Genomic DNA, 72,089 nt, shown 5'->3' with positions numbered 1-72,089 from the left:
CAGTTTCTATTTCAGCCAGAGCTGGGAGCTATATCAAGTGTTTTTTAGTGTGAAACTCGAGATAAAGCAAGAAAATAAGAAATAAAGAAAACAATAGCATTATTAAATGTTTAAAGCTGGAGCCGTTAATACTAATACAATGTTTTGTGCTTTAAAAAAAAAAACTATAATAATTGTATTCCTTCAATATCCCTTTAAAAAGATCTACTGCATCATCACTTTAATCCATAATCCTGTGTCCATAAAGAGGATTGTAGGCACAGCGATTTCCTCCGGGTCCTGAAACGTTACAACCCAGTTGAAAAGAAAGGATGCGGAGACGGAGGCCCAGCCCCGAGGAACAGAGACCTCGATTCATCGTCTCCCTGTGAAGCTGCTTCAGCCCAGAGCTGAACCAGCTGCCATCTTGTGTCGCAGCTTCCTCTCATTCTCCACTCGGCAGCTCCTTGATTGCACGGCGGTGAAAGAAGCCCCTCTCTTGCGTCACTGCTCGTTCGCTCGGTATTTTCCAATCTCTTTTCATTTGTTTCGTTTCAGAGGCTTTGCTTGCTGGAGTGCGGCTTCACAACTGGCTTCTTTTGCCAAAACTCCCTCTTTAATTTGAACAACAAAAGCAACCCTCACACACATTTACTCTGCTTTACTGCGGTCAAAACACTGTTTTCTGTGAACATGCATTGTGTGTATATACATTGCCTTTCCACTCAGAGAGAATCCTGGAATTCCTGCCCTCTCTTTCGAACAGTGTCAAACCAATTACTAATAAATTACGTTCAATGTTATATTTTTAAATGTTTTTCATTTCTTAACTCACAAGAGCAAGAAAGAACGACTGTTGTGAAATGAAAGTTAAGATAATTAAGTAAAGGTTGTGAACAACTTAACCCATTGTGGGATTTGATCAGTGAAAATAAAACATGTAGTTCAACTGCGAAAATTATGAAATGATACATCATGACTCTGCAAACCGTTCAGATATCTAATCACTGATCAGAGACCAGACATCTGTTGCTCTTTGACCGGCTCTTCCTGTCCAATATCGCAGTGGGGTGGGGGGCGGTGGTGCTCCTACCTCTCACAGAAGGTGTGCAGGCAGGGCAGCACTTTGGGGCTGTCGTAGCGGTCCAGGCAGATGCTGCAGATCAGGAACTGCTTGTCGATCTGACGCACCACGGGGCTGGGGATGCTGGAGCCGTCACTGGCCATCCTAGAGCTGTGACACCGGGGTCCCGCCTCCTCTCACCCTGCGCCCTGCAGGGGGGAACAGGGTCAGAGAGGCATGGAAGGTGTGCGCCCCTCACATGGACACAGACATTCACTCCCCATGATGCCCCGCCCTGTCCTCCTCTCTGCTCTGGCACGGCTGGTCATTTCTGGGCACTTTGTAAAGAGCAGAAAGGAGAAGAGCTGCTCCTCTGAGTCAGACACAGAATTATATACATTTCCCTCCTTTTTTAATAGCAACGTTCTTTCAGCTCACATACCAGCCACTCGACACCAAAATGTCTTTATAAAGATATTACTGCCCAGGATTACGACTATTTCCACATATAAACCTGAGCAACTTCCATCTCCAGCCTCGGGCTGTGGACCGCATGCACAGAGGTTTGGACAGAGCCACACAGGGGCTGACAAGACACTGACCTCCCTTCAGAGTCCTGTCCCTCAAACACAACAGCACACTTACAACTGAAGAGACCGATGAGACACATTCACCTCTAAAACCACAGCTTTTCTACCTAAAATATACTGTATAAACAGAACAGAGCAGGGTGCCATAGCGAGTACAGAGGGGGCGCAGACAAGGTGCCCTCTGATCACATGCCCCCTGATGCCAGAGGACAGGGGCAGCCTAGCCTCTCCACAAGTCAAGCTCATCAGCATCTCAGGGAACACAGGGACAGATGCTCACATATTTAATCACTGTGTGTGAAACATTTTTTAAAGAGTCCGATAAAGAGTTAGATGATAAGAATTAGGAGCAAAGAAAGGCTTCTTTAAAATGAAGGAGTTGTTTATGTTCCCAACAATGAGTGGCCCATCCTCTCGCTTCACAGCCTGTCTGATGCAAAGGGACAATCAAAGATTAGTGGTATGTGGAGTCAGATCAGGGGTACACAACATGTGTGGCATCAGATTAGAGGCGCACAACGGGTGTGGCGTCAGATTAGTGGCACACAACGGGTGTGGCATCAGATTAGAGGCGCACAACGGGTTTGCGGTCAGATTGGAGGTACACTGCGGGTTTAGAGAAATGGTTGAGTTGAAATCCACTGCGGTGAAGTGAGATTCAAACACCAATCCAGACCCAATTTCATCTGAAGCCCAGCTGTGACTTCATGCCTTTTCATGTCCCGAGTCACTGAAGGCCCAGCAGCCCTCACTGGGTCCACAGCCGGCTGAACAGAGGACACACAACCCCGTGATCTCACACTGCGAGAGGAGAGCGACGGGGGAGGGGAGGGGAAGGGAGGACAGGAGAGTCCTGGCAGAAACATTTATCTTCCCTCTTCCCCAGCCTCTCTGGTCATCGGGTTATAGTTCACAGAAAGGTTCAAATGGAAAACTAGCTGGTCCATCCAGCACAGGAGAGAGACAACACTCATGTTGTCGGTTTGCACAAAATGAAAGAAATGCATTAAAATGCAGGATCTTCAAACAGTGAGAGTCTGGTGTTCGTAGTAAAACTGACTGTTTAAAACACACAGTCGAGCAGATCAGGATTACCAGGGATTTAGCCTCATGACTGACAATCAAAGCATCAATTGAATTAAAATGCAATGAAACTACACTCTTATTTTATGGACAATTAGGCTAAAGACAAAAGTTCCTATGTCAGAGAGAACTCGGGTTTAAATCTCACACTCATTTAAAATAGGATTATGTTAATATGGACAGAGGGTACAAAATAAATAAAAAGACTTTAAAATTCATAGTAAAACAAGATCAATCAACAGAGGCCCGGTTTCAGTAACTCAAACTGAACAAGACAACACGCCGGCAGCGTGCACTGACTGCATGAAGGGGAGCATCTCTCAACACACAGTGCCATGGACAGACGCGCTCTGCCGCCGAACACGAGCACAACGAACTGTCACAGACACCAGTAAGAGGTTTACAGTGGAAAAGGATGCCAAATCCACTGCGCTGCTCTCAGCACAACAGCACGAACCCAACGGCAGAGAAGCAGCTCACAGAGAGGAAAGGAGAGAAAAAAGGCAGCGTCATGCATCTCCCCACCCTACCATAGCCAAGCCATCGTCAGAAGGGAGGCTCATGTCCGCGCAGGCAGTCATGAAGCGGCGCTCCGGATACAGCCAGGCTCTCAGAGGAGCAGCACCCAGCACAGCTAAAAATAACACGAGTGAGAAAGCACCAGAAAAAAAAGGGATGCTGGGTTAATGGCAAGCAGGAGACCCCCCCCCACACGTCAGGATTTTAAGCCAATCAATCTTTTTTAAGTGCTCTCTCTCGCTCTCTCTCGCTCTCTCTCGCTCGCTCTCGTTCTCGCTCTCTCTGCTTCTCTCTCTCTCTCTGCCTGTACTGGCACACTGCAGCAAACCCTGCAAGGAATCCTGGGATAGGGATGCAGCATTGAGATTTGCTGCTTCATCATAGATCAGCAAATCAGCTGATAGCAGCCGCCCGGGGTCAGCGGCTCAGAGAGCGTCGGATAACAGGATTACAGACACAGCGTCAGACGCAGGCTGCGGCCACAGAGACAGAGACAGGCACCCAGCACAGGGGAGAGACAGGCACCCAGCACAGGGGCAGAGACAGAGACAGAGACAGAGACAGGCACCCAGCACAGGGGCAGGGGCAGAGACAGAGACAGAGACAGAGACAGAGACAGAGACAGGCACCCAGCACAGGGGCAGAGACAGAGACAGGCACCCAGCACAGGGGCAGAGACAGAGACAGGCACCCAGCACAGAGACAGAGACAGGCACCCAGCACAGGGGCAGAGACAGAGACAGGCACCCAGCACAGGGGCAGGGGCAGGGGCAGAGACAGGCACCCAGCACAGGGGCAGAGACAGGTACCCAGCACAGGGGCAGAGACAGAGACAGGCACCCAGCACAGGGGCAGAGACAGAGACAGGCACCCAGCACAGGGGCAGGGGCAGAGACAGGCACCCAGCAAAGGGGCAGAGACAAGTACCCAGCACAGGGGCAGAGACAGAGACAGGCACCCAGCACAGGGGCAGAGACAGGCACCCAGCACAGGGGCAGGGGCAGGGGCAGAGACAGGCACCCAGCACAGGGGCAGAGACAAGTACCCAGCACAGGGGCAGAGACAGAGACAGGCACCCAGCACAGGGGCAGAGACAGAGACAGGCACCCAGCACAGGGGCAGAGACAGAGACAGGCACCCAGCACAGGGGCAGAGACAGAGACAGAGACAGAGACAGAGACAGGCACCTAGCACAGGGGCAGAGACAGGCACAGGCACCCAGCACAGGGGCAGAGACAGAGACAGGCACCCAGCACAGGGGCAGAGACAGAGACAGGCACCCAGCACAGGGGCAGGGGCAGAGACAGGCACCCAGCACAGGGGCAGAGACAGAGACAGAGACAGAGACAGAGACAGGCACCTAGCACAGGGGCAGAGACAGGCACAGGCACCCAGCACAGGGGCAGAGACAGAGACAGGCACCTAGCACAGGGGCAGAGACAGAGACAGAGACAGAGACAGAGACAGGCACCTAGCACAGGGGCAGAGACAGGCACAGGCACCCAGCACAGGGGCAGAGACAGAGACAGGCACCCAGCACAGGGGCAGAGACAGAGACAGGCACCCAGCACAGGGGCAGGGGCAGAGACAGGCACAGGCACCCAGCACAGGGGCAGGGGCAGAGACAGACACCCATCACAGGGGCAGAGACAGGCACTACATTTCAAATCAGAAAAAAAATATTAAAGGGTTTGAGTTAAATCAATTTCTTATACAGTAAAGCAACTAACGTGAGTCCACAAAGAACACTCTGTTCACTTTTCTGTGACTTTGCATGACTGTGTGAAAGCATGTGTCCTGAAACAGACAGCGTAGCACTCTCTTCTGCCAGGTCATCACAACATTGCTTTCTCTTGCATAACGGCCTGTCAGGACCAATCAGCCCATGTGTGGAGTCGCCACAGTGCGCGCTGCTGGTTGAGGGCACATGGTGTGACCCGATTACACATGACATGCAGTCAGCTGGTATACGAGCTGATCAAGATGAGTGACCGAGCACTTCTGTGACACACATACACAGGAATATATACACTATATTCATTTAATAGTGTTTACCATTTCTTAAAAGCAAAACAACAGTAGCAATCTGAATATATGCGATGGCACTGTGTGAAAGCATGGTTTTGCACAACCGTGTCTGCGGTCTGGTCCTCACTCTGCTGCAAATAGTGCAACATTGAGGGTCACAGACCGGAATATTTAGGACAAAAGCATAAAATAGAACTAGAAGGACCAATCAGGGCTCCATCACCTGCTCATAACTAGGACATTTGCTGGGAACTGGGAATAAGTCCGACCAGCAGTTATTTTTAACGGTGGAGTCAGATGCTTTGAAAATCCTCCCTTTGCTCTCAGCCAGGCTGCGTGGGTCTGTGAGATGGCATGACGTGGTGTGGTGTGGCACTCACTGCACCTGCTTCAACATGAACTTAGGAACTGTTGTTACAGGTCACTGGGAGGCTGGCCAGATGTGGTCCAGGTGTTACCTGCTCTGCGCCAGTCTTCCCCACAGGATCGCAGGCCAAGGTCAGATAACAAACATAAAGGCAAGGTGCTGTCAGATGTGCCAAGTGGGATTCGTATCAGGGCACAAACAGCAACACACTGCCTTGTGACTAGTTCAAAATACACTATGTGTACCCATGACACGGGCGTCAGTAAACCCAGGACATGGGCCATCTACTATACCCAATACCCGGGCCATCACTATACCCATTACATGGGCCATTACGGCTCCATGTCCGATTGCTCTTGAGTGAATGTGGAGTAAAGTTCATCCATAGTATTAATGGGAAATTGAAGACACTATAATTTTAAACACTATTGATTTAGGTAAAACGAGAAAAGCACCCACAGCCACCTCCAAAGCCATGAAGCAGTGCTGGCTGGGATGGAGGTCTCCTCAGCCTCGGCAACCTCGAGCAGCAGGGATTGTAAAATCACACGCCAGATGTTGTCTAACACTATAACATGAGCAGGTCTTTTAAAGAACTGAAGAGTGAGACTCTGTGTTAATTCGGGACAAACAGTCCAATTGTTCTGGGAACACCTCACTGTCTTTGGTTTAGCAGCATAAACAGTGAAAAGCGCCATGGAGTGAAACCAGGCTCCCTGTACAGATGGTGATATATACCCCTCCTTCCCCACTCTCCCACTACAGTACAGAAGTACTGCTTACATTACTGGTGAATATTTAAGGGGGACATTACTTAAAATGTCCATTTAAATTCACTTTCCCTTCTGGGAAACAGGCCTCCTGTATTTCATACGCTGCGGATTACGATCAGTCGTTCCTGCCGTTGCCCCAGAAGTTTGTTTATTGCCGGAGGACTGCCGAGTTAATCTTCCTGGAGCTTTAATGTGTAATGGTGGTAATAGATCATCCCTGTCTCACCCTCAGGGCTCTGTGCAGATCCACAGACCCACAGGCCAAACTAGTTTCAGTTGCAGAGTGAAATTTAAAATCTTATTTCATTAATTTGATTGTGGTTAATGGTGGAAAATATACACACTTTTCTGAATGCTTTAGATCAATTACTGAACATGTTCTTGTACACAAGATTAGCTCTGCTGCTTAACAGCATGTTTATTAAGTGTTAAACTGACACCCTGCTGTGTGAGGTAGAAGATAAAGAAAAACTGTATATGAGATTAAACAGCAGAAATAAGTTTCAGCACTAATGAGGAAAATATATCAGTTTATTCTCTGCACTGAGGTCTTTCTCTCTTGCGTTAATTGATGAAACATATAGGGAGGTTTCCACTCAAGGTCGACTTTCAAAGAAAACTAAAACAAAGACACTGCTAAAAAGAGGGGAATAGGGAACCAGCTCAGACTGGATCTGAATCTGAGGATGTTACAGCTACAGGTGTTTCTCAACATGATGAAATCACTAACGGTGTCAGCTGGACCAAGACTGTACGAACATCTTGACTGAACCAAGTATCTGAGTTCAGCCTGGCAATTTCTGAGCTGGCGGGACACTCCCTTTGGGCTCATCGAATAATGAGCGTCTCTTTGCTTTGACCTGTGTCTCCTGAACTGATTGACCAAAAACCCCATGCCAGTTGTGTGCAATGCTCTCCCCTCATCACCCACAGTAGCTCTAGAATGCAGATAATATGTGTGTGTGTGTGTGTGTGTGTGTTTGTGTTTTGTGTGGATGGGGGTCGACTCACTGTACAGTTGATAAAGTCAATAAGTCTCTACACTTACTAGATATTTCTATGTGTTTTTGTTTTTAATTACTACTAGAAGTAGAACTATTAATTATCATACTGAGAGAAAGCAAGGTACTCATGCGTGTACAGACGTGCGTGTCCACAGCGACGGACTGTGCACTGCGTCTCCTCTCAGGTGCTCAGAGTAAACAGAGTCACAGCGTGAGTCCACTGTGACTTCGGCACAGCTCTGACAACAGAGTGCGGTTTACAGGTTCTCACACACTAGACCTGCTGGATTGTTCAAATCAATTCTAAATATTTGAAAATATACCGAGGTGTAAATTAAAGAAAAGAGAATCAAATGTCGAAGCCCCGCTTGTCAGAATCTGAAATCGGATCAGTAAACTATAGCAGACAGACTGTTTCTCAGTACTACACAACTACACAATAGCTTTCTTTTCAGAGGATCTTTCTAAAAAGGATGGCATTCAGACAGGCAGAACCTTGAACCTTGAAGCCAATATCTGACATGTTTTGCCAGGACAACACAGCAACACAATCAACAAGGTTTCTTACCAAGTGCAGTACGTTTTAGAAGTGCCGAAAGCTCGGTTCCTGTCCAGAATCCACAGTTTCAGGACGTCAGAAGCCTGCGTTGGTTACATTTCCATCCTACCGCAGCTTCCAGAGAAATGAAGTCAGCTGTTTTTTTAGCACAGTCAGAGTGTGGAAAACTACAGAGGCTGTAGGATCTGTCCTGTCACAGCAGGGTCTGGACTGGCTGCTGCGGACAGCACCCGTTAAAAACAAACAAAACACAAAGACAGCTGGCCTGTGAGGCCGTGACACAGGGCAGCACCCTCGTTCAGCAGACAGAGGCCAATCACTGGCTCCAGCCGACTGCACACGTCACTGTGTCGGCCCCAGCGCTGTATTTGTGTGGCTGCACATTTCAAACATACCCTCTGCAGTCAACGAGCCGGGAGAGTGGAGGGGTTACAGTCAATTCCACTCACCACCCAGTTTCTGTGAAATCCTGCACACACTTCAGCCTGGCTGGCCTGCTGCCCAGACAGCTCCTGGCACCTCTCCGTGAACGCGTCTCCTCCCACGCTGCCGTCAGCTGCCACTCTGCGCAGCACCAACGCACCCTGGACAGAGCGCAGGGGTGTTACCTGCTCTCCAAGCCCCCCGGGTCACAGTGCAGGGGTCTCTAGGCCTCAATAACCAGCACCTGAACATCACATTGGACCTATCCATCAGATTATTTGTAGAAGGCTGGGCACAGTGCTGCTAGAACCTGAGGGCAGACCGAGGGGCAGACCGGGGGGCAGACCGGGGGCACTTGGGGGAAAGTACTGGTTGGTGAACTGGTAGGCTGCTTGCCAATATATTTCAATTGAAGAAAACAATTAAAAATCAATAAATGACAGGCTTCAATAATTTATTTCTCCAAAGCCAAGTGGGTTGTCAGGGCTGCTGTAGACAGTGGAGAGGGACACTCCTCCGATATCTGGAACCGATGTGGCCCCTGTAAGTTACACTGGTCTGCAGAGAGAACAACAATGATGAGAGAAAGCATCTGTATAATATATTCCTGACAGGACATTTAATAGGGTTTAGGATTTCCAAACATCATTGACTGCTTGACACAGAAAAGATCAGCATATTCAGGCTTGCTTTGAGTGCTTTGAAATGATCTCACAAAGCACAGCTTAGAGCCAGAAAAAACAACACCGCAAGGGACTGAAATTACATTTTGTCACAAACCGAGGCTAGCTCTGCACACTGATTGTAATTTAAAACACAATTCATGTTAATTTGAGGTGTTATTGACATCAATTAACACCGGTTACAATTATAGGCTAAAAATAACCTAGTTGTCAAGGATTGAGAGAGGACACCAGCAGGGCCCAGCGCACGTCCAGCTCACAGGTAGCATCGTTACCCATGTCACACTGACGGAAGAGTGACGGAGCAACAGGGCCAGCACGGCTTCACAAGGGGGGCGACTCGAGAGCAACAGATCCGTCTCCAATTGTGAAGATTTGAACGGACGGATCTTAGCTGGAGATCTTAGAAACGGGAGGTTCAGATTCCAGATTCATTCTCCAGGTTAGTGAAGCTCGGCTCTTTAATGTTGGAAAGCAATTCAGATGAACAGGGACCAGACTGATGGGTTCCCGTCTCTCTCAGGAGGGATGATTAGTGTCTCTGGTTTTGTTTCTCTCAGCAGAAGCACAGAGTGGGGTAGGGGGGTGAGTAAGCGATTTCCATTATAATGGAAAACTGTCAGCTGAAATACTGAAATAGTGCTGCAGAAGATGTCAGGGCCTTAAAATAGCAACTCAGGAGACTGTGAATAAAAAAGAAAAGCTTATCGCCACAAACTACAGGATGCCTGAAGGGCCAAACTTCCTTTACGTTGCACATTTCTCAACAAGCTCCTCAGCCTGTCATTAAGTGGAGTGGAGAGCAGAGCGGGTCTGAACCAGCTGCTGCAGGCCCAGATCTTGTAGCCCCTCACTTGGCCTGTCAGTGAGAGAGTCAATCCCCTGTTTCCTCGCTGTGTGGGATTCATTTCCTGCCCCAGCCTGTGGTTGCTCTGCTCATCTCCCAGACACAGTCCAGAGGGACCGACAGGCCAGCAGAGAGGAGTGGACTGGGGCAGCTGCCCTGCTGGTCTGCCCCTGCGCCCTGGTAATGGGATCAGTGGTGTCTCAGGGCAGCCGGGGGACAGGGAGCCCCCCACACTCAGCCTCCCCCCCCCACAGCCTTGGGGCCGGGAGCTGATTTCACACGTCCTGCTCCTCTGACAACCCAGCAGCGGGTCGTTTATTATGGGATTCAAAGTGTCACATTTGCATTTCACTATACAAGTATACAAGTATACAAGATAAGCAGAAATTTTCATGTCCAAATTAAGAATGACAACAAAAACACAGCTGCTCACATGTGCGCCTCTTAGACTTTAATCAACAAGTAAGCTGCGATCAGAGCTGCAGGTGTACAACCACCACGATTCAGAGAACTGAAAGTAAAAGGTACGGTCCTGGAGCCTGCGCTGAACATCCTACACAGAAAAGCACAAATATCCGAACTGTCAATCAATCAATGCATCTGATCTGTATAACAGGAAGATCTGGGGGAGCTCAGGATCCCATGATGGGACCCACCTCCGGGGACGGTTAGTTCCCCCTGCTGGAGCCCGAGTCCAAGATCTTTTAAAGATTTTATGGATGATTGTTTTTAAAAAAGATTTTAAAAATGAATCTTAATTGTTTTTAAAGATTTAGTTGCTTTTAAACCACATTGTTTAGGGTTTTTTGGTTTAAGTTTTGTTATATTCTTTTGTCAAATACATTGACCTTTTTGGGTTTAATTTAAAATGCATTGGACTTTTTTTGTTTGTTTTTTATTTTTACTTTTTTAATTGTTTTTTTATTTTGTTCAATGCATTTTCAGTTATTTTCAATGTATTTGACCTTTTTGTTGGTGAGCAGTTTGTGCTTTTATCACATTTGTTTTGTTGTTTTGGGCACGTTTATTTTAAAGTTAATTGTTTTGTTCTTGTTAAAATCACAGATTTTAAAATTTTTTAAGTGATTTTAAGGATTGATTTTAAAGATTTTAATCATAAGTATTAAAAAAATTTAATTGTTTTTATTTATGTAAAATACTAAACCAAATAAACAGTATCTGTATAAGAGGAACACTTTGACACCGAGGGACCGGTACTGATCAGTGTCCTGTGGCAGACAATGTCCCCGGCTCTCTGTGCACACCTCAGCAACAAGATGACAGATTTCACTGCCACACAGATTACATCCACACAGCAGTGCCTCTTCAAAGTAATAAATAAATAAATCCTGATACCATGGCTGTCTGATTGTGTGAAGCTGCTTTGGGAATTAGTATCTCATTGTCATTTTGAACCTGGATTATTCTGACAGCTGCCCTGGCTTCATTGCAGCCTCTCTCTCCACTGATGTGATGGATTATGAGAGTGACTTCTCTATTCTCCTATGAATCCATCACTGTGCATCTCCTTCTCTTTCACACAGACAGAGCTGCCTGCGCTGTCGGGGATCCCAGACCCCGATCCCTATTTCCCAGAGCCTCTGTAGCCATCCCTCCCCCCGGCCTGCAGCGACACCTGACTGCACCCCCTGCTCCATAAACCGTTTTAATGTTTAACCCAGCCTGTGATATTCAGGTTCTCACCAGCTGCCTGCCATCACCGCTGTTAAAGGTTCAAGACCAACGTCAACGCTGAGTCTATAAACGCACACGTATTTCCCAAACTGCCACCTGACCTCACAGTTTGTCACAAGGTTCCTCTCGCAGCACTTATCACCGACTCGGCACACGAACCTGGATAAGGGCATCTGCAAGAAATAAATAATAAAAACAACAACCACAGAGAGCCTCTAATTATTTGACACCAAAACTGAGAAGATCAACTGGGCTTTTGTTTAATACATTTAAGCCCTTAACTTAACCCATCTCTTAACAGGTTACCGATTAATGGTGCACAAATACAAATGAAAATTATACTGTAACAGACTCTGTCGTTAAAGGCACTATAATGCTGGAATCACCAGCTACTTGAATTCCAGGTTTATAGTACTTTAACGACAGAGTCTGTTAAAATAAAATACCTAAATGAGGGCAATGCAGACCCGACAATGGCCTCTAGTCTGAGATCAGTGTACAAAGTGCAGATAGTGTGCATAAATGAGAGCAACGCTACACAGAGCAGATACACTATATTTATGAGAGCAGTATTACACAGAGCAGCTACTGCAGGTCCAAAAGCTTCTCAAAGGCTCTTGAAAGGGTACTGTGAGACACTGGACACACAAAACTGCAGAAACAAAACAGTGCAATGCTGTGAAACCATGTACATTTAAGCTACACAAGCTCCGTGACAGACCCCCTTATTCAATCACTTTCTTACACAAAGTACTTGAAATGGTTTAATGGTTTCCAGCACATTTTGTGCATTTAATTATAGTTTGTAACAATAAAGCAAATATCTGTCATTCTGATACACACAGTTGTGAAGATCTAAAATAAATCTAAAATATACAGGGAACCAAAGCTATACTACCTGGGACTTCACAAACAACATATACTGATCAATCCAGAGGTCTACAGATGTGTCAAACAGCACTACCAACATCAACACATAATGACAATCATCACAATGATGATAATTATAACCTACAGAAGACTCTGCAGAGTGAAAGAAAACAAACATCTGCTCTGATGTCACTGCCACAGAAAGCATCTTGACCTTCTCACCCCTTTGGGTCTCTGCCAGGAACACACTGGAAAACAGTCACTTTATTCTTCAGCACATCTACCCTATTTCTGTTTCTACAGTAAAGTGCTGCTCCAGACAGACCCGCTGCCGAGACGAAGGGCAGCAGAGACAGACAGGAGCGCTGGGCAGGGACATGGGAAAGACGGGGCACAAAGGACACCTGCCATTAGCAGATTAAGCTTCGTAATTAAGGCTATTGGCTTCAGAGACACAAAAGAAATGGAAAGTCCTGCTCTGTACGAGCTGAGCCAGGGGAACAGGATCCCACGCGTGCGCTAGCGATGGGCAGCTCTTCTGAGAGCTTGCATTTCACTCTCACTTCTCCAGGGAAACGCAGTTGTTTTCCAACATGTATTCCAGCCCCCTTTATTTTCTGATTAAAGCCAAATTCAAGTTACTGACATGGCAAACAATGAGTTGTGCAATGTGTTTTCCCCTTTAAATAACGAGAATTGTTATTCTGCTCTCCCCACAGGAACTGGCCGAGTGACGACGCTTTCTTGGATCAAAACTGAAGCAGAAAGAAATACTCAGGACCAGAACTAAACAAATTAACATATTTAATATACAGCACATTACCCACAGACTTCACAAAACAGAAACCACTATACTAAGAACAAGACTGAAGACTGACGTTTTGGTTCATAAGATAATCAATCATTTCTACAGAGAAGAGAAACCCCGGGCAGTATCGTGTGATTATCAGTGACAACAGACGAGGCCTGATAAACACATGTATGCAAATATGAGCAAAGATGCAAAAAGACGACTTCTGCATCCGCTGGACCCCCAAGCCTCTAATTTATTATTTGCATAAAATATTCTGAGACGCACTGAACATGAATCTCCTGCTCTTCACCCACCCCATGTTACTGCCTCTTATATGTCCTGCTTATAAATGTGTGTGATTACATGAGAGCTCAGGATTTCAGAAGGATCAATAGTGCTCTAGTCAGGAGTACAAAGACACACACAGACCCTTTCAGGAGAGCTTTTAAGGGTTCACCATGGGCGATCTGAGATGACACTCAGATCTTTGTTCTGATTAATTAAGGATGCTCACCATTTTATAAGTGAAGAAAAGACAGGCTTTTATTGATCAGAGACACTCCATTTAGATGCTCTCTCGTCATGTGACACTGATGGAAATAACGCGGTATTCTTGAACAGATTAAGCAGTTCTGCAGAAAGAACAGACCCCCCCACCCCCGAGCTAGAACACATACATTTATAAGCAGGACATTAATTTGGGTCAGAGCTTCCTTTATATCTCGAGCATGTTTGCTCAGAGCATGCAATCCCGGCTGCTTATCAGCTCTGCTGGTGAAAGCGTGACCCATGGAAATGAGGCAGACAGGCAGCGATGCCAAGCCCTGCGATTCAACAGCTCTCTGCTCGAGAGCAACACCTGTGAGTCTTCACACTCAGCGAGGCGCACTTCCTCCTCACATGCTGTACCTCACACCTGCGATACGGCACACATGGTAACCGTGTAAGACCACAGCAATCAAACCCACTGGGCTGAACCAGCACACAGGGACATGGGAGGACCTGTCCACTCCAGATCCCGGGCTCTGAGGAGGGCAACGCGAGACAGATGGCTATCCTGCCATCCTGTTTCTGAAGCAGATAGATCTTACCTGAATCCCATGGCTCCTCCAGATTGAGACAGTGAGTAGAAACAGCAGCTCAGTCCAGTCAGGCAGACCGTCCCAGAAACAGCAGCTCAGTCCAGTCAGGCAGACCGTCCCATCGCCACGGCCGAGTGTCGCGTTACAGAAACACAACAGACAGTCGGCTGCACCAGCCGGGGGGGAGGGGCCCTGCTGTCAAGGGAGGCGAGCGTCCAATCACAGAGCTCCGTGGGTTTTGAGGGCTGCTCCACTCTCCCTGCTCTCGGTGCACAACACCCCCAGATAAGGAGGAGGGAGAGAGAGAGAGGGAGAGGGAGGGAGGGCAGAGTCTTGTTTAGCACTACCATGAAACATTAACTGTACGAGCTCCTCAGATAAGGACTGGATTCTCACAAAAAGCTTATGTCATTATACCCCAGATACGTGGTTCTATAGCACTTCATATTCATAGAAATTTGAATATCAGAAGAAAGCAGCACAGAAGCTTAAATGTGTATAAACACACTAATTCCCAGACAGATAATGTCAAATATCCTGATCCTGAAGGACCCCTCACGCTCCCACATGGTTATTTAGAATGAATACTGTAGCTCAGACATCTGTAATTGACCAGCGCATGAGGACATGGGGCGACTTTATGTCCAATGTTTTTACAAATGTAATCCACTATTAATTGAAATAATGCTATAGATCAGAAATACGGACGCCTAAGATAAATATTTATGAGAAGGGGAATTTGTACTGCAGAGTAATACTTGAAACTAAGGGGCTACTCACACCAGCAGTCTGATGCGGATTGAAGTGTGGTTCGGTTCGCTGGAGCTGTATGCGAAACCTCTGGTCGTGACGAATCGCACCAGCATGCGGATCAAACCTCATGGCCCGAGAGCTCTAGAGGAGGGAGGCCTCACGCTGCTGGAAGGGAACTCAGTACGCATGCGGGCGATGTTGCTGAAGCTGCAAGTGCACAACAAACTAACCTGAATTCACTTTCAAAGAAATTAAAGTTTGGTTACATTTTCCTGGTGTGAAACCTCAACTGGAAAAAAACTAGTTTGTTTGCAAGTGAACCACGATCAAATGATTTGCAAGTGAAGTAAAGTACTGAACAGATTCATGGCCGTTATGAAAAAGGGACCATTCTTAACGCACTGACTAGTCTCTGTGTGCCGTACCTTTCAATACAGCGCGGCTATCTGCTGATACAGACCGTGCAGCTTTAGCACAGATGCTAACCGTAGCAGCTTCAGTTGATTTAATGTCATATATTGTTCCTGTCTGTGTAACATTCAGATGAAGTTTCACTTTCATTTCTCCTGCCCAACTGTTTACATATTGATAAATATCTCAGGGACATCTCTGATTAGGAACCATATAAAAATAATTCAGAAAGAGCTCAACCAGAATAAACACCAGGTATGGTTACAGGATTATTCTTTTGTGCTGCAGAAAGAAACTGCACAAAAACTTGTTAGATGAACACATTTCCTCCAGCTCCCAGCCTCAGTGAAATGAAGCTGCCGCAGCTCAATCTCACGGCACAGCCGCGGCAGGACTGGTTGGCGGCCCCCGACAGGTGCTGAGTCACTGAGCTGTCAGAGTGATTGCAATTATCATCAAGGAAGCAGAGCAGAAAAACGGGAGCTCTGTGGGTCTTTCTGTACGACACTATCACTGAGGAAACCACAACCAATATCTAGGGAAGCAATTGTAGTTATTAATTGCATCATATTTACTGCATGTCCTTCCTTGAACACGCAAGTTCTTGATCACATTTATTTTGAATCAACAGATTGAAAAGCTGTTGGAGTTGGGCAGTCTGGGATGAAAGAAGAAGACGCTTGTGTGCAGGACTTTTGTAAAAGTAAAAACATGAAAAGGAATCCTCCCCTACCAGGAAAGAGAAAGACAAACAAACCACCAAAAACAACAGCAGCATTTACATGGTCATGGCCGAACACAGCGAGTGCTGAAGTCCACTCCTGTGTCTTCAGGGCCCTGTGAACGGGAACAAGATCACACTGCACTGGGGTCAGCAGCTTTGGATTGATTGATATCTAGTTGATATCTTAAAAATGTATTTCAACATCACAGCCCTCAGGGGCTTCAACCAAAACAAGCCACTGCAGAGCCACACTGCGGACCCCTGACACGGCCTGACCATCTCCCAAAACAAACAGGAGTGACAAGGGGGGGAACTCTCCATTCCACTCATTTCACTGTACTGACAGCTTCTTACAAATCTACGACTTTACACTAGTAACAGATAAGACACTGCGGGACACACCTCCTGTCCGTCCCTTGTTTAAAATATCCGTCCACAGTATCGCAGTCACACTGTCTGATATACGCAGCCTCGGGGCTCTGGTCGGTGTGAGAGGGGGTCAGGGGTTGGAGGGAGCAGTACGGTCCCTCCCCGCACCCCAGACAGAGTTCAGTACAGAGCGCTTGGCACCACGAGCCCCATCCTCCCGTGACCATGTGCCGGGCCAGACACACAGCGCAGCCGGTCCAGGCCACCGCACACAAGGACCCTCTGACTCCGACAGAGCCGGGACACTCACTGGTAAGTCTCCGTCAGGACAAGTGCATGCTTTGTCCGTTTGAAAGAACAGATCCTCAGTGTCCTCTGGCTGCCTGACACTGAGAAACTCTGCTCTGGATGTTTCTGTGTATTATTTATTTCTTTATCCAGGGCTGCGAGACCTTCTCTAGTGATCTGTGCTTCGTTAGCACTGCACTAGTCTAGGCAGAGATCTAACCAAAATACATCAACATGCGTGTAGGTAAACAACACAGACAACAGAGGCATAATCCCAAGAAAGCGCATACTTCAGAGACTGGAATGAGCACGTGTTCTGTTGCGTGTTGTGATTCGTCCACTATTCCAAATGCACTACAATTAAAAAATAATGAAAAGCAATAAAAGCAATCAAACCAGTTGCTGACAACAATCGCTCTATTAACTGGATTACTGATTCAACACAGAGGGGAGACCTCATGCTCAGTTTAAGGTGCTAATTAGCATTCCCCATGACAATACCACACCGCACAGCTGCTGACACAGTGGACAGACGCACAGAGAACCAAGAGCCCGAACACAGAGAGAGAGCCCTGCTTAGATCAGCCTCATTAACGAGTTCAACTAGAACAGAGCCAGACAGTTCAGAGACCATGCAGCAAGAAGATGGCAAAGCTTCAGTCAAATTCCTCCCTAAAGCACATACATGAAAGAGCTATGACTCTCAAAGCACAGGCTGTTTACAACACATTCAATCAACACACACACAAGTGTATTCTTTTTAATATCAATCACTTCTAGCACCACTTCTAGCACCACAGTGATTAAGGCTCTGACAGAGGTTTCCTTGGGCTGGCGTCTCTGTGAAGACAAGGGTGTGCACTCGGGCTCCTGCTATTAGACAACAGGCTGAATATAAAGCTGATCAGTGAGACCGTGCTTACATGTGAGGTACAGTCATTTAAAAAGGCAAAGTCCAAGATAATATTTTAGAAAACCTAGTGAGAAAAGGCCATTACAGATGAAAGCCACACCCTTTGTGAGTATCCCCAGGAGAGTGGTTTTATGCTCAAAGGGATTCCCTGAGATCGTTGGGTGGAAGCTGCTCACGGTCACTCGAGTTTCACATTTCAGTAGACCCTTTAACCATGTATTCCCAGTTACAGCCGCCTGGAAACATCCGTGAGAGTTGTGCAGGGCTGTCATGTTGGATTTCCCACAGTCTGCATATTATAAATGTCTGATCGAAGCACAAATGGAACGGGCCTTGATAATAAACAATAACAGATTCAAATCGGGCTCTTTCCACAGTCAGTGTAAAATGTGTTCTGAGTGCATAGCAAACAAAACACGAAACCCATTAGAGACAGCGCTGGCTAGTTCTTAAGCATCACATATCGCAGCAGAAACTAGTGCACAGCAGTTTTCCATCTTCCCCTCTGCTTTGAGCCCTCCACCCCCAGCTCCCAGCCTGGCCAGGCTTTGCCTCAGCGTCCCCCCCCCACCAGCAAAGCCAGGGCCGAGTCTCACTGGGGTGACTGTCCTGCAGCTACAGTTCTGCCGGTTGCAGTACAATCAGGCTGCCAGCTCCGTCTGACAGTACGGCACGGCAGCTGCACAGAGCCAGCATTGACCTCAGTTGCACCGAGCCAGTCGCTAGTGTCCAGTATTGACCGCAGCTGCACAGAGCCGCCCTTGATCCCGACGTGGCTCAGCCAGGGTCCCAGCACTTCATACAGGGGAGAGATCAGTGCAGCGGAGGTCAATACTGGACACCAGTGACTTTACAATTGAGGATCTGGCTGCTGATCACGCTCAGTAAACACGGCTGCTGCACCTCAACAATACAACCCTCGGCAGCGCAGTCTGCTCACAGAGAGAAACATGCTCCCTGCGTTTCACATCATCGCTACCCCTCCCCCGCCTGGTTCCCTGGAGAACACGGCTTCCCCAGAGACCATTATCCTCAGTCTCAGTCTAAACCCCGAGCAGTCACACTGTGCTGGATGTCATGGAAACATACCAGGGCGCTGTTCGAGCAGCCGTAGCTCGTGGGGGAAAGGCCGTAGCCCCCAGTCTGATCTGTTTTCCACATTGCAATGAGGCAGCAGGTCTCTCTTCCAATGTAACATCTCCTGTACGTCTCGACACAAATAAAGTTACCTGAATCTCCCACTCAGATCACTCTGAACAAAACAAACGTTTTCACTTTAAGATACATATGCATATATATTATATAAATACACACACACACACACACTGTGCGTAGGATTTTTCCTCCTCCCTGTAAGGTCACTGTAGTGATATCCCATCAGGTTACTGAAATAATAGATAGACAGCATAAAAGTACAGGGCTTCAAAAAACACACAGTCATTTAGTAACTGAGTGAACCCAGTAATCTCTCCTGCTGGCAGTTTTATCTCAGGCCGTAATTTATGAGATCTTAATATCCTCTGCTGGTACGACCAGGAAGAGCATCACTCTCACTGAAACAGTGCTTTTAAATCTTTCCTGTAAACCTCTCTGAAGCAGGAAGGCTGTTTGTAAAAATATAACACCGGCAATTTAAGTTAATGCTCTACGACAGCCCAGGGTTATTATTCTTCAGCGAGAGGAAGTCATGCATGACATCAAGCACAACAGGCTGGGAAGCAGAGAACCATCAGCAGAGCTTTCAGCAGGACATGTGAGTGGAGTCAAAGACATGCTTAGTGGATATTTCACAGTCATACATATACATCTTGATGTTCTTGATTTTATGCCTTAGTAAGCTCTGCCCAAAGGACTCTGTCAATGATCTATTACAAATAAAGATATGGGTTTTGATTTTAGTGATGGGCTGTCTGGGCTCTGCTCTTACAGGGAGGATGGGCCGATCCTCTCGCTACAGCCCTGCAGGATTTATAGATCTCCCTAATCCGGCAGTCGCTGCACACCTTAAACACATGCTAATTGAGTCAGTATATAGTATAGTTTCCAGTGGCAGCTGTAGAAATCTGTACTGAGTAACTGGGATGGCTCTCTAATCCCATTAATTATCTTTAGCATGTTAACTGTCAAGTCAGCATCTCCTGTCATGCAATACTATAACTATTGATGCCAAAGACCACAGCGGAAGCAGGAACATCGCACTAACTCATTCATTCAGCTCGGGGAACTGTGCCAACCAGTCCAGATCAATAATGTCACCATTATTACATTGCTAATCAATAAGTGCACTGTTCATCTCTTGCCTTATTTTTAGCACAAAACAATTGCTCACTGTTTTGTGACTTTAAAATTTGTATTAAGTTACAGACAATGCAGAGCCTGTGTCTTCACACATTTTGCCCTTAAAAAAAGAACTGTTTCATTTAAGTTCCATTCACAGCAACACAAATGTTTTCTTGTGCATCTGCCCCACAATGATCACAGAAGCATGGCTACACGATTACATCACAGACACTAAAGCACCATTGCATGCAGTTTCACAAAACAAGACAAGTAAAATGGATTCTTCTTAAAGGAGGTTTATTGATGTTCCCCTTCAGTATGACTGCCTCTCATGTACCCCTCCAATTGATGCCCCTGAACAGGAGCACTACTTCTGCTCTTAAAATAAAAGCAACATAAAGAAATTAATTTGCTGAGCAACAGCAGAGAAGAACATCAGCGCTGGAGGTGAAGTTAGTAACGTGCTTCACTCATCATTACTGGAGACATGCAGACAGATCAGAGACGCATGCCTGTCACACCAGTCCTATCTCCACACTCCTCCATTAAAGCACCGACACGGGCTAGGACGATATAAGGACGAGTCACACCTACCTTTCTCCCTGCGAATCCTGTCTCTCTGTAACAGCGCAGTAATGGCGGTACTTAAAAGCCAAGGTCACAGTAATAGAAGCTGCTGCACTTACAACATGAATCACACGGGTGATGGGGGGAGGGGCGGACAGTCACAGGAGAGCCTTAACCGTCTTCATCCGTGTGCTTATGTGTACAACATACAAGACAACACTCCCCACATCCCAGCCGGAAGCATCTGTTAACATCCTTCCATTTTCCAGAGGACAATTTGGGAGGGTTCTCATCCAGTCAGGAGCTGCAAGACCAGACCTCTCCAGGAAGAGGGTCGTCCCCCACTGGACTACAAAGAGCTGCAGGACCAGCGCCTCCAGGATGACACTCTGGGTGCTCCTGTGACAGCTGGTCCTTATAACGCTATACCTCCAGGCCGCCCCCACTGGTCTGCTTGAGAAATGGAGCAACATGGCTGAGTTACTGCAGAATATTCGCCTGCACATCCCTTTGCTGACAGCAGTCACTCTTAAACAGCAGTGACAGCGTGCAGCTCAGGACAGAACAGTCCACAGCCCATCACAGCCCCCTGTTTGCCAGTGCGGCTGGCCGCGACGCCAGGTCTCTGATCAGGAGTCGGCTGGCCTGGTGTCAGCAGAGCAGTAGTGAGTCATCAGCAGAGAAGATGAGTCACACAGCTGGCGCAGCTGGAGGTCTGCTCAGCACCTCTGTATCGGTATAAAGGGTCTGGGCCTTATTAAAGGCGTGGGCACTTCATCTGTATGAGAAGGACAATTTAGCAAAGAACCTCCCCTTAGCACAGCGGTGATTATTTCTGTATTGAACATTATAACATATGTGCGTGTGTATAAAGATATGACTTATTGTCTACAACACTATTAATTAAACATAGATTTCTAAAAATTAACCTGCTAAATTCAAACCAGAATTAACTTGCGTTAGAAAAAGATAAAATACATAAATGACTGAATACTGTGGCGAGGTGATGGAGCAATTCTTATGAACATGGCTGCAAGAGTGTTAAACAACCCAGACGTCTACAGAAAGAATATAGACACATTAACTCGTAGTTTAATGTAATTTTACTCCAACCGCAACAACTGAAATAGCAGTTTATTAACAAAACATAAATCATGTAAAGTCTTGTTCATACGAATGACGATATGGTTTAAATGGTATATTAATCCCATGGAGATTGAAATGATCGAGCTCAGTTCTCCCACCTAGAGCATCGCAGCTACTATTCAGTGAGAGCGACTATTACAACACAATTAACGAGCCTATTTCGAAATTAAAATCAAATCATTATCATAATCGTAATCTTATTCATACGCTTATCGTGGTAAATCCGTAAATTGATCAGTGATTTGTGAATCGTAAACCTTACAATTTTCCAATGCGATTTCAAATATGTAAAATGACAACCCACTGATCTTTAACCAAAACCAGCAACCTCTACAAGTATGAAGCAAAATGTGCTTGTAGTATGAACTGATAAATACACTGAATAAGTGCAGACTGTGTGCATAAATCTCTACACTTCCTGTAACCTAACATTATCATAACAATCTTCCAACAACAATATAATACGATTATAGTATAACATTGTTTCGACAGCACTAAGATCTACGCTATTCACTTGATTTTTTAATGGAAATAATGATCGGTGTCCTTTTTAATATCGATTACATTACAATCGTGCAATTCGTATTAATCAACATTAGCCGACACTGCGGTGAATAAAATTCAACTGCACTGGCAAAGCCTCAGTACTAAAACATACAGACATCTTTAAAAACGCAAGAACAGATTTGAGTTCGAGTGCAGAACAGCAGCCGGCGCTGCCGCCGCGTCCCGCACAGAGAGCCGCTCACCGGCGGATCAGCAGCGCCGGGCAGGCCGACCCACACGCACACATGCAGGTGCGTGAAATACCCCGACAGATACCGGTTTGATAGTCACTCGGAATTCAACGCGAATCTCAGTATACTCACGTTGTGAAACCGCATTTACCAAATGCATTCAATCTTCAGAAGCAAGTGCTAATGGCAAGTGAAAAAGCAGAGAAATCCGGCGAGCCTCCCCGCATACATGCGCTGAGCTGGAGTGGAGACTCTCTGCCCACCTAATCCAGTGCGCAGGGGCTGCAGCTGGCAGCTTTAATTGCCCATCAGGGATCTGAGGACAGGAGGGAAGAGACTGACTGGACAAGCATGGTGCGCCACCTTTTTAAAATGGGATCAATACTAGAGTTACTGGAAGCAGTTCTTAGCTTGCCAGTATGTGTGTTTACATACACAGCTATACTTATTTAAGACCCTTAATACACTTAGCATAGAGTAGGAAGGCAGAGCGAATACGTTGGGTATTTTATTGAAGTAAAAGACTATAAATGAGTCTTCTTTCCCTTTGTGCAAGGCTGTTCACCTAATCACTCTCACAGCGCTACAATGCTTTTTAATGTTCTGAAATAAGACATTTATGATTAAATATATGAAATAACATCTAAGCTTTTCCTTATAGTTCCTAGAGCTAAACATCATTATACAAAAGTTACACGTTTTATTTTTGACTCCAAGCACACTCAACATAACAGAAAAATGAATATATCCCTGTATGACTTCTTTATAATACAAATATTCAGAAAGGAATCTTAGTTTGTTTGTCTCCATAACTGTGACCTATATTTCAGCTCTCTGTTGGCCTGTCCTACTTGCATCCATTAACAATCCTGAAGCTTCGCTCAGGCACAATCTGGGGAGTTGGGCGGGAGACGAGTGAGAGCCATGCCTTGTGAAGGGTATCAGATGTGTCTGTGCAGGGGTGTTGCACAGGGTCGGGGGGATCAAACGGATGGATACAGAACGCGGTACAAACAGGAAATACAACAAATGTTGAATATATATGTTTAAAAATGATTACTAACTGTAATGGTTGTACCATCAATTAAACCTTTATCATGGTATATGCCACTAGCGTCTTATTTATAGTACTGTTAAAAGATCAAACAATGTAGCCAAGCCCTGGCTAAATGTGTAATGTTGTACAGACCAGAGAAGCCTGCTGTCCAGTACTGTACTACACTGTGTGTTAACTACACCACGCAACAGAGCCCTGCCCTCTTTTTCATTCCTTTCTCTTCCTCCCGCATCTCCTCTCAGCATGGCGCTGGTTTCCATGAAAGCGTGCACAGCCATGCCTCTCCTCCGAGACGGTTGCTATAGTAACTATACATTATGCATCAGGCTGGATGAAAGCCTTTTCAGACCAAAAGGCATTTGCATTTTTTTAATGTCACAATTCTTTGATACTGTCAGAATGCGTGAAAAGAATCCAGGGCCCGGGATTGCCTCGTCCGACGCATAACTTTGGAAACACAAGGTAGTGAGAATACTGGGAGATATAAATAAGGGCTAAATAGTCACATAAAACACAATGATGCATATGGACACTTTGGCCAAGCACAGTATAGACTAATTAAATTATATATTTTCTAAAAAAAAACAAAAAAAAAAACATGCAAAATAAATAACCCACTAGAAACTTGTAAAAACATCAACATCAATAATAAAACCAAGAGTGAACCAATTAGACATTCTCTCTTTCTTATTTAACATGTGGCATGTTCTGCTGACTGCCAGTGTTACACAAACCAGCTGCCATTACAAAATAGATGGAGTGAAGAACCCAGTCTTGAAGCACAGAAGATAATGTATTTATTTAACATGACCCCGACATGGAAGCTCTCCACAAGAGCGGAGTCTCTCTGGACAGCAAGATATTTACAGCTTTTATAAGAAGTGTGACATGTGGTCCTGTGGGCAGGGTCAGTCACATGCTCCCAAGAAGTGGTACCTTGAGGTCAGGTCTCTGAATGTTTGTGGTTGTCTTCCTGGGCGGAGGTGTGGGATGCAGAAACCAAATGGATCCTTTGATGTACTGGGAGAGGTCCGATCCCATGGTCATCATTAGCAACTGTCAATCAATCACTATCAAAGACAGCTCCTGCCTGTCTGGAGAAACAACAAATCTACGAACAGACACTAAGCAAACTGGTATCTGTGGGCTATTTATCTGTTTGGGTGTTCCTCATATCATAATAACCAGAAGTCAAAGTGGAGAGAGGAATGTCCAGAGGGTGTGCCCTGAACAACTGCCTCAGTGGCTGTCGCTAGCTCGATACATCTAATTTGCTCGGTCTGCATACTATTATTAATAAAGAACATTATACAGTTTATATAAAACATTTTACTGGCTCTTCATGGAGTACGCTGTCCACTGGCTGTGGAATAGAGTCTCTGTGTGTGACTGTGTTGTAGAGTCTCTGTGTGACTGTGCTGTAGAGTCTCTGTGTGACTGTGCTGTAGTCTCTGTGTGTGACTGTGCTGTAGAGTCTCTGTGTGACTGTGCTGTAGAGTCTGTGTGACTGTGCTGTAGTCTCTGTGTGACTGTGTTGTAGAGTCTCTGTGTGACTGTGCTGTAGAGTCTGTGTGACTGTGCTGTAGTCTCTGTGTGTGACTGTGCTGTAGTCTCTGTGTGACTGTGCTGTAGAGTCTCTGTGTGACTGTGCTGTAGTCTCTGTGTGTGACTGTGCTGTAGAGTCTCTGTGTGACTGTGCTGTAGTCTCTGTGTGACTGTGTTGTAGAGTCTCTGTGTGACTGTGCTGTAGAGTCTGTGTGACTGTGCTGTAGTCTCTGTGTGACTGTGCTGTAGTCTCTGTGTGACTGTGCTGTAGTCTCTGTGTGTGACTGTGCTGTAGTCTCTGTGTGTGACTGTGTTGTAGAGTCTCTGTGTGACTGTGCTGTAGAGTCTGTGTGACTGTGCTGTAGTCTCTGTGTGACTGTGTTGTAGAGTCTCTGTGTGACTGTGCTGTAGAGTCTGTGTGACTGTGCTGTAGTCTCTGTGTGTGACTGTGTTGTAGAGTCTCTGTGTGACTGTGCTGTAGTCTCTGTGTGTGACTGTGTTGTAGAGTCTGTGTGACTGTGCTGTAGTCTCTGTGTGTGACTGTGCAGTAGAGTCTGTGTGACTGTGCTGTAGTCTCTGTGTGTGACTGTGTTGTAGAGTCTCTGTGTGACTGTGCTGTAGTCTCTGTTGTAGAGTCTCTGTGTGACTGTGCTGTAGTCTCTGTGTGTGACTGTGCTGTAGAGTCTCTGTGTGACTGTGCTGTAGTCTCTGTGTGACTGTGCTGTAGAGTCTCTGTGTGACTGTGCTGTAGTCTCTGTGTGTGACTGTGTTGTAGAGTCTCTGTGTGACTGTGCTGTAGTCTCTGTGTGACTGTGCTGTAGAGTCTCTGTGTGACTGTGTTGTAGAGTCTCTGTGTGACTGTGCTGTAGTCTCTGTGTGTGATTGTGCTGTAGTCTCTGTGTGTGACTGTGTTGTAGAGTCTCTGTGTGACTGTGCTGTAGTCTCTGTGTGTGACTGTGCTGTAGTCTCTGTGTGTGACTGTGCTGTAGTCTCTGTGTGTGACTGTGCTGTAGTCTCTGTGTGTGACTGTGCTGTAGTCTCTGTGTGACTGTGCTGTAGTCTCTGTGTGTGACTGTGCTGTAGAGTCTCTGTGTGACTGTGCTGTAGTCTCTGTGTGTGACTGTGTTGTAGAGTCTCTGTGTGTGACTGTGCTGTAGAGTCTCTGTGTGACTGTGCTGTAGTCTCTGTGTGTGACTGTGCTGTAGAGTCTCTGTGTGACTGTGCTGTAGTCTCTGTGTGTGACTGTGTTGTAGAGTCTCTGTGTGTGACTGTGTTGTAGAGTCTCTGTGTGACTGTGCTGTAGAGTCTGTGTGACTGTGCTGTAGTCTCTGTGTGTGACTGTGTTGTAGAGTCTCTGTGTGACTGTGCTGTAGTCTCTGTGTGTGACTGTGTTGTAGAGTCTCTGTGTGACTGTGCTGTAGTCTCTGTGTGTGACTGTGTTGTAGAGTCTCTGTGTGACTGTGCTGTAGAGTCTCTGTGTGACTGTGCTGTAGTCTCTGTGTGTGACTGTGCTGTAGTCTCTGTGTGTGACTGTGCTGTAGTCTCTGTGTGACTGTGCTGTAGAGTCTCTGTGTGACTGTGCTGTAGTATCTGTGTGTGACTGTGCTGTAGTCTCTGTGTGTGACTGTGCTGTAGTCTCTGTGTGACTGTGCTGTAGTCTCTGTGTGTGACTGTGCTGTAGAGTCTCTGTGTGACTGTGCTGTAGTCTCTGTGTGTGACTGTGTTGTAGAGTCTCTGTGTGTGACTGTGCTGTAGAGTCTCTGTGTGACTGTGCTGTAGTCTCTGTGTGTGACTGTGTTGTAGTCTCTGTGTGACTGTGCTGTAGTCTCTGTGTGTGACTGTGTTGTAGAGTCTCTGTGTGACTGTGCTGTAGTCTCTGTGTGTGACTGTGCTGTAGTCTCTGTGTGACTGTGCTGTAGAGTCTCTGTGTGACTGTGCTGTAGTCTCTGTGTGTGACTGTGTTGTAGAGTCTCTGTGTGTGACTGTGCTGTAGAGTCTCTGTGTGACTGTGCTGTAGTCTCTGTGTGTGACTGTGTTGTAGAGTCTCTGTGTGACTGTGTTGTAGAGTCTGTGTGACTGTGCTGTAGAGTCTGTGTGACTGTGCTGTAGTCTCTGTGTGTGACTGTGTTGTAGAGTCTCTGTGTGACTGTGCTGTAGTCTCTGTGTGTGACTGTGTTGTAGAGTCTCTGTGTGACTGTGCTGTAGTCTCTGTGTGTGACTGTGTTGTAGAGTCTCTGTGTGACTGTGCTGTAGTCTCTGTGTGTGACTGTGCTGTAGAGTCTCTGTGTGACTGTGCTGTAGTCTCTGTGTGTGACTGTGTTGTAGAGTCTGTGTGACTGTGCTGTAGAGTCTGTGTGACTGTGCTGTAGTCTCTGTGTGTGACTGTGTTGTAGAGTCTCTGTGTGACTGTGCTGTAGTCTCTGTGTGTGACTGTGTTGTAGAGTCTATGTGTGACTGTGCTGTAGAGTCTCTGTGTGACTGTGCTGTAGTCTCTGTGTGTGACTGTGTTGTAGAGTCTCTGTGTGACTGTGCTGTAGTCTCTGTGTGTGACTGTGCTGTAGAGTCTCTGTGTGACTGTGCTGTAGTCTCTGTGTGTGACTGTGTTGTAGAGTCTGTGTGACTGTGCTGTAGAGTCTGTGTGACTGTGCTGTAGTCTCTGTGTGTGACTGTGCTGTAGTCTCTGTGTGTGACTGTGTTGTAGAGTCTCTGTGTGACTGTGCTGTAGTCTCTGTGTGTGACTGTGCTGTAGAGTCTCTGTGTGACTGTGCTGTAGAGTCTGTGTGACTGTGCTGTAGTCTCTGTGTGTGACTGTGTTGTAGAGTCTCTGTGTGACTGTGCTGTAGAGTCTGTGTGACTGTGCTGTAGTCTCTGTGTGTGACTGTGTTGTAGAGTCTCTGTGTGACTGTGCTGTAGTCTCTGTGTGTGACTGTGTTGTAGAGTCTCTGTGTGACTGTGCTGTAGAGTCTGTGTGACTGTGCTGTAGTCTCTGTGTGTGACTGTGTTGTAGAGTCTCTGTGTGACTGTGCTGTAGTCTCTGTGTGTGACTGTGTTGTAGAGTCTCTGTGTGACTGTGCTGTAGAGTCTCTGTGTGACTGTGCTGTAGTCTCTGTGTGTGACTGTGTTGTAGAGTCTGTGTGACTGTGCTGTAGAGTCTGTGTGACTGTGCTGTAGTCTCTGTGTGTGACTGTGCTGTAGTCTCTGTGTGTGACTGTGTTGTAGAGTCTCTGTGTGACTGTGCTGTAGTCTCTGTGTGTGACTGTGTTGTAGAGTCTCTGTGTGACTGTGCTGTAGTCTCTGTGTGTGACTGTGTTGTAGAGTCTGTGTGACTGTGCTGTAGAGTCTGTGTGACTGTGCTGTAGTCTCTGTGTGTGACTGTGTTGTAGAGTCTCTGTGTGACTGTGCTGTAGTCTCTGTGTGTGACTGTGTTGTAGAGTCTCTGTGTGACTGTGCTGTAGTCTCTGTGTGTGACTGTGCTGTAGAGTCTCTGTGTGACTGTGCTGTAGTCTCTGTGTGTGACTGTGTTGTAGAGTCTCTGTGTGACTGTGCTGTAGTCTCTGTGTGTGACTGTGCAGTAGAGTCTGTGTGACTGTGCTGTAGTCTCTGTGTGTGACTGTGTTGTAGAGTCTCTGTGTGACTGTGCTGTAGTCTCTGTGTGTGACTGTGCTGTAGTCTCTGTGTGTGACTGTGCTGTAGAGTCTCTGTGTGACTGTGCTGTAGAGTCTGTGTGACTGTGCTGTAGAGTCTGTGTGACTGTGCTGTAGTCTCTGTGTGTGACTGTGCTGTAGAGTCTCTGTGTGTGACTGTGCTGTAGTCTCTGTGTGTGACTGTGTTGTAGAGTCTCTGTGTGACTGTGCTGTAGTCTGTGTGTGTGACTGTGCTGTAGTCTCTGTGTGTGACTGTGTTGTAGAGTCTCTGTGTGACTGTGCTGTAGTCTCTGTGTGTGACTGTGCTGTAGTCTCTGTGTGTGACTGTGTTGTAGAGTCTCTGTGTGTGACTGTGCTATAGTCTCTGTGTGTGACAGTGTTGGCGAGTTAATTGAAACAACAACAATAAGTATATATAGAAAGCAGTGTTTCAATATCGTAATTCCACGAATCCGTGTGATTGCTGCATTTACAACCACACGGGTTTTATAACTTGTATGTTATTTTTCACAAGCACTAGGTTTGGTGAAATTACAATGTTGAAGCTGAAGGCAAGGCTAGTTTGAGAGAAAATCATATTGACCTGGTGTTAACAGTATTATCAAGCTGAATATATGATGACACTGTTCACTGTATACACTGTACAGGGAACACACACAGCATTGTCTGAACTGTAATGTTTTAATGTTCAGCTAATAAAAGCACGATTTTCTTCATTAATGTGACATCAGTCCTCTCATTTATGTGTTAACATCGGCCATCTGGGTTTATAGTTTGCAAACAATGTTTTCTGTATTTACTTTAGTTGTTCTTTCTATTAACTCACCATCACTCCATGTGCATTGCAATTGCTTTAAGAAACACTTTATGTAGGCTAACTTCGTTTTATAACCTAATTAAAATTCAGTATAATAAAGGTGCAATTAATCTGTTTTCACAGTCTTTATTTCTGATGTCAAAGGTGATTTGGCACTAAGGCTGACATTTTTGTGTTCAATATTAGCAAGTCTTGTTTGGGATCTGAAATAACTTGTCACTCTATACAGTGCACCTCCACTTCTAATTTTACTTCCCTGTGAAGTATTTAAAGTCAATAGTGTCATTATTATTATTATTATTATTATTATTATTATTATTATTATTATTTCTTGGCAGAAGCCCTTATCCAGAGCGACTTACAACATAATTGCAAAACAAAGTGCAAGAATACAGTTCAGTACAAGGCATCAAACATCACAAATTCAATTTACATTAAACAAAGCAATTCAAGATATAATACATTTTACAACTTCCAATTTATACAGTTAAGTACAGTAAGTGTGGACCTACATCCTGGACAGTAAAAGCTAAGTGCCGTCAAGATGTAGGGTCACAGTCAAGGGTTACGGGAAAGGGAGCAAGGGGGAAAATCAATCAATAACGCAAGAAGCATGATAAAATGCTATGAAGTGCTATCTAACGGGGATTAAAAATGACTAATATTACAAGTACTGTCTGAAAAGATGTGTCTTGAGTAAGCCCCAGAAGGAGGTCAAGGACTCTGCTGTTTTGACTTTGGTGGGAAGGTTTTTTTTTTTAAATTAAATTAATGACATTCAAAATAATTCCACGAGCCGTCTGAGTGAACAGAGACTGACCAATGGCAGCGCTTCGAGTCCTGCGTGCGTGTGTGGGTTAATGCGTAAAAATTAAAAGGTTGAAGGTTAGAGGTCGGTAGAGCATGATCATGTATGTGTAATAGTAGTCTTTGACCAAGCATTTACAATAGCATTTGACATTCGCATTTTAATTTTGTCCGGAAAATGGTGTAAGGGCTAGGACATGCATTTGCAAAGAGGGGCGCTATTTTTCTCTTTTCACAATTGCATTATCATTTGAATAAAGTCCACCATAAAGTGGGGAAGTCTTTGAAAATGCAATTGCAATGTGCTTTTGCATAAACATGTTATTATTGTCAGTGAATGTGTGTACTAGTATATGGAAATTAACATGCAAATGGGATTATTGCATTTTCATTTTCATTTTGTCCCAAATAATGCATGTATAAATGGAACATGATTATGCAATTGTGGGATTGCATAATGATGTTCCATATTGCATTATCATTTGAATTAAGTCCTCTATATGCTTCCATACGGCTTAGCCACAGTGCTTGTATTTTTTCATTTTAATTCTGCAATAGGTCCTTGAAAATGAATCAGATAACTTCCTTCATGGCACTGTGGTTCCCTGTTTGATCCTTGCAGTAGCGGGTGCCTGCACTGATAAATGCTGCTTGTCCAGTTGAGGTTCACACTCAAAAAGAATTGTAATCACCGCTGACTGAAGTAAGATAGGGAGGTTGGTGATATAATCCTGGATTAAAAGTAAAATACAAAGCAAAATCCCATCCAATTAGCATAGTTCGAATGTAGTCGTGTGTTTGTTTGTTTGTTTATTTATTTAAATGAAGGGTGTAAATCCATGCTAAATGTACCAAAAGAAGCTCATGTGAACACAGATGCTCCTGGCTGTCATGAAATGGGCCTCGATATGGTTTTCCTTGTAGCCGGATTCCTGTGCTTCCTGTGATAAGGGTGAACATCTCTGCAGAGTTTAACTGCTCTCTGTCAGGCATGTCAATGAGTGAGCATCAAAGCACTTCAGGCCTGTTGCCAGAACAAGAAGGGTTTTGTGCTATGTGTGAGGCTGCCATAATATGGGTTTATATTTCCTCACCCGAGTGGATTCTGATTGACTGCTTGTGTGCTTTGAGATGGAAGTGGCAAGGACAGGAAAACCTGCAGCTCATGTTAATTTCTGTGAAGTGATTTGAAACGAGACACACTCAATCAACTTGCAGTTGAGTAGAACTGTGAGTTTCCGAAAACATGAATAATTCCCTAGATATTAGAAGTGAATGCAACAATTTATCAAATTAGAAAAATAAAAAACATAATAATAGAAAAAGTGTCTAAAAGTGTTCAATCGATTGACTGTACAATGTGCCGCACTGTTAGAAAGCCAGTTTGAATTTAGCTATACTACATTTTATTAGTTGCTGTAGGGAGAAACTGTAAATTGTTTTTCCAAAGTCTAAATTACACTAGAAGACGCATTTCATTACCACAAAGCACCGTAACTCCACACACACTGATCGGCTCTCAGAGAAACAAAGCAGGGTCTCCCACTGCACCACAGCCAATTAAATCCAGTACAGACCTGCAGTAAATGGATATATCCTTCATATCAATGTAATTATTTTACTATTCTGAATCCAATAATTGAACAGCAGTGCATCAAAAATAATCTATCCATTTATATTATGGAACAAACCAGCCAGTGTATTTTAGGACATATGTTCTCATCTGTCTCTTCTGCTTCTCTCATCACTCTGTGCTGGTCAGGAACGAGTCCTTCTCCCTGGCATGGACAGGAAACCCTTTGTCTTCCAGGCTGAGCTGGTATGGATGGGTCTGTCCACATCCTTATCTCATCCTGAGCAGATCTGCGCAGGACCAGAGCTGCAGCTGTGACTCTGCACAGCGCTGGGGCACGGAGCAGCTCCTTGCTGTTCACACAGATAAGGGCTTCACATCCCAGAGTCCCAGAGTCATCAATGGATCCGTGACCAATTCATTCGCATCCCCACACATCGCTGCCCTTCCCACACCTCTGACAGAGGAATGGATCCCTTTACTCATTATAAATACATAGATTGATCAATGAATAGAGCATACTCAAATAAAACCAGTTCACAGCAGGAGGATGAAAGATAGCTTTTGTTGTGATTCTGTCAGAAATGAATAAAAGATAATACTTTAATTTAAATGTGAGGTGAAATTGTTAACACACAAACAAGAGCAGATTCTGTATAGACTGAGAAGTGCTCATGTAAAATGTAGATCTGGGATCATGTGTCCCAGCTGAGTGGTTCCTCTGAGGGGACAAAGACTACCTGTCAGTCTCTCAATGGCAGAGCAGCTTTAATGTTCATCTGCTCAGGCCAGGACAACAGAGCCTTGTTCCTGAAGGGTCCTGCCCATGCAGGAAGCACATATCCGCAGCTCCTGTTACCACAGTGTTGCACATAGTTGCAGATACTGGCCCCGAGCTGAACTGGCATGCACTTCAAGCAAAGCGTTATTGGTGAAATGTAATAGGATCCAAAGAGGAAACGGGCGTCTAGCATCAATAAGCATAAATATCAGACACACTACACCTGCACAAGCTGCCTTTGCTACTGAATGAATACCTCAACCCTCGCAAACATCTCCATGGCCTGGAAAATGAAGAGATCATAATGTTGATGCTCCCCTATAAGGCAGGAATCCCCAGTGTGAGCCAGGATCAGGTGTGCTATGCCAGGTGTGTGTCCTGCAGGGTCCCTGCCCGGCAGACGCCTCCTGCGTCTCTCAGCACAGGCCAGTATCCACTGCACTGCAATACTGTACACCTGTAAACACACCATGAGGTACCTGATAAATGGGGGGCTGTCCTGTGTGTCTGTAATCAAGGTAACTGTGCCACTGCAAATTCAGAAGAACAGGGTTTGATAAGAACCAGTATAAGCTGGCAGTTTTGGGCTGAGCCCCACTAATGTGACGTCACTCCTACATGCTCGTGGTTGAGCACACACTCCCTTGGAGCTGTCAGGCAGACAGCGTGTGCTCCTCTCCTCTCGTTCTGCCGGCCAGAGGTTGTTATGATCGATCTCCTTGCAGCCACTCGTAATCAAGCCCTCTTGATTGAACCGCATCTCGTTCCTGGAGTATTTCACTCATCTCTCTAGCGGGGGAACCCTGGTGCTCAGGATTCACAGTGCTGTCTGGGTTTTGCTTTATCCAAATCACTTATTGCTTAATTGGCTCAATTTTGTTGCTTAATTAGTCAAAGTTTCCACGTGTTCAAGGTAACCAGTAACTAATGATTTAGAGGAATGATGGACAAACTATTTCTGATGAAGAGCATTTTCATGTTTACCAGTCTTGTGATCTATTTATTGACTGTGAAGAACCCAGTAAATAATTGAAGTATGAAGCACAGAGGATAATGTATTTATTTAACATGTCCAGCCTGGAAGGCGCCGACATGGAGTCTCTCTGAACAGCAAGATATTTACAGCTTTTATAGGAAGCATGAAATGTGGTCCTGTGGGCAGGGTCAGTCACATGTTCCCAAGAAGTGTTACCTCAAGGTCAGGTGTCTGGATGTTTGCGGTTGTCTTCCTGGGGTAAGGTGTGGGATGCTGAAACAAGATGGCTTCCTTTGATGTACTGGGAGAGGTCCGATCCCGGTTTGCTCGGTCTGCATACTATTATTAATAAAGAACATTATACAGTTTATATAAAACATTATACCGGCTCTTCAGGCTGTATTGTATATATTTAAACTGAAACACACCAGCAGTGAGAGGCTTGCTCTGCATGTCAGCAGTCAGTCCAGGGCGCACAATTGCAGGAAGCCTATTCTGCCACTGCCTGTGGCTTCAGGAAAGCTTCGTTATGAAGCTTGCCCCTTCACAGGTTTTTTTGCGTTTAGCTCCCAATTCAGCGACACCCAATGAATGAATTGTTGCTACCTTGGATTTGGTGGTTTTTTGGTCAACACTGATTGCTGAGCCAAAGTTCAAGTGTAATTGAAGTTTGCTAAACATCTTTTTAAAAAGTTCACTTTTAACATGAAATTCTTTGATGTGTTTTTTATTAACTGTTCTAAAGTGTCTTTCCACACTTTGGTCTGCCACTGATCAACACAGGAAATGGCCATGATGTCAAAGTGAAAAATATAATCTGCAAATTGTTCTAAATTAATTACAAATACAAAACAGAAAATACTTGTCTTCTCTTAAGGATCTGTGTCATGGAGATCAGAGCTGGCCTCCATCCTGAACTCAACACAGCGCGATCAGATTACGACCTTTTTAGCAAAACTTTGGATAACTGAGAATGTGAAGAGACAATGAGGTAAATAAAACTATACTTATTTCGTTTGAATACAGGGACAAGTCAAGCTGGAAACAGGTTGTTGTGCTTAACTTTTGTCTTTTTAACTATGCCTTATTGTGTGACAACACGATAAGAACTTATTATTATTAATACAAATGAGATGCATCTATTTTATGAAATGCTTCTATTTATTGTTAATAACATACACAATGTGGAGAGGAATGAGATGATGCTACATCAGCCCAATGTATAGAAAATTAATCTGAACTGCACTGGTCCCATTTCTGCTCACGTTTTAAAGATAATCAGTAAACTATCGACAGGGTGAATGAGAATCTGCGATGCAGTTTTAAACCCTAGATGACTCGTAAAGGCCGTTGTAGCTTATGTGCTAACAGGCCCTATTTCAGTTCACTGTGCATGTTTCAACACAATTGTACATTATTTAGATATAGACAATGAGTCTTCTAAAGCAGTTTGCAAAACTAAACATTTGAAGTGAAATACAGCTGGTGTCTCACATATCTGTACAATATCACCCGTTTCTGTTTACTGCGCATGATTAACAAAGACATTTCTAACTCTTTATTTGAAGGTTCGAAAATGGTCTTTTGAAGAAATGGAAAATCAGAAGTGTTTCTCACACTTGTACTACAAGAGTCACTTATTTGCAAAAATGGTGTAAAACCATTAAAAAGGAAGACTTAAAGTCAGGCACCCAGATAAGAACTTCATAGAATGTATACAGAATATAATTTAGAGATGTTACTGAATTGCGTTACAAGGTAGAAGTGCCTGACCGGTGGATTTGTACAGGATTTCTGGTGATAAAATTTCAGTCATTAGGGGGGTCTGGGCTGCCTCCCAAATCGCACCCTTGGTCCCTCGTTCCCTTCCCTTGTGGGGCGGAAGTATCTTAAGCACTGTCCCAAACCCTTAGGGAACGAGTGAAGGGAGTTTAATCGAGCCGTTTGTGCCCTTCAATGCTCCCTTCGACGAAGTGTACAAAAGCGCACACTTATGCGGAAGTGTTTTAGTGCTGAAGTCCCAGAACTCTCTGCGTTAAAGGCAGAGACAAGTCAACTGGGAAAATATAGCAGCGGCGGGTGTATATACATGTAATGTTAGCTAGACAGTTGTAGAAATTGTTAAATTATGTATGAAGGAAATAATACATAGATAGATAAAATAAAATGATTATATAATCATGATTTAAATATACGATTAGAAAGTTAAACCAAAAAATGTTTTGGAAACTATCATTTAATTAATTACTGAAGTAGTATACTATAAAACTAGGAGGTGATATTAACGAAGTGTATTTCAAAAATTATTATTATTATTATTACTATTTCAATTAAATACAAATACAAGAAAAGACTGCGTAGGTACTTTTTCAGACAATGCCGACGCTGAAGTGTGTCCCATTGAGCGCTTTTAGCTTCACCCTACCACCCTCCTCACTCTAGTGCACACTCTGTGACGTCAGCACAACGTCACGCAAAGTGTACACTTGTCGAAGGGAGTAGGGAGCAAGTGTGCCGCTCCCTGCAAACCCCCCCCCCGTGGTGCTGAGAGCAGGACGTGCTGCTTCTGAAGCCCCTCCACTGCAGTGTGATCGAGTCAGGCCCTCATGACTCTGGTCTTTTGAAATGACTGTGTAAACTGTTTTGTTGAAGTAAAAAAAAAATTGTAAGTTGAAAGATAAATTCTTAATAAAACAATGAAATATTTGACTGTCAGTTTTATACGTATGACTCAGCCTTGTCCCTCTTACGTTTATTTATTTATTTTAAAAACTGCTCCTGTAAAAATCTGTATCTTTCCATGTCTCCCTCACTCCTCACACCTGCTTGATTCACACATGATCCGGTGCGACTCTAGTGTGACTGTGTCTCCCTTTGTGCTTATCTATCTATCTATCTTTAAGGCTGCTGCTCCTTATTGCCTCTGTCTGTATTCTGTGTCTGTGTGCTGCTGGGTAGGTCTCACTCCCCGAGATGCTGAGACTGGAGATTATTTATCTAGAAAAAGTATAAATCTGCTTAAATCTGCTGGTTGAATAGACATATATTTATGTATTTATACATATTTAATGTCTGAAGTTACTTTAGTATTTTTTAATAGATTTTTTCTGAACATCATGGGGTTCATTCTTTATTTCTGTAAGAAAGTTACTACTTGTGTTTGACCTTTGAGAGTTATCTAACAAAGACTGCTGTGATAATTTTATTTAATATTCTGTATTTTTAAATTGGTATGATTTAGTTTCATTTAGTTACTGTTGAGGGGGCGAAATTATTAAAATTGTGTTTTCATTCTCTATGTCTGTAAGAATGTTTCTAATTAGCTGTACTGAAGGCTGTTCAAACTTCTTACTGTCAATACAACCAAGACCATTAAGGTCTTCAGACTGCACCCCCAAGCCATTCTAATGTGTAAATTATATAAATATACATACACACATAGGTTTGTGCTTAAATCATATTGAGTGCATTTACTTAATCTTATTGCATGAATGGATTACATTAGATATTTATTTCAAATAATTTGATGTTTGTTACTAATTGAAGACTCTGTATAGGAAGTTGAAGAAAGTGTTTTTGTGATTATTATATAATGTTTTATATTAAAACTAGCATTAGAAGTAGTTTTGTATACAGACTGAGCAGATTAGATTTAGCAGGACAAGTAAAGGGTCAACAAGGTTGATTTGTTAGAAACTCCTGTCAGTAATGAAAGATTACACAGTGCTGAAATAGCCTACAGATGTCTGCTGTGAATTTGTTTATGACTTAATCGTTTCTCCAGATAGGCAGGAATTGTTTCTGTTAATGGGCGATTGACACTAGGTAAATGACGACCGTGGGATCGCATCTTCCTAGTGCACATCAAAGACAGACATCTGCTTTGGATCCATCACCTCTTCACGGGAGGACAGATCGAAAACGGACCCGGACCTGTATCTTCTGATTGGATGAACGGCCATAAGATGTTCTGTCATTTTCCTATAAAGCTGCACTCATGTTTGTAAACATTAAGTCTCACTGAAGGAATTATTCCTGACGTGGGGCTTCCGAGCCGGCTTGATTAAAGTTCTATTTGCTTTATCTCCACGACTTCTCCACTTATTTCCGAGACAGTTCTACACTAATATTATTATAAACTGCTGATGGTTTTGCCTCCCTCTTCTCCTCCAAGATCACAGACATCCACAAGCACTTCAACAGTCCCCCCTCCTCTCCCATCACACCCAAACCTCCCACCAACCAAGTTTGCTTTCCTTCATTCTCTCAGACTTTCCTCTCTCCTCGCAGGTCACAAACCTGCACCCTGGACCCTCTCCCTTCTCGCCTCCTCCAAGCGACTGTTCCTGATCTTCTCCCCTTCATCTCCTCCCTCCTCTCTGTCTGTTTCCCCTCTGCATTTAAACAAGCTGCTGTCATCCCACTGCTCAAAAAACCAACCCTTGATGCCACCTCTCCTCAGAACTACCTGGTTCTCCTACCTCAGCAACCAGACCTACCAAGTGACATGGCGAGGTTCCTCATCCACCCCCCAGCCTCTCCTCATTTGCGTACCCCAAGGCTCCATCCTGGGCCCCCTCCTGTTCTCTCTCTACACTCGCTCCCTGGGCCCCCTCATCGCATCCCATGGTTTCTCCTACCACTTCTACACTGATGATTCCCAGATCTTCCTGGCTTTACCCTCTTCTGACCCTCTCGCATCTCTTCCTGTTTGTCTGCCATCTCCACCTGGATACACTCACACCACCTCAAGCTCAACCTCTCCAAATCGGATCTCCTGTTTTTCCCCCCACTCTTCCTCACCTTCTGCTGACCTCCCCATCTCGATCCCCTTGGAATCAACCACACTCTCTCCTTCTTCTTCTTCCGCTAAAAATCTAGGAGTGACCCTCGATCCTGCGCTCTCCTACACCCACCACATCACCACCTCCTTCCAGCGCTTACTCAAGACGCATCTTTTCAGACAGTACTTGTAATATTAGTCCTTTTAATCCCTGTTAGATAGCACTTCATAGCATTTTACCATGCTTCTTGCGTTACTAATACTTGTGTTATTGATTGTTTCCTCCTTGCTCCCTTTCCCGTAGCCCTTGACTGTGACCCTACATCTTGACAGCATTTAGCTTTTACCGTCCAGGATGTATGATCTCACTTACTGTACTTGCCTGTGTAAATTGGAAGTTGTAAAATGTATTATGTTTTGAATTGCTTTGTATAATATAAATCTGAATTTGTAATGTTGATGCCTTGTACTGAACTGTATTCTTGCACTTTGTATTGCACTTATATTGTAAGTCGCCCTGGATAAGGGCGTCCGCCAAGAAATTAAAATTATAATAATAATAATAATAATAATAATAATAATAATAGTAATAGTAATAGTAATAGTAATAATAATAATAATAATAATAATAATAATAATAATAACAAATGCTGCTTTTAATGAGATTTTTTTAAATTTCCCAGTTTCTACATATATATTGTATGATTCTTATATAACATGCATATTCTATGATTTTTATATTTAAGGAATTCTGAAGTTAAATCACATGATGGTGTGAATACACACACACAGATTATTACATTTATTTTAATTCTTTTGAAGTTAAGACCCTTTATACTGACTTATCATTCTTTATCTCTGTGAGTAAACTATGCTATCTAGTAAAAAAGCTGTGCAAGGGGGGAAGGGCTGAAACTCACTAGGATCTGTAAAGACCTGAGATGTTGAGACTGCTCCACATTCTGCTGCATGAAAACTGAAAGAAAGATAAACATTTGTAAAAAATAAACTCTTAGCAGAATATGTACACATACAAATGTTTAAACTCTTTACATTTCTTTAAATAACATGTTTGCTATTTCCTGCATGCAGGGAATTAAATTGTATTGAGTAGTAGTAGTATTTACTGAGATTATATAGGATATTTGACTTGACGCAATGATATTTATTCCATTGCTTTTAAATTTCGTATTTATTCAGGATATTCAAGACCTTTTAGAGCATTCATTATCTCTGTAAGTACAAATTGCTATCTTGTCAAAAGCTGTGCAAAGTGGATGAAGGGCTGAAACTCATTAACATAAAAGATCTGCAAAAAAACTAAATCGACCTGGGGCAGTGATCTCCAGTCATGTAAACCAAACTTAAATCAAACCCTTATAGCAGGGATGGCGAGACTGTGGCACCGTGCCCAGAGTGGCATGCCAAGCGAGCGACCGTATGCGTTTTTTTTTAATAGTTTTTTGCCAGCCCGCCCCTCAGTTGTCTAAACTGATTGGCAATTTAGAAAACCAGTCAGTATATTTGGCAGTGACGGCACTGCCCTCAAGTAATAGGTCGGGTTCCTGTGCACAGATTTTCACAGTTATGCGCAGAACTGCAGAATCCTCCGCTCCCATTGGTGGAGAACTGCAGAACTGCAACAATCTGCACTTCAAGGACAAGATGTTAGTTATGATGAGTGTTTATGCTGCTGTGCGGCACTTTGGCAGCAGGAGGAAGAGGACAAACTGTAAGTCTGTCCTGTTGTGATTAATTGTGTCAGCAATGGACGTGTCTGTTCAACACGGGGGTGGGGGGGCGAAGCATATTGTTAACCAGTATCTCCTGTATCAAATGGAAATGGCCACAATCATTCATATTTAACACTCCGACAATTTAAAAACTTCATAAAGTTGGCAAAAGAAATCTGTAAATTCTCAAAAATAAATAAAGGATGCCTTGATTTGTAGAGTACATTTGTGCACATTCGTACTGACGGTAAATTGATACTACTGTCTAATATAATGTTTCTTCAAACATAAGTGCCACACAATGTATATTAATCTATACGTTTTAGTTATTTTACACAATGTAAAAGCAGTAGATATTAAATAAATATACAATGAAAAAACGAAGGTGCATTTCTAATGATTGAGTGCAAACAAAACACAAAACAATATGAAGGGTTACTAATGCAGCCAAATCAACAACCTTCTACTTCTTGTATGTAACGGCAGGGCAATGGGGGAAATCTGTGGGACTGTCCTCTCTGTCCATACTTTTTCGATTTTTTTGTATTGCGGTTTGTTTTGTTGGCATGTTTGCTTAATACCTTAATTACAACAAAAAATTACTATAAATATTGGTTAAAAAAAAAAAAATACGTTTAGCCCCTGTATAAACTTTTATATCCCTAATTTATTATTGGCACCCTTTGGCACTTGCAAAGTATACAAACCAGACTTTGGGCACAAAAAAGGTTCACCATCGCTGCCTTAGACTCTCTCTCTTTCACACACACACTTCATCTTACACAAAGCTTTTCTTTAAATACTTTGTTCGCTATTGTCTGTAACTCTGGAAACTCATTTTATTGTATAGTAGTAGATTATATTGATTATTTAGATTTGACTTGTTGACATTTTCTGCATCTCTATTTATTTTAATTCATCTATGTTCAGGGTATCTGGAGATTGTCTTTTACACACTTTAGAAAACCCCTAAAATAGTCGCGATGTCAAGACATTTCTCATTATTAGACATTACGAAGTAGCTCTGTGTGAAAACAATACTTATATAAAAAAAAATCTTTTTTTTATTATCATTTTTTGATTTATTTATTCAGATTTTTCATTATTTATATATTCAGATTTTCTAAGTTAAAGCATTTAAAAATTACTTATTTCAACATTTTATACTTGGATGTTTGAGATCTGGGGTCTTTGGACGCTCCTAATACAGCGTGTCGCAGAAAGCTACTTGTTACTCTTAAACCACCCACAGCCCCACCGCTTCTACCCCCAATGACAGCCACCCGTATATACATTAACGAGTCCCCCAGAACACGCCCTGTGGGGAGGGGCCTTGAGTTCAAATTAAGTTCAAGGTAAAAGTTCAAAGGTCAAATCACCACAGCCCCCAGTCTTTCAGAAAAGTGCAGAGAGGAGCTCAGAAGAGCCAGGGAGCCAACTGGAAGTGTCTGCAGACTCCAGACATTCTCGTGTGTTCAGAAGGTCTTCAAGGTCGAAGTCTTGATCTTCTCAGTCTCATGATTTCCTGGTTACAAGCAGTTTTGTCACCCATCTGAAGGCTGTAATACAGAGGGCGAGGACAGTCCTCTTCCACTGGAGCGAGCAGGTGAACACAAGCCAATGGCAAAACAATTATGAACTTAGACACAGGAAGTATCTGTCTGGTGATTTTCCATATTTCCAATACGCTGCCCCCGAGGAGAGGAGAGGCCTTTTGGCCAGAGTCCGAGCAGAACGAAGGTGTAAAGGTTGTAGGATGCAAAATGCAACTGCAATCACCATACCCGTTGGTGCTAATCAGTCCAGACGCACTGAACCACTTCTCTGCAGAGTCAGTCACCGTGGTCTGCCATTTCGCTGAAGCTTTTCTTCTACCATGTATGACTGAAGACTATATATCCCTATCTGCACGTATGAATGCATTACTGTCTCTATGAACACGGCCTGCAGGGTCGAGTGCCCCATTTAAAGGCTTCTCATCCCGACACGTGTCCCGTGTAGACAGACCAGCAGGCTGCTCTCCCACAGGGACCCGGGACGAGGCTCGGAGCTGCCAGCCGGTCGTGGGTACGGCTTGTCGGGGGTTGAAGGTCATCCAGTCTGACTGGTCAATGTGAGGAGTACCAGGGCCGGCTCCCCCGTCACACCGTCAGCACCGGTCCTTCGTCGTCTGCAGTACAGCAATGGAACCCTCCCTCCAAAATACAATTAATTTCAATCAGATGTCCACTGCTGCTGAATTGGTGATCGTAGAACAGCTTTCAGGAGTCTGCTCTGACAGAGCGCAGGACCCGGCCAGGACACGAGCAGGGCTCCGAGCTGCGCACCTCGCAGGCGGATCAGGACCAGGACAGCGAATCGCAGGAAACTGCCGGCGGTTCAGCACGTCACAGAGCCGGCTCGGCACCACGGCGTGATCTTAATCATACCGACATGTTAATTACATTTCACACTTCATACGAACAAGAACACGGGATTATACGGATCAGAGCAGAACTCTGTCTGTCGCTGCTGCGTGGATTGAAGTGGGTAAGACAATCGGCTTCAGATCTTGGAATCAGGAGTTGCGTTTCTGTAGCGGTTAACCCAGCCTGTAATCTAGTAAAACCCAGAGAATCTAGGCTTAATAAGGACTGTAACCCCGGGGTTAGGCTTCAGTATTCATACTCATGGTTTGTTTGGAAATATAATTTATTTGAATAATAATAAAAATGACCGTTCTCTCGGGTCTACAGGTTGGCGTTTACATGTCGTATTTACATTCACAGGAGCAGACACACGCCGTCTCGCTAGGCCTCCTGCTGCAGCTTCTTCAGCGGCCGCGCCTCCTCTTCCCTCCACGCCCCCAGGTGCCCGTCCATCACCGCCTCTCTCTTCCTCTTCAGCCTCTTCACTTCCCTCTCCTCCGTCTCTTCCAGCGGCCTCTGCCACTCCTCCCACTCCTCCTTGAGGCCTTCAGTTCTCCACCTCCCCTGTTCCCTCTCACTCCTCCTTTCATCCCCCTCTCTCGCTCTTGGTGGTGCTCGCAGTCCTGGCTGCAGCGATTGGCCAAACACTTCCCAGAGCTTCCTCCCAAAGCAGCACTGTAGACTCCAGACCACGCGAGCGTCCTGCACAGAGAGAGAGAGAGAGAGAGAGAGAGAGAGAGAGAGAGAGAGAGAGATATAACGCTCTACATGTGCGTCTGTACCACACTGTGCCTGTACTGTGCCTCTGTAACACATCAGATGGGCAAGGAGGAAGCCTATAAGAACTAGCATATACAAGATCTGGGGGAGCTCAGGATCCCATGATGGGACCCACCTCCGGGGACGGTCAGTTGCCCCTGCTGGAGCCCGAGTCCAAGATTTTTTAACCATTTTATGAATGATTGTTTTTAAAATGACTTTTAAGAATTAATTTTTAACTGTTTTTAAAGATTTAGTTGGTTTTAAAACACAAATTGTTTAGGGGTTTTTTGGTTTAGTTATATTTTTTTGTCAAATACATTGTCCGTTTTGGATTTAATTTTAAATGCATTGGACCTTTTTTGTTTGTTTTTTATTTTTACCTTTTTAATTGTTTCTTTATTTTGTCCAATGCATTTTCAGTTATTTTCAATGTATTTGACTTTTATGTTGGTGAGCAGTTTTGCTTTAATCACGTTTGTTTTGTTGTTTTGTGCACGTTTATTTAAAGTTAAATCACAAAGATTTTAAAAATTTTAAGTGATTTTAAGAATTGATTTTAAAAGTTTTTAATCATAAGTATTAAAAATTGAATTGTTTTTATATGTAATGTAAAATACTACACACAATAAAACAGTACTGTGCCTCTGTAACACACCGTGGCTGTACTGTGCCTCTGTAACACACTGGACAGTGTCTGCACTGCTCTGGACTGCAGTGTGGTGGTCAGAGGTCATACCTTGCCGCTCCTCTGCAGTGTGTTCAACAGGAGCCAGACGTCCGACACAAACTCAGCAGGGGTGCAATAGGGTGGTGGCAGTTTCCGGAGCAACCGTCCCCGAATCAGAGTAAGGTCGATGTAGTTGGAGGAGAGCGAGGAGACCTAGGAGGAGAGGGGAGCAGAGGAGAGGGTTAACGGAAGCAATGCTGTACTGCAGTCCCACTGCGCCGAGAGACTACAGTATAGTGCAGGACAGTTACACTGTCAGTTACACTACAGGACACTATGGACTATGGAGCACAAACAGGACAGCAGAGAGGACAGACAGGACAGCAGAGACAGGACAGACAACAGACTGGGAAAGGACCGTACCCGAGTCTTGTGGTGTAGGACAGAGCTGCTGTCCTGACACATCAGCACCAGCAGGAGATGCTCACACTTCTGTGACAGAGAGAGGAGTCAGTGCGTTAGTGTAGCCGTGCATCAGTGTGTCACTTTCAATGTGTACAGTGTCAGTGTGCACAGTGCGTCACACTCAGTGTCAAAACTGTGTACACAGTGCCAGTGTCTCAGTGTGTCCAGTGTGCCGGTTCGTCCCCCGTCTCGGACTCACTCTCTGCTCCAGTACGGTCAGGCTGCAGCGTTTCTCTCCACTGTACTGGTCCCCCACATCTGAGAGGTCTCTGCAGAGCATGCACTGCCACGGCTCACTGGAGAATGGGCAGAGAGGACATGGCATCAGACTCCACAGGCACATGTGCCCTCCACACACAGGCTTCTCTTGTGTATCTGTACCTCATTAGAAAGGTATTCTCCATCCCCCCCACTCCTGACCTTTTCACACTGTGCTGCGGGGGGATGTGGCAGTCTGGGTGGAAGGTTCTGTCGCACTCTCGACAGCTCAGCAGCTGACCGGGCCTCCGGCAGGCGCAGCACACCATCGCGGCAGGCGGATGCTGAGGGGGGGACATGGCCAAAACGCGGCATTGTGAGTTAGGAGACGCTTTCTGAGAGGAAAACAGGGGGGGAAGAGACCGAAAGACATCAGTACAGACAGTGACTGAATAGGGGTTACATTACAGGAACATACTAAGTACAGGCAGAGCTCAGACACGCAGGACAGACCAGCGCAGTCCGGGACACAGACAGACACAGACAGACACAGCGCGGCCCAGTCCGACACACACACGCACACACACACAAGAACATAAGAAAGTGTCCAATCGAGAGGAGGCCATTCGCCTCATCGTGCTCGTTTGGTGTCCATTAAAAACTAAGTGATCCAAGGATCCTATCCAGTCTGTTTTTGAATGTTCCAAACACAGCGTGGCCAGTCCAGGACACACACACACAGAGCATGGCCCAGTCCGACACACACACACACACACACACACAGCGTGGCCCAGTCCGGGACACAAACACACACACACAGAGCATGGCCCAGTCCGACACACACACACACACACACAGCGTGGCCCAGTCCGGGACACAAACACACACACACAGAGCGTGGCCCAGTCCGGGACACAAACACACACACACAGAGTGTGGCCCAGTCCGGGACACACACACACACACACACACACACACACAGAGTGTGGCCCAGTCCGGGACACACACACACACACACACACACACACACACACACACAGAGTGTGGCCCAGTCCGGGACACACACACACACACACACACACACACACACACACACACACACACACACACACACACACACACACACACACACCATGGCCCAGTCCGGGACACACACACGCCCGGACGAATGCGCGGCCCAGTCCGGGACAGACGCACACAGCGCGGCGCAGTTTCTCACTCTGTCTGGCTCCAGTGGTTGCAAGATGTGCCGATGCTCGACAGGAGTTGTGACAAGGCGGAACTGAGGTAGGGGGGCGCCGGGGACGATCTGCAGGGGCAAGCGGACCACTGACACACGAGGACTCAATGACCTGGACACACGCCATCAACACACAAAGACCAGACAGAAGGACATGTTATTGGTATCAGAATTGAATACGGCTGTTATTTACACTGCTACAGCTATAATAAAGTAGAGCTCTGCGTTTTTCCTGCACTTGTAATTCAGCAGCTGTGTCCCACAGGTCCCCTACCCAGTTAGGGGCGCTGAATTCACAATTCATCAACACACTGCCTTTGCTTTGACTAATTCAAAAAATAAAACCTCATTATATTTGGTATAAATTGTAAGTGAATACATTGATGCATTAAAAGGAGCACCTTGAGACTTGAACATGGAGCAGAAAACCTCACATTCAAAGGGCACTGAATGGAGCGAATGCAAGTGACACACAGCTGCTGTTCGGAGACGCTGAGGGGTTCATTTGTTTGTCACAGAAAACGAATTAAAGACCACCACCTGCATGGCCACATAGAAAACAGGGCGCATAAAACACAGGGCCCTAAAAGTAATAGTTACAATAAAAACTTAAACTGCAATAGCAGCACTAATAAGAGTAATACTATCATTAATAATAATGTTATAGTTGTAAGTAGTAAGAATACCTGCACACGGGGCTGTTCAGTCTGTGCTCCACTGAAAGACAGGAAACGATTGAGACAGTCAGCGCATCAGTCAGCTGATCAGGGTGTCAGTCAGCGCATCAGTCTGCTGATCAGGGTGTCAGTCAGTCAATACTCACATTCAGGGTCCTCTTCCTCTGATGTTTCAGTCTTTACTTTAACCTTGAGTTCCAGCTCCTATGAGGCAGAAAGAGTGCTGTACTGTATTATACTGCACTGGTCCTGTACAGCACAGGGCAGACACACACACAACAGAGTAGAGTACTACACAGGACAGAAACACATATGGCATGGCTCTGGGCAGACAAAGTACAGACGCACATATACAGTAAAATAGAGCACAGGGAAGACAGAGACGAGGCTACTGACTGTATGTGTAAGGACTGGCGCTGGGGTGTTGGTGGCTCTGGACATGGCAGCTCCCCCTTCCGAATGCGTAGTGGCTCTGGGGACAGGCACAGCGTGTGTTCTGCAGTCCGTGGACTTCCCATGGACAGCTTCAGGGTCTGTGTGGCTCCGACCCGGCTGCGTACAGACCAGCCCGGTCTCCACACAGACAGCTTGGACTGCTTTGGTCTTCATATGGGTGGGTACAGATTCTGGGGGGGTGGGGCCAGACCCCGTACAGAGAGGAGTGAGAGGAGGAAGGGAGGAGGAGACTGGAGAGAGACAGGGTGGAAGAAGAGAGGGAGAGCTGAGATGGGGGGAGATTAAAAGAACAGGAGAGAGTGAAGGAGGGGGATGGGAGAATGTATCACACTTCACTGTTTGAGACAATGTCTCACCAACAGCTACAGGGGCAGCGACAGAGACAGACGGGGGCTGCTGCGCCGCTGCAGGGGCAGCGACAGTTACAGGTGGGGGCTGCTGCGCCGCTGCAGGGGCAGCGACAGTTACAAGTGGGGGCTGCTGTGCCGCTGCAAGGGCAGCGACAGTTACAGGCAGGGGCTGCTGCTCAACTACAGGGGTAGCGACAGCGACAGGCGGGGGCTGCTGTGCAACTACAGGGTCAGCAACAGCGACAGTGACAGGGGAGGGCTGCTGCGCAACTACAGGGGCAGCGACAGCGACAGGCGAGGGCTGCTGCGCAACTACAGGGTCAGCGACAGGTGGGGGCTGCTGCACAACTACAGGGTCAGCGACAGCAACAGGCGGGGGCTGCTGCCCAACTACAGGGGCAGTGACAGTGACAGCGACAGGCGGGGGATTATGCGCAACTACAGGGGCAGCAACAGCGACAGGCAGGGGCTGCTGCTCAACTACAGGGGCAGCGACAGCGACAGGCGGGGGCTGCTGTGCAACTACAGGTGCAGTGACAGCGACAGGCGGGGGCTGCTGCGCCGCTGCAGGGGCAGCAACAGCGACAGGCGGGGGCTGCTGCGCAATTACAGGGGCAGCAACAGCAACAGGTGGGGGCTGCTGCTCAACTACAGGGGCAGCAACAGCGACAGGTGGGGGCTGCTGCTCAACTACAGGGGCAGCAACAGCGACATGCGGGGGCTGCTGCGCTGCTGCAGGGGCAGCGACAGCGACAGGCGGGGGCTGCTGCGCCGCTGCAGGGGCAGGGGCAGCAACAGCTGATGGCACAATGACAAGGGGGGAATGCGCAGCTACTGGCATACTTAGTAGGGCAGTTACTGGAGCACCAACGGGCAGGAGGGAGGGAGGGAGAGAGGAAGTAGAAACAGAGAGGTGAGGAAATGAGGAAGGAGGAAGAAGAGGAGCAGAAGGAAGAGCCAATGCAGAAGAAGAGTCTAGGAGGAGAGAGAGCAGAGTGACATGGGGAGGCTGGGGCGCTGGGAGGTAGGGCAGAGGGAGCGGGTCCTTATTCACTCTGGGCTGTGATTGGTCGAGTTTCGTCTTGTAGTCATGGAATACCCAGGTATTAACAGAACGCCTAGAGTGAGGAATGGAGGCTGGAGGACTGGGAACAATGGGACGTGGTGTCCTTCTCACTGACGCTGCACTGGGAGCACTGGCCACCGACGCTGTACTGGGAACACTGGGACACAGTGTACTCCTCACTGACACTGCACTTGGAGCACTGACCACAGACACTGCACTGGGAACACTGGGACACAGTGTACTCCTCACTGACACTGTACTGGTAACACTGGCCAATGACACTGCACTGGGAACACTGGGACACAGTGTACTCCTCACTGACACTGCACTGGGAGCACTGACCACAGACACTGCACTGGGAACACTGGGACACAGTGTACTCCTCACTGATGGTCCACTGGGACATAATACACTCTTCCCTGACACTGCACTGGGAGCACTGGGACACACTGTGCTCCTCACTGACACTGCACTGGGAGCACTGACCACAGACACTGCACTGGGAACACTGGGACACAGTGTACTCCTCACTGATGGTCCACTGGGACATAATACACTCTTCCCTGACACTGCACTGGGAGCACTGGGACACACTGTGCTCCTCACTGAGACTGCACAGGGAACACTGGCCAATGACACTGCACTGGGAACACTGGGACACAGTGTACTCCTCACTGATGGTCCACTGGGACATAATACACTCTTCCCTGACACTGCACTGGGAGCACTGGGACACACTGTGCTCCTCACTGAGACTGCACAGGGAACACTGGCCAATGACACTGCACTGGGAACACTGGGACACAGTGTACTTCTCACTGACGCTGCACTGGGAGCACTGTCCACTGACACTGCACTGGAACACAGTGTACTCCTCACTGACGTGGCACTGGGAACAGAAGGAGACTGAGATAGGGGGACTTCTTTAACCACCAGCTCACCTGGAGAGAGAGAGAGAGGTAAATAGAAATGGGAGAGAGTTAGTGCATCTCTGTCTAGGCCTGGGCCTGTACATCATTAATGGCAGGATCAGAGGGGACTCTGTAGCAGAGGTGTAAAAAGCAGTCGGAAGTCATACTTGAGTAAAAGTAATAATAAAAAAAACTTACTCCAGTAAAAGTAAAAAGTCTCCCATTCAAACAGTCCTTGAGTAAAAGTAAAAAAGTAGCTGCTTTCAAGAGTACTCAAGTACCAAAATTAAAAGTAAATAGTGATTTTAGTAATAAAATGAATGCATGTGTTTGTGTGCAAGCCTTGCAAGAGATTAATTTGATGTTTTAATACAACATTTTATTTTCCATAAATTATCAAGCTATTTTCATTTTATTGAATAACAACGCCTTTCAACACTACTGTCTCTTCATCAGGGCAATAAATACCTAATAAGTGAGAGTGTGGCTACAAAATCAATGTTTCATTATATATATTATAAAATGTGATGTGCATGCCATCTTAAAAACTTTTGTGTAAACATCACCATGGACATGATTTCTGGACCTTTTCTCACATACAACTGTACTATTTATATCATAAAGTGAATCTGTAAAATAAAAATCACATTTTAATTATGCATATTATTTATTAATACTGTATCTTTTATGGACAGCTGTCATGTTCACCCACACATTGTGTGCTGAATGGATGTGATTGTCTTTTACTGTACAATGATACAGTAATGGATATTGCCGAGTCATTAATTAACTTGTCATCGTTCACACGGTTTGTCATGGGGCGCCTGCGTACACTGTGAGTGTTTCCACGTGGGTTTACGTCACTTCTGATTGATCAGATTCTTTCCAGTCGCGGCGAAAAAACATAGAAAGTAGAGCGTTTCAATCTTAGCGATGCTGACTGTCCTTAAAGCAGTGTGGAAGCGTCCAGTGTGTACTACCAACACACTTTATATTCATGTCTGATGCAGGACAAGCACTTGAGAAGAAAGTGATTCTTACTAATTTTATTAAACTGTTAAGGTTGGAGACATGAACCACATTAGGGAGATTGTAGCTGACCTCTTTCCAGGCCTGGCAGCAGGATTAACCCGCCAGGGGGCATCAGAAATGACTGAGGGGGCACAACTCTTTTTGGTCGAACACAGGATGTACAATAATCGATATTACAAGTTTTCAAAACGACAATGCATGTCACATAAAAAAAAAAATGAGGTGACCGATACTGTTGCACGCTGGCAAAAGCAGGAGCCGGGGGGGTGGGCACAATGGGCAATGTGTGAGACTTGAGAGCTGTACCTGCCACAAGAATACAGGCCACTGCACCGCTTTACAACATGGACCATTCATAGCGCTAAACAGCTACATGCACAATACTCATCGATCTAATGTAACAAAAAATATGCTAATAAATAGCTCTTCCCCATCCAATACAATGCATTTCCAATCACAAAAGCAAACAGTATTGTGCACTGCACTACATGACTTATCGTTGCCCTGCAGCTCGAACGCAGGTACACATGCACTGTCAGATCAATCCTCTCCTCTCTGTGCTGTGCGGAGCGGGTGTCCGCGTCCTCCTATTTCTCCCATAACTTGTCAAACTCACCGGCACGTCGCAGTTTTTCCACACAATTTTGAGCACTGCTAAACTATTCATTTTGCATACGCATTATTAACGTTAGATATATTTTTTTCATGCAGCTGCACGGTGAAACTTTTTTTTTCGTTGTGTGCATACTACTTTGAAAGCAAACCTAAAAGGTCAAATTTCCCCTCCTTTATACTGTGTGAAGGCCAATCAAAATCCTTTCTGTTTCCTAAATGGTAAATTGTGTGAATGACGTATGAATGGTGCTATGGAATTGCAGAATAAAGCATAGAACCGGTTTAATATTCATATTAATGACCTACCAAGAGTGAGTAACGGTAACGGAGTCGTCTGTGGGAAATGTAGTGGAGTAAAAAGTACATTATTTTGTTCATAAATGTAGTGGAGTAAAAGTAGCCACAAATAATAAATACTTAAGTAAAGTACAAATACTTGAAAAACGTACTTAAGTACAGGAATGAAGTATTTGTTTGTATTTACACCCCTGCTCTTTAGGAAGGTTCACTTACAGCTCAGCTCTTGGTAACAGTGTAGTGGATTATGCCATCACAGACCTGGACCCCTCCTCTATAAACGCCTTCACTGTCAGAACACAAACCCCCTGTCAGACCACAGTGACATCACTGTGTACATAAGAAGAGCAGAGCAGCCCAGTGCCACGGCCCAGTGAGCTGTACAGTCTAAAGCACACAGACAGATGGGCTCCACACAGCACAGGACAGGGCAGAGAAGCCACTGACTCTCACGCAATACAAGGTCTAATATACTCCTCCAAACCAAACATTATCAAACTAATAAAAAAAGAGTCAACTTGGCAATTAAAGACATCAATATGATTTTTGCAGATACAGAAAAACAAAGAGCAGTGGTTTGATGATGAGTGCAAAGCTGTGCAAAAGAAATTAAGACAGCTATCAAACCAAACAACACTGACCTGCGCCTCCGCTGTGTGCAACACTAATGCACTATAAACACACTCTAAAAAACAAAAAAGACCAACATATGAAGCAGAAACTTCAAGACACTAAAGAGTCTATTGACCAAAACCACTTCTGGCAAACCCTAAAAAATATAAATCCAACTCCAAAACAAGAATTAGTCATCCAAAATCAAAAATATGGAAAAACTAATTTGAAAAATTATAGAAACAAAATCACCAACAGAACAAACTACAACACAAAAACACATTAACACTAGAAGCGCTGACATTTTATTCATGAACGTCAAATCCAACATTTACATAGCACAAATGTATTTAAACTGAAATATGATCATAAAACATTTATAATATTGCTATAAATAACAACGCACTTTTTTCTAAACACACACACTGCAGTCAAAACATGAATAACTGTATATCCTACAATAAGCAAAAAGCTCAAAAATGGCATACAATAAGAGAATGAAACAAGTGTAAACATAAATATTGGAATAATGCTCAAAAGCAATATTTTATAGTTCACAAATAACTATTGCATTTATCAAAACAAACAAAAATGTAATAATTTGCAATCATCTATATAGGACAACCCAGACCCCCTGGACCCTCCAATCACAATGCAGGAATTGAAAGAGAAACTCCAGGCCCTCGAACCCAGGAAAGCCTGCGGCCCAGACAGCATCTGTACTGAGATGCTGAAACACAGCAGCCCTGAGCTGCAAGAGGCGCTGCTCAAACTCTTCCACTTGCTACTGACAGCCGGGTGTCCCTGAGATCTGGAATCAAGGACTAATTACCCCCATCTTTAAGAGTGGATACAAATTTGACCCCAATAATTACCGGGGCGTCTGTGTGAGCAGTAATCTGGGGAAGGTGTTCTGCAGTATCATTAACACTCAGATACTGGCCTTCCTTACCGAACAGTGTCCCAAGTCAGAGTCAGACTGGATTTCTCCCAAACCACCGCACTGCTGATCATATCTGCACCCAACACACCCTCACAAACACGTCCAGCAAAACTACAAAGGAAAATATTTGCTTGTTTTACTGATTTCAGAAAAGCATCTGACTCAATTTGGCCTGAAGGACTTTTCCTTATTCTGGAAAGTGGTGTGGGGGGTAAAGTCTACAACGTCATTAAATAAATGTACACACAAAAGGACAGAGTTCTTCACTCTGGGCGAGGAGCGAGACAGGGCTGCAGTCTGAGCTGGGCCCTGCTAGAGCAGCACAACCAGACCTGGGCCCTGGCAGTAAACATGAACAAAACCAGAGTCCTGATATTCCAGAAGAAAGACAGATCTCAGGGACACAGGCACAGCAGCACTCTTGACAAAAATACGTTAGAGCACGGCACAGACTACACCTAAGCAGGCAGTTTCAACCTTTACAACATGGAAAAACAGGTATCACGGGTGAGAGACTATAAACAGAGACAGACACATCAAAGAGGCTGCCCAGTTCACAACCACCTGTCACAGCCTGAGGCCCCTCACACAGGGAGGACAAACAAATAAAAAATGAGAGAGAGAGAGAGACAGACAATACTGACCGAAGGTGAGCATGTGGCTCAGGAGCTCCTGGATGTTCCAGTTCACTCGAATCTGCAGCACAGTGTCTCCCTGCAGCTGCTGGGACAACAGCCTCTCTAACTGACACTGCATCTGCACAGGAGACAGAGAGACAGCGGACAACAGGACAGTGTTACTCCGTATAAAGACACCGAGTACAGCAGTGAACACAGCCTAGTGATGTTCGCGTGTGTGTGTGTGTGTGTGTGTGTGTGTGTGTGTGTGTGTGTGTGTGTGTGTGGGCAGTGACTGAATACAGCCTAGAGTAAACTGTAATAGTCAGTACACAGTGCAGCATATGGACAGGGTGGACAGTAGTCAGTACACAGTGCAGTGTATGGACAGGATGGACAGTCAGTTCACAGTGCAGTGTATGGACAGGATGGACAGTCAGTACACAGTGCAGCGTATGGACAGTATTGTAAGGTGTGTCCACTGTAGTTACCTGTCTGTGGCTGTGGAGCAGCGCAGCGTTGTTGCCGGACTTCAGGGCCATTTCGGTGAAGCACAACACTTGCTCCTGCCTGCTCTTCAGAGTGCGCAGGACGGCCTGTCTGTGGGACACTCGCTTGCGCTGCCTGTTGCAATGCTCCTGACACACACAACACAGTGCAACATAGAGTTTAATTGTACTGTTCAACAACAAGACTCTCCAGAGGTCACAAACAGCCTGCAAATTTAACCTTTTCACTTCCAATTATGGTATGAACTCCGGAAAAAAGATTTTGAGTGACCTGCTATACATGAGGGACCCATCCTAGACTATTTGATCTAAGGGTCTCACTTCTGTAAAAAGAACATGCCATCAGCTCAGTGCCCGGTCTAGATGTCCAATTTATCCTCATTGTATGACTGTTTCCGCAGGATTGTGTAGATCATGTGCACTCTGCAGCTCTGCAGTTTCTCTCTAGCAGAGTTTCAGAAAAACCTTTTCATCCAAGGCCACGTAGCGCACAGAAGACCGTCTGTGATTAAGTTTGGGGGACCTCAGTGACCTCATTGACATCACCTACAGTGCATCTGGAAAGTATTCACAGCGCTTCACTTTTTCCACATTTTGATATGTTACAGCCTTATTTTAAAATTGATTAAATTCATTTTCCTTAAAATTCTACAAACAATACCCCATAATGACAATGTGAAAGAAGTTTGAAATCTTTGCAAATTTATTAAAAATAAAAAACAAAAAAGCACATGTACATAAGTATTCACAGCCTTTGCCATGACACTCAAAATTGAGCTCAGGTGCATCCTGTTTCCACTGATCATCCTTGAGATGTTTCTACAACTTGACTGGAGTCCACCTATGGTAAATTCATTTGATTGGACATGATTTGGAAAGGCACACACCTGTCTACATAAGGTCCCACAGTTAACAGTGCATGTCAGAGCACAAACCAAGCCATGAAGTCCAAGGAAGTGTCTGCAGACCTCTGAGTACAGAGACATCCTTGATGAACACCTGCTCCAGAGCGCTCTGGACCTCAGACTGGGGCGAAGGTTCATCTTCTAACAGGACAACGACCCTAAGCACACAGCCAAGATAATAAAGGAGTGGCTACAGGACAACTCTGTGAATGTCCTTGAGTGGCCCATCCAGAGCCAAGACTTGAACCCGAGTGAACATCTCTGAAGAGATCTGAAAATGGCTGTGCACCGACACTCCCCATCCAACCTGATGGAGCTTAATAGCTCCTGCAAAGAAGAATGGGAGAAACTGCCCACAAATAGGTGTGCCAAGCTTGTAGCATCATACTCAAAAAGACTTGAGGCTGTAACTGGTGCCAAAGGTGCTTCAACAAAGTATTGAGCAAAGGCTGTGAATACTTATGTACATGTGCTTTTTTGTTTTTTTATTTTTAATAAATGTGCAACAATTTTAAACAAACTTCTTTGACGTTGTCATTATGGGGTATTGTTTGTAGAATTTTGAGGAAAATAATGAATTTAATCCATTTTGGAACAAGGCTGTAACATAACAAAATGTGGAAAAAGTGAAGCTGTGAATATTTTCCGGATGCACTGCAGTTGCTCAGCAATCGGGGAGGAATCTTCTATAGAAAAACTTGAGACAAGTCTTCCAACTGGCCATCTCTGGAGCGCTTCGTTACAGTTAAACTACTGTGATATTTTTTCCTTGTCCGCCTATCTATCGAGGGAGTAAATCTCTCCCTTTCACAACAAGTGCAGCTGTAACTAATTAGGTTAATTTAAAGAAGCAGAGGTTTAACGAATATTTAAAGAACACAGTATTAGTGTAGGCACTAGGGTTGCAAATTTGAAGACTTTTCCTTAATTGACCGCCGACATTGTTAAAGAGCAATCAATCGATTCATCTTATTAAAAAGCTGTGCGTGTGTTGCTGGGAAAGACAACACACATAAACACATACACCTATATACTCACACACACAGATATACACACACCTATATACTCACACAGACACACACACAGATATACACATACCTATATACTCACACAGACACACACATATATATACACACACCTATATACTCACACACACACAGATATACACACACCTATATACTCACACAGACACACACACACAGATATACACACCCCTATATACTCACACACACACAGATATACACACACCTATATACTCACACAGACACACACACACACACACAGATATACACACCCCTATATACTCACACACACAGATATACACACGCCTATATACTCACACACACAGATATACACACGCCTATATACTCACACACACACAGATATACACACACCTATATACTCACACAGACACAGACACACACACACACAGATATACACACCTATATACTCACACACACACACACACACACACAGATATACACACACCTAAAGGATTATTAGGAACACCTGTTCAATTTCTCATTAATGCAATTATCTAACCAACCAATCACATGGCAGTTGCTTCAATGCATTTAGGGGTGTGGTCCTGGTCAAGACAATCTCCTGAACTCCAAACTGAATGTCTGAATGGGAAAGAAAGGTGATTTAAGCAATTTTGAGCGTGGCATGGTTGTTGGTGCCAGACGGGCCGGTCTGAGTATTTCACAATCTGCTCAGTTACTGGGATTTTCACGCACAACCATTTCTAGGGTTTACAAAGAATGGTGTGAAAAGGGAAAAACATCCAGTATGCGGCAGTCCTGTGGGCGAAAATGCCTTGTTGATGCTAGAGGTCAGAGGAGAATGGGCCGACTGATTCAAGCTGATAGAAGAGCAACTTTGACTGAAATAACCACTCGTTACAACCGAGGTATGCAGCAAAGCATTTGTGAAGCCACAACACGTACAACCTTGAGGCGGATGGGCTACAACAGCAGAAGACCCCACCGGGTACCACTCATCTCCACTACAAATAGGAAAAAGAGGCTACAATTTGCACAAGCTCACCAAAATTGGACAGTTGAAGACTGGAAAAATGTTGCCTGGTCTGATGAGTCTCGATTTCTGTTGAGACATTCAGATGGTAGAGTCAGAATTTGGCGTAAACAGAATGAGAACATGGATCCATCATGCCTTGTTACCACTGTGCAGGCTGGTGGTGGTGGTGTAATGGTGTGGGGGATGTTTTCTTGGCACACTTTAGGCCCCTTAGTGCCAATTGGGCATCGTTTAAATGCCACGGCCTACCTGAGAATTGTTTCTGACCATGTCCATCCCTTTATGACCACCATGTACCCATCCTCTGATGGCTACTTCCAGCAGGATAATGCACCATGTCACAAAGGTCGAATCATTTCAAATTGGTTTCTTGAACATGACAATGAGTTCACTGTACTAAACTGGCCCCCACAGTCACCAGATCTCAACCCAATAGAGCATCTTTGGGATGTGGTGGAACGGGAGCTTCGTGCCCTGGATGTGCATCCCACAAATCTCCATCAACTGCAAGATGCTATCCTATCAATATGGGCCAACATTTCTAAAGAATGCTTTCAGCACCTTGTTGAATCAATGCCACGTAGAATTAAGGCAGTTCTGAAGGCGAAAGGGGGTCAAACACAGTATTAGTATGGTGTTCCTAATAATCCTTTAGGTGAGTGTATACTCACACACACACACAGATATACACACGCCTATATACTCACACACACAGATATACACACACCTATATACTCACACACACACACAGATATACACACGCCTATATACTCACACACACAGATATACACACACCTATATACTCACACACACAAACGTGCCAAGCAGATCTCCGAGGCACTGAAACCTCCGTTTCATTTTTAAAAGCAGACTAAGTAACTTGATTGATTGATTGTATATGTATTTCTGTTCATATAATGCAACATTAGTGAGAGATGAACATTTAGACATTTTATTCAAAGTGGAACTAGAAATAATCTCTATTTTTAGAAGTTTGGTCAATACACAATATATATCTCGATATTTGATTTATCCAATCAAGCTACAAAATAAGACCAAAGACCTTCAAACTACAAGTATTTCGTTAATCATTAAATATGCAAAACTAACAAATAGCACATGCAGGCTGTCATGGTAAATATATGCAGAATGCACATTACAGCGCAAGTGTTGTGTGATCACTATTGCGTGTGTTATGTTGTTATGGGATATATAGACACATATACATAGTGTGATTTATGGTCACATAACAATAACACAAGTAACAGTAATCACGCAACACATGCACTGATTCAGATAGATTTACCACAGCCGGGTTTATAGTGGCGCATTAACCTCTGCTAGACAGGGACATTTCTTCTCTTCTGTCACGTCTCGATTCTGCTTACCAGTCCAGCACGTGTTAATACAGAATAGTTATAATAATAAAAACTGTTGTACCACTTCAGCATATTAATAAAAAGAAAATGAAACATTCTGCATTTGTTTACATTGCTTTCCAATTTATTAAAATGCAAACAAACTTTACTATTCTTTAATTTTATACAAATTATATTCATCTAAATTAGCGGGGGTGGGGGGTGCTTGCTGATGAAGTTGGCTAGGAGAGCGGGGGTTTTGGTTATTGTGGTTATTCTGTTTCCAGTCCACTCTCCTCCATGTCTGTCTGTGTTTCTGATGCACATTTCTTACTTGCATCCGGCACGGGTGGAAAAACCGGGGAGATCACAAAGCGTCCAAATGACCAAAAATACTGCCATAAAGAGAGGGATTTCCGACACCACGACATAAACGATAGAGCATAATATGAAACTATAAACGTTTTCTATCGTCACACGATATATATCGTCATATCGCACAGCCCTAAGTAGCAACATTTATAATTATATTAATAGGTGATAATAATCTTGCTGAGGTTGCACTACGAACATCAACAATGTGATACTTTCTGCATATGGACTCGTATGTATATATAATGCAATATTAGCAAAAGCCAGACATTTAAGTTGATCAAGTTAAATTAGCATTAAGTAAACAAAACTGTTCCCTATGGAATAATCGATAATTGCACAACAATTACAAAAATAGTTATTTTGGTAAGTTAGTAATTTCGTAAGTTAGCAATTTTTTAAATGCTGTCTTCTAAACAGGAGGATTTTATTATTGTTGTAAGGATCGAATGGGACAGTCGGCCCTCCCTCAGCGCTCCGGAGGGTCTGGGATTCACAGGGGACACAGCTGGCTGAGGGCAGGGGGTCTCTGGTGTCAACAGCATGACAAAAGGCTGGTCTGACTACAATCACTAGGAGATCAAAGCTGTGTGTGGTATGTGTGATAAAGACGTGTGAGGAGACGGCCTGTCTGGCATGCTGTGGGGGGGGATGAGTTAATCATCCCTGAGAGGGATGGATGAGGCTCACTGTCACAGTGTGGAAGGTGGAGCTGGAGATGGGTTCAACTCATAAGAGACAGACTTGTTCTTCAAGTCTTGGGATCTGTTCTGGCTTTGCTGTACCCACTGTACCTGTATACTGTGCTCTGTATTCGGGACTCTGCAATGAATCGCATGAACCTGATTCGTCTCCTGTCACTTCTACACGCACTCACACACAGTACAACACAGACACACACACACACAGTACAACACAGACACAAGATACACACTCACACACACTACAACACAGACAGACACACACACACACACAGTACAACACAGACACACAAGTGCAGAACAGTCATAAGTCAGTACCTTGATCTCCTGGACCAGATGTCCTCCTCTCTTGACCAGCTCTTGGCAGATGTTCAGAATGACCGTTTTGACATGCAACCGGATCTCCTCCTCTGTGTGGCTCAGCTCCTCCAGTCTGGGGTGAGAATCAAGACAGAGGGTGAATATTGGCAGGGTGGGGCGAGAGAAAGCGACAGTACACACGCGTATGGACCGGTCACAGATCGGTCACGCAGCAGATGGCACAGACCTGTGGTCGTTCTCCCTCAGCCGGTCCGTCACCGCCGCCCCCTGCTGCCTCAGGGCCTCCAGCAGCACCTGGAGCTTCTGCCTCCGAGAAGCGACAGCTTCGGACACATACTGATACCTGCGAGAGACAGGCCATTGTGATTCGTACAGAATGTGGGAGAAACTCTGGAACAAGGAATGTGATGAAAGGTTTTTGACATCTACAGCTGTGACAGATGAACTCCTACAGCTACACTGGCAAGTATTCAAGGCCTTTCATTCAAACAGTGCTATTCAGTCACTCATTTCATTTAACCTTCTAGAGCCCAGAGCACCGCCAGCGCCACGTATCACTGTAGACTCGACGGCACGGACACATACTGGAGACGCGCGGTTTCAGCCGCAAGTGAAATTTTTGAACTTTTTAAGCTCTCGGCCTCTACTTTTGATATATTCCAAATTAAAGAAGAAAACTTTTCCCACCAATTAGCTGAGATCATTTTATAAAGTGACCCAAAATCAATCTTATCAGCCTTAGACATCGATCTGGATGATGTGCAGTTGTTATAGTTGTTTAGGAAATAAATATATTGTAAAAGAATCAATAAAGAAAACCATTTGCATTTAAAATACATGCTGTTAGACTAAATAACTAAATAGGAAGGAAGCTGAATCACATGCCAAATGTCAGTAAATTATATATTCATATATATATGTTATGAGCGAGGCGTTATATTTGGTATATATTATATATGGTCGGTGATCGCACATTGTTGCTGTCGCAGATATTTTTTTTTAAAGCTGCGAATAATTTCAAGGAAAGAGTTTTGTTCATACACACACACAATACAATGTATAACAAATTTGAAACATCCTGTAGGGCAGAGGTCTATTCTATATGTATACAGTATGTACAGCCTAGCGTTATTCTTTACAAACATGTACATTTGTGAAAGTAAACATTTCTACGATACAAAAGCTGTCAAGTTTTTTTGTTTGTGAAATAAAAACGTGTAATACTATATTTGTCTTTGTTTTTGAGTTATGATAATTTTTATAAAGCTTGTGGAATCATATTGACAAATTGACTAAAAGGTTCCTGGGGTCTAGAGTTAATAAACTGTTTTATCAGAGACTTGAGTAATTATTTAGCCCAAGAAATCTAAAGAATGCAATCGATTGAACACAGCCAAGATAAATATTTAATGGATATAAGTGTGAGTTATTATTATTATATGAGCACAGAGCATGTAGCTACGCATCAGACTGCAAAGTATCACTTCAGTGTTGTCAAAAGGAACACACACCTTTTAATTGTTTTAATACCTACTGTGAAATTCACGGCTATTGACACGCCTCACAAAAATAAAGTGGTCCCATCAGCGGGGGGTGCTGCCAGCACTGGGTTCAAGACAATCCCAAAGAATAAAGTACTACTCTATGCCATGCTAGAATTACTTATTTCCCCTTATACCTAGCATCTAATACCATAGATCTGCATGCCACTGGAACAGCAAGAGTACAATTTGAATGTGTTTTTCAAGTTAATCTTTAGGTTTAAATCAGGGGGAAAATAATAAAACAATTAAAGTTCATAAATGTTCCCTAACAGAAACGTATAGGAAATAAAAGGTATGACTTGGGACATATTTTGTTTTCATCGGTGGTTCATTTTCTACTATCCCTACATCCGGAAATTGGCCCTCCATCACCAGACATTGGGAACCCCTGGTTTAAATGTATACAGTGAAAACAAGGCACATTTACTTTCTGTTCCTACAGGCCTACGTGTATTTCAGTAGGTTTTGTATCCATGTTTCTTAAAAAAACAAAGTTGTGGATAAAACGAAATAAAATGTTTCACACAATAAAATGAAAAAGAGAATAAAATGATCACAGGGCCCTAGCAATAGCACGCAGCCCGTATGATTAGTGTTACCCAAACGTTTACAGCTCATCTTTATTTGCAACAGGAAGCAGCTGATAATTAACAGTACAGCCCATCTGTACAGTATCTGAGGCTGCCTTGCACGTGCTGTCGCTGATGTAAGGATACGTGTAAAGTAATCAGTGTAGGCAGATCATCATGTGAAAGCAATCTGCCTGAACATGTGATGCAAGTTAAAAGTCCTACATAGGAGAAAAAGTTCCAGATTATTAATGATGTATTAATTGGCACCAGGACACTTCCGTATATAAACAATATCATTACATTTATTTTGCTATAATATGTGCAAGTTGCATTGGACTAGTAATTACTCGGCCAATATTTAAATGTAAACATTTAGAGACTGAATGATTCACAGAAATAACAGAGACATGCTGTCACTTGCTCTGTATAAAGCCTGTGTTTGTTCACAGAAGGAGGTATTCAATATGAAGCGTTATTCTTACAATATAATCAAGTCTTATTCAGCAATATACTGGTTCTCTACTGGTTCTGTAGTCTGGTGGCCAGACTGAACTAAATTAGTCCTGGTTCATAGGGGCTGCTCGTTAGCGAGAGAGACCTGCACGATTCTGCCCACCCCGACCCGGCCGGTGCAGAGCTCTCCGTTGCAATGACCGGTGCTTCTACCCACAGAGCCACTCGAGAGGCACAGACATGCAGTGTCTTTTGAATGAGTGAAATATAATCCAGTGTAGGTGGACAGTACTTGTGTTGCCTATGATCCGTCAGCTGGCAGTCCCGGCAGGTCAGCTGGTCGCAGGACACGCAGAACAGCTTCAGAGGCTCCTGTCTGTGGGAGGGACAGAACAGCGTGGGGGAGGAGCCTAAGAGAGGAAAACCGTTTAGACACGCATTATACACTGTAAGGGCACATGACAGTGAGCACAGGGTAAAGCGCACTGCACACACACACAAGAACAAGACAGTCCAGACCAGACACACACTGCAAAGATAAAGTGTGCAGGAACACAAAGCACAGTCCAGAACAGACACACACTCAGTACTGTACTGACCAGTGGGCTGGCGCTGGGTCAATACGCTGTGGTCTCTGGTCAGTCTAACACGGTGGTGGGCTCTGACACAAAGCACACACAGACCCTCCTCACACTCCTTACACCAGCCACTGAGCACAGTGGACTGACAGCCCCCGCACTGAGGGAGAGACAGAGGGAGAGAATTAGTGATGACTGCTCGACTGTGAAGGACATTAACAGTGCACTCAGGATATAGAGACAGACCTTGTCAGCTGTCTTGGAGTGTGTCCCAGGATTGCAGTCCCTCACGAACAGATTCTCAGCAAGCTCGTCTAGAGTGTAGGACTGAGAACACAATGGACACTGCAGACACACTGAGAGAGAGAGAGAGAGAGAGAGAGAGAGAGAGAGAGAGAGGAGATGCATGGTCACACTAACACACTGACTGGACACTGCAGTACATAGAGAGGAGCCTATTCGCCCCATCGTGCTTGTTTGGTGTCCATTAATAACTAAGTGATCAAGGATCCTATCCAGTCTGTTTTTGAATGTTCCCAAATTGTCTCTTCAGCCACATCGCTGGGGCGTTTGTTCAGATTGTGACGCCTCTCTGTGTGAAGAAGTGTCTCCTGTTTTCTGTCTTGAATGCCTTGAAGCCCAATTTCCATTTGTGTCCCCGGGTGCGTGTGTCCCTGCTGATCTGGAAAAGCTCCTCTGGTTTGATGTGGTCGATGCCTTTCATGATTTTGAAGACTTGAATCAAGTCCCCACGTAGTCTCCTCTGTTCCAGGGTGAAAAGGTTCAGTTCCTCAGTCTCTCAGTAGGACATTCCCTTCAGACCTGGAATAAGTCTGGTTGCTCTCCTCTGAACTGCCTCTAGAGCAGCGATATCTTTCTTGAAGTGTGGAGCCCAGAACTGTCCACAGTATCCAGATTAGCTCTAACTAGTGCATTGTACAGTCTGAACATCACTGCCCTTGTTCTCAATTCTACACTTTTGACAATATACCCTAGCATTGTGTTTGCCTTTTTTATTGCTTCCCCACATTGTTTGGATGGAGAAAGTGAGGAGTCCACGTAGACTCCTAGGTCTTTCTCATGCGTTACTTCATCTAGTTCTATTCCTCCCATAGTGTAATTATAGTGGATATTTTTGTTACCTGCATGTATTACCTTGCACTTGTCCACATTGAATTTCATCTGCCAGGTGTCGGCCCACAACTGAATATTATCTAAGTCCCTTTGAATAGCCTGTGCTGCCAAGATTGTATCTGCTGAGCCACCTATTTTAGTATCCTCTGCAAATTTGACAAGTTTGCTAACTATCCCAGAGTCCAGATCATTAATATAGATTAGAAAAAGCACAGGCCCCTAATACTGATCCCTGTGGAACTCCACTAACAACCTCACTCCAGTTAGAAGCAACTCCTCTAATCAACACCCTCTGTTTCTTATACATCAACCAGTTCATAATCCATCTACTTACATTACCCTGAATGCCTACATCTTCCAATCTGAGGATCAGTCTTTGGTGTGGAACCTTATCAAAAGCTTTTTGGAAATCTAAGTGCTGAAGATTGAAGTAAGAACAGTCCCTGACCTCCTCCCAGCGATTACTCAAGACGCATGTTTTCAGACTAATTGTAATTTAGTCATTTATTCTCCTGTAAGATTGCACTTATACAGCGTTTTTTCATACTCTTGCCTTGCATTACTAGCACTCGTATTGTTTATTTGATGTCCCCTGTGCTCCCTCTCCCTCAGCTCTTAACTTTGACTTAACATCTAGTCTGCACTCATCAGCTTTTACATTCTAGGATGTAAGTAAGACCTTATATATTATTTACTGTATATCTCATATACATTTGTGTAAACTGTGAATTTGTAAAATGTATTATGCCTTGAATTGCACTTTGTATTGCGCTTATATTTTGTAAGTTGCCCTGGACAAGGGCGTCTGCTAAGAAATTAATAATAATAATAATAATATGCTTTCACATTATCTACAGATGCAGTTACATGTTCAATTTTTTTTAAATAATTTAGTAAGACATGATCTGCCTCATCTAAACCCATGTTGACTATCTCCAAGAATATGGTTTTCATCAAGATGCTCCTCTATTTTCTGTCTAATCATTTGTTCCAACATTTTACAGGTGATGCAGGTGAGACTGATTGGTCTGTAATTTCCTGGCTCAGTTTTGTCCTCTTTCTTGTGGATTGGTATGGCATTTGCCATCTTCCAGTCAGTTGGCACATCCCCTGTTCTAAGTGTCATTTGGAATATTTGAGTTAGCGGCCTATAAATAATTTCCCTCATTTCTGTAAGTACTGTTGGAAATATCCCATCTGGCCCAGGTGATTTGTTTGTTTTTAATTCTGCTAGTCCCTTTAGTACCTCGTCCTTATTTATCCTGATCTGTCTTAGGGTTTGACTGGACTGATTGTCAACCTGTGGCATGTCATCTGTCTTTTCTTTTGTACAAACCTCTGTGAAATACTCATTTAGAACATTTGCCTCATGTTGTTTGTTTTCCAAGATACTTCAATTTTTGTTTCACTTCCTCCTTTATTGACCTCTTGCTGTTTTTAGCTCCAAGAGCTATGTTTCTTTCTATTTCCTTCTTTGCTTTCCTGATCCCTTTCTTAAGATCTTTGCAGTTCAAAATATGCTATGTATTTTGTTTCGTCTCCATCCCTTTTGTATGCGCTATACAACATTTTCATTCTCTTTATAATTTTTTGCCATCTAGGCCAATTTTTTGGTCCTCAATTTGCTAAGTTATGGTACAAACTTCTCCTGAGCCTCAAGTAGTATATTCTTAAAATATAACCATACGTTTTCAACTGACTCTGTATCCAGTGTGCTCCAGTCTACCTCTTCTAAGTGCCACCTCATACCTTCAAGGTTTGCTTTTATAAAATTGTAGATAATTGTTTTAGACTTGGTCCTTTTTTTCTGAAAGAATGCCTCAAAGCTAACTATATTGTGATCACAATTTGCCATTGGTTCTCTAACTACTGTCCCCCTGACTCTATCTTGGTCATTTGAGAAGATCAAGTCAAAACATGCTCTCTCCCTGGTTGGTTCCCTGACAAATTGAGTTAGAAAGCAGTCATTTACCATCTCAACTATTTCTATTTCTGCGTCTGTAGTCCCCACTGGGCTTTCCCAGTCTAAGTTTGGGAAATTGAAATCCCCCAATATAACAGACACATCCTTGCTACATGCAGTCCTGATTACACTGTACAATGCAGCATCTTTCTGAATATCTGAGTTGGGTGGTCTGTAACACACTCCTACCACTGATCCTCCAGATCTGTTGTTCAGTTTGACCGACAAAGATTCTGTTCTGTTACTGGGATCTAATTTGACTTCTTCTGCCTCAATGCCATTTTTGACATATAATGCTACCCCACCCCCTCTTTGATTTTGCCTGTCTCTCCTAAACTGCGTGTATCCTTCCAACTTGTATTCATCCCCATCATTTTCTGTAAGCCATGTTTCTGTCACTCCTACAACATCATAGTCACACTCCTCTCTAGGGCATTTCTAGCTCTAGGGGTTGTGCGCACCCTTTTCTGCAGTTATGACCTACTGTAACCCAGCAGTTCTGTCCACTTTCTAGCTCTACGGTCTCAACTCTCCTAGGTTTTGGCGTGCACACCATCTCTCTCATGGGCTGATTGACCAATTCTTCTATATCACTAATACAGCGCAGACCAACAAGCTGGGCCTCAAGATCACAAACCTTGATCTCTAGGATTTCAACCTGCCGACAACGTTCACAAATGAAATCATCTTGGATGAGTTCATCCAGGAAGGCAATTATTCTGCAAACCTGACACTGTAGTGGCCACATGCTTCTCAATGTTAGTTAGCTTTTTTTGTTTTGTTTTTGTTTTGGGCTGGGCTCGTGGTTTCTGTCCCCTGGTCAACTGCTAGAGTTTTTTGTCAACGAGAAGCTCTTTCTCAGCAGCAGCTCTAAGTTCCCTTTTGTCTACCTGCCCCCAATTCACACCTAACTGTCTCCAACTCACTTAACTGAAATCCTGCTAGTCCTTGACTAAATCACCTTTCCTTCAACCTATTTACTTTCACCAACTCAGCAGCTGAAATGAATTTACTTCAATTTAGGCAAACTACAGACAAGATTAACTTCAATTAAGGCAAAGTTAAAACAAAATGAGCAATGCTAAGACTGGTCTGAAACTAGGAAAAAAAACAAGATGGCTGCCTCTCACCTGTACTCTCCTGTGTCTGTCGGTACATAAAGACTGTCCTGACAGGATGACACACGTTCAGTTTGCATGAGAATACAGATGTGAGTTGCTGGGATGGGAGATTTGGCAGAGCCATGCATCAGCCCTCTACAGTACAGGCCTACACACAGGTGTGTCAACAAGGAACAGCAAGGCTAGGCTATACAACATCCTTAACTAAACCAAACACAGCTCTCTGCATTTCTAAAGATGTAAGACACTAAAATAGAGTGACAATATTCATAATATAGCAATATAAATATTATTAATACAGTAAAATTGTATGTAATCAAACATCCTTAGTATACCTCATGTATGTGAGCAGAAGGCATTCATTTGTCAAAAGCTTTTCTAAAGAACATACGTTCATAAAGATGAGCAACTACACTGACGTCACAGGTTACCAAGTTACCCCAAACTATCAGATTTCTGTGTTTTGTTATGGACTAGGATAAAAGTTTTTCTAAAAATCAGCTACACAAAAACGGTGCTGAACCTGGCCTGACCGGAGCAATGCAGAGAGCTGAGATTCACACACAGGTTACACAATCTTACTGAAGAATGTATTTGGCATCTACACAGGGCAGTATCCTGCATCACAGATAAGCCGTAACTCCAGAACATGGGTGGTTAAATACGGAGGCAGGAAGCGCAACTGCAAACTGAACTGTTTAACAGGGGCAATTCATTGCTCTGTTCGTTAGGGTGATTCATCAATGAATCGGGGTAATGCCAAGTACGATACCATACACCAATTATGTCTCATGCATCGGGATGTGTTAAAAATGTGTTTAATATAAGGCTTGAATTTCAGAGTGGGATGCAAGAATCGCACACTCATATTATTGCAGTGTAGAGTATGTGTGAAAAAGCATTGTTCTTGTATCTCTGTGCTTGACGTTTATGTTGCTGGTAGCCGACTCTGTCACATCAGAAATTAACATGAGAACAAATTTGGCCCTGGGCATTCCTCTGCAAGTGCAGAAAGCGCAGAAAGCCCTGCAAGCAGTGTATCGCAGTGGTCTGCAGGAATAAGCATAGGCCTACATGTACAAAGTTTCCAAACATAATCATCATCACATACTTTACTGTATGATGAAAGATTATATAGATGTGTGTGTGTGTGTGTGTATATATATATAATGATATCTGGAGCTGAGGATCCTGGGTTCATTCCCAGGGGGGCTACCCTTGACCAAGATACTTCACGTAGATTGCTCCAGTTAATACCCAGCTGTATAAATGGGTAATTGCATGTCAAAATAATGCGATATATTGTAACTCCACCTGGATAAGGGCATCTGCGAAGAAAAATACTAATTTAAATATAAGCAACAACAGAATTGTTACACAGATAACATTATGTATTCTTCAATTCTGTCTCACCTATAACTATAGCCGTTTTCACCGCAGCAGTGGTGAACCTGTGGCACGCAGAGCTGTAGATGTTGGCTCGCCAAGTGAGCGACTATTTGCAGTTTTTTGACAGCCTGCCCCTCAGTTGTATGAACTGATTGGCACTTTAGATAAACAGTCAGTTTGGCAAGGATGACAACAGCCCCATGTAACTGAGCAGCGGTATTTTTTGACTATTCATGTTTCTGTAGCAGAGCTGCCAGTGCAACATTGCAATGATGTTTTCTTTGAATGATGTAGTTATTCTCTATGTTGTGCATTCTTTAGGGTGGTGTTCCACTTTATGCAGTTAAGATCGATTGCTCTTATTTTAATTATTCTCATTGTCCAAAATAAAAAGGGACATTTTCCAAAAATGATCAAGCAAGTTAAGTTTTTTACTATTGCTGTTTAATATCTGTAAATTAACAATAGAATATCAATATGTGAGCAAAAATGGAACAAGGGAAGAACAACTGCACATTTATAATGTCTCTTGGTGTGAATTGTCTTATATGTTATATTGAGCAGCAGAGCAGAGCTTACATGCTCTGAGACCCGAGGGATGGTGGGGGAGGTCAGCAGTGGATGGATTTGGGGGGGGGTGGATGCAGGGGATCTATTTGTCCACAGTGTTTTTGATTATTTTGTATTATGGATTTATGTTTGTTTGGCATCTTTGCTTAATAACTTAATGTCAACAAAAAATAAATATAAATAATGTTGCACAAATGTGCCGTTTAGCCCCTGTATACACTTTCACAGCCCTAGTTTTCTTTGGCACCCTTTGAACTTAAACAGCAATGTGAACAAGAAAGACTTTGGGCACTCTAGCAAACACAGTTAAGCCATCCCTCTCTACACCATCTTTTCCCGGGTTGAGTGGAACGAGCACCCCGGGGTGACCTGGACACGGAGTTCAGCTATATGTTCCTACACACAAGGGAACATATAGCCCGCCTGCCCACACACACAGGCTATATATATATATATATATATATATATATATATATATATATATATATATATATATATATATAGAGAGAGAGAGAGAGAGAGAGAGAGAGAGAGAGAGAGAGAGAGCCTACACATATACTCACTCACACACACACACTAGATCAATCTCAATAACATGCATGTGAAGATTGATCCGAATCGGACTGAAACGCCACTGGGCTCACAGGGCTCATTTGCTCTTGCACAGTAAACGGCTGCAGCCGGGAATCGCGGAGTCGCGGGCACTGGCTCCCTCTTCCACGGTGACTGTAATGCGCGGATCTGGGTCTTTTCAGCCATACACCATCACTGAGTTCAACTGTCTCTCCTGACTGCTCGATAGCTGAACAAGTAAGAGCTGGATAAGGGCGTCTGCCAAGAAATCATCATCATCATCATCATCATCATCATAAAAGACAAAGCACCACACCGACGTAACACACCGCTACAACATCAACTAACTTTCCCTCGTCTGACCCTAACTGATCCCTGGAGGTTTGGTTCGGCTAGCCCACCTAGTTCACCAGTGTTGGTTAGTTTGGCTAGCCCACCTAGTTCACCACGTCACACGGATGATCGCAATAACAGATCAACAGACCCCGAGAGAAAAGCCCGGCACTCACCCATGTTCTGCCCGTCGGGTGGGCGGGGGACGCAGCCCAGGCACAGGCAGTGCAGACACGGCATCAGCTGCGGCCGCAGCTCGGGGCCCACGGTCGCCCTGCAGGCCGCGCACTGTCCTACACCCCATGCCGCCTTGCTGTGCTGCTCTCGGGCGGGCGAGCTCACTCTGTTCCCTTCCGCTGGAGCGAGTGACACGGCGGCTCCACCGGCAGCGGGGAGAGACATTTCCGAGAGCACTCCGGGGAGAAAGACGAATCTCCCCCTGAAAGGTTGTGTTTATCAGAGACACAGAAGGACTGAGGACCAGCTGTTGCAGCCCCGGGTCCAGCACGTCCACAGCGGTGTGCAGCAGCGCCCGTCGCCCCCACCTCCACAGACAACAACAACAGCACAGCCGCCGCAGCTCCGTGTCATAGCACTGCTAGTGCCGCTCCTCCACCACGCCCGGCCCCGCTCCGCACCCGTCCGCCCTGGCCTCTCGCAGCGCTGCTCAGCGGCGCGTTTGCCGTGCTGTGATTGTCGCCGCCCCGCGGACCGTTACTCTCCCCGGCGCTTTCCAACGCCGCTCTGGCCCCAGCGCTGCGGCTCGCTGTGCCGGAAGAGGCGGGCCGCTGAGGGAGGGAGGCAGGGAGGCGCGGCTGCAGCGGCGAAGTGTGTCCTGGTCAGTGGCTCTGCTCCGGCGAGGCTCATTATCGCGGCATGCATGATCTCATCCAGCGCACAGTACTCGCTTTGCTGCTTACGCGGCCAGCCTTGCCTGCTTGTCTTGAAAGTAGTTACTCATATCGTTCGCAGGAGGGCCTGGCTGAGCTCTGTGCTCGGGTTCAGTAGGGTGCTCTCTGAACACACCATCCACTGCATTGCCTTTGTCACAGAGGCTACAGCGTTGTTGTTATAATTTAAGTATTTTCTATAAATTGTTCTGGGAATCGGCCCTGTTTTTGTATTCTTGTTGACAAATGTGTTCCTACTACAGTTTCTCAATGGTTTACACATTCTTTGTTATCAAACCTACAAACAATTCCCAGGTAAATCTAGGAGTCACCCTCGATCCTGCACTCTCCTTCTCCCAGCACATCACCACGCTGACGCGTACCTGTAGATTCTTCCTGAGCAACATACGCCGGATCCGTCCCTTCCTCACCGACTACTCGACTCAGCTGCTCGTCCAGTCACTGGTCCTCTCCCGCCTGGACTACTGCAACTCCCTCCTGGCCGGCCTGCCTGCATCCACTACCCGCCCACTCCAGCTCATCCAGAACTCTGCGGCTCGTCTGGTGTCTCTCTGCCACAATTCGCAATTCACTCCACTGCTCCACTCCCTCCACTGGCTCCCGATAGCGGCACGCATTCAGTTCAAGACTTTGACCCTCACCTACCGCTGTCTCGACCACACTGCACCAAGCTACCTTCAGACACTCGTCTCTCCATACATCCCCTCCAGACCACTGCACTCCTCCAGTGCCAGAAGACTAACTCTGCCTCCTCTCCACTCTCCTTCCTCCAGAGCCGCTCCTTCTCATCCCTGGCCCCTAAGTGGTAGAACGACCTGCCCACTGAAGTCAAAACAGCCGAGTCCTTGACCTCATTCCGGCGCTTACTCAAGACGCATCTCTTCCGACAGCACTTGTAATATTAGTCTTCTATCCCTGCTAGATAGCACTTCAGCTTATTATGCTCCTCTCGTTCTTGATTGTTTTCCTCCTTGCTCCCTTTCCCGTAGCCCTCGTCTGTAACCCTACATCTTGACAGCACTTAGCTTTCACCATCCAGGATGTAGGAAGTCTCTTACTGTACTTGTGTAAATTGTAAATTGGAATCTGTAAAATGTATTTTGAATTGTTATATTTTAGCTAAGTTGAACTTGTAATGATTGATGCCTTGTACTTCTCTGTATT

General features: G+C 44.7%; 2 protein-coding genes across 8 annotated transcripts in view; both read right to left on the bottom strand.

Annotated features, from left to right (window-relative positions):
- The window catches only part of LOC136764158 (tripartite motif-containing protein 2), a 33,653-nt gene extending 10,844 nt beyond the window's left edge, over positions 1 to 22,809 (bottom strand). For 2 of the 5 annotated variants that reach the window (XM_066717968.1, XM_066717972.1), the window contains exons 1-2: positions 14,368 to 14,524; positions 1,073 to 1,251 (exon numbers count right to left, since the gene is read on the bottom strand). In XM_066717968.1, coding sequence (XP_066574065.1) covers positions 1,073 to 1,206 — 134 coding nt within the window. In that variant the 5' untranslated portion in view covers positions 1,207 to 1,251; positions 14,368 to 14,524. Of the gene's footprint in view, positions 1 to 1,072; positions 1,252 to 3,245; positions 3,791 to 7,974; positions 8,947 to 14,367; positions 14,525 to 22,678 lie in introns of those variants that run through there. The other 3 variants (XM_066717969.1, XM_066717971.1, XM_066717970.1) reach the window with 3 other exon arrangements.
- Positions 22,810 to 42,935: 20,126 nt separating this feature from the next.
- On the bottom strand, positions 42,936 to 70,794 carry LOC136764157 (tripartite motif-containing protein 66). Of its 3 annotated transcripts, none has more exons than XM_066717964.1 (17): positions 70,191 to 70,794; positions 63,178 to 63,287; positions 62,953 to 63,091; positions 62,646 to 62,763; positions 60,011 to 60,127; positions 59,782 to 59,896; positions 54,070 to 54,216; positions 53,606 to 53,717; positions 47,076 to 49,492; positions 46,826 to 46,883; positions 46,689 to 46,719; positions 45,982 to 46,114; positions 44,946 to 45,157; positions 44,764 to 44,860; positions 44,523 to 44,591; positions 44,169 to 44,312; positions 42,936 to 43,372 (listed from the first exon to the last, which is right to left on the bottom strand). In XM_066717964.1, exons 1-17 carry the CDS (start codon positions 70,414 to 70,416, stop codon positions 43,052 to 43,054), a joined length of 4,566 nt encoding a protein of 1,521 aa, XP_066574061.1. In that variant the 5' UTR covers positions 70,417 to 70,794; the 3' UTR covers positions 42,936 to 43,051. The 3 variants fall into 3 exon arrangements, with proteins under 3 accessions (XP_066574061.1, XP_066574062.1, XP_066574064.1); XM_066717965.1 differs by having other exon boundaries at positions 44,985 to 45,157; positions 70,191 to 70,793; XM_066717967.1 differs by having other exon boundaries at positions 44,946 to 45,106; positions 70,191 to 70,793.
- Positions 70,795 to 72,089: the final 1,295 nt, after the last annotated feature.

The sequence above is a fragment of the Amia ocellicauda genome, chromosome 12 (assembly GCF_036373705.1).
Source record: "Amia ocellicauda isolate fAmiCal2 chromosome 12, fAmiCal2.hap1, whole genome shotgun sequence".
NCBI classification, from domain to species: Eukaryota; Metazoa; Chordata; class Actinopteri; order Amiiformes; family Amiidae; genus Amia; species Amia ocellicauda.
This window is presented reverse-complemented; position numbering and strand designations above follow the sequence as displayed.

Bases quoted from the DNA above. Each gene is read 5' to 3' on its own strand.
- LOC136764157 (XM_066717964.1), bottom strand. From the start codon at position 70,416: ATGTCTCTCCCCGCTGCCGGTGGAGCCGCCGTGTCACTCGCTCCAGCG. The intron at 45,158-45,981 runs GTGAGAAACTGC...TTTTCCTCTCAG, and splicing joins AACCACTGGAGCCAGACAGA to AAAGCGTCTCCTAACTCACA. The intron at 43,373-44,168 runs GTATGACCTCTG...CTCTCTGTGCAG, and splicing joins CACTGCAGAGGAGCGGCAAG to GACGCTCGCGTGGTCTGGAG.